The 69,474-nt window shown below is 49.6% G+C and overlaps 2 protein-coding genes across 3 annotated transcripts; one reads left to right on the top strand and one right to left on the bottom strand.

Annotated features, from left to right (window-relative positions):
* Nucleotides 1-10,428: 10,428 nt before the first annotated feature.
* On the top strand, nt 10,429-18,048 carry IGFBP5 (insulin like growth factor binding protein 5). The gene is made up of 4 exons (XM_017895463.1): nt 10,429-10,588; nt 10,899-11,332; nt 11,947-12,066; nt 13,289-18,048. Exons 1-4 carry the CDS (start codon nt 10,429-10,431, stop codon nt 13,418-13,420), a joined length of 846 nt encoding a protein of 281 aa, XP_017750952.1. The 3' UTR covers nt 13,421-18,048.
* A 7,670-nt stretch (nt 18,049-25,718) lies between these two features.
* Nucleotides 25,719-56,561, bottom strand: IGFBP2 (insulin like growth factor binding protein 2). Of its 2 annotated transcripts, none has more exons than XM_017895467.1 (4): nt 55,970-56,561; nt 29,416-29,645; nt 28,205-28,345; nt 25,719-26,209 (listed from the first exon to the last, which is right to left on the bottom strand). In XM_017895467.1, the coding sequence occupies exons 1-4, from the start codon at nt 56,427-56,429 to the stop codon at nt 26,045-26,047; spliced, it is 996 nt and encodes a 331-aa protein (XP_017750956.1). In that variant the 5' UTR covers nt 56,430-56,561; the 3' UTR covers nt 25,719-26,044. The 2 variants fall into 2 exon arrangements, with proteins under 2 accessions (XP_017750956.1, XP_017750955.1); XM_017895466.1 differs by lacking the exon at nt 55,970-56,561 and adding an exon at nt 30,456-31,395.
* Nucleotides 56,562-69,474: the final 12,913 nt, after the last annotated feature.

The raw sequence follows: 69,474 nt of genomic DNA, 5'->3' as shown, positions 1-69,474 counted from the left end.
CCCGCCCCGCCAAAATCTGAGCTTGCAGATATGGATTCGCCCCCTCCCTCCTGCAGTTGCAGCATACACAGACACACACACACACACACGACATATTATATCTATATAATGCGTATTATATATTGTATATATGGTATATACTATATTATATATATTTATATGTAACCAAACATATGTAGAACCCAAAAAAAGGTGCATTTCTGGAATCAGAAATGGGGAGCAGAGGAGAGTGAGGTGGCAGGCAGCCAAAGCCTCTGGGAGGGCGAGGAGAGGGTGTTTTGCTAGGTTGTTGCTGAGCAACTGTAGAGGGAGTGGGCCCGAGAGCCGGGTGCTGAGAGCCAGCCTGGCTCTGCATTTCATTCCGACCAGTTCAGGAGCAGAGATAGATATGGAAAAAAGAATGTGTGTGAGGCTGGAGGGAGATGATAGACGGGAGTTATTTGTTGGGCAAAGCTCAGTAAATAGCGGTGAGTGGAGGGAGTCAAGGAAATGCTGGGTTTGCTTTCCGGCATTTTTGGTGGGGAATGAGGTTTGATGAGCTGGTCCCCAGCATAGATACTGGGGTTCAGGTAGGTCTCCTCCGTGCTGGTGAGACATTCAGTTTGAGATGTAGGGAACCATGGGTTCTGGGTTTCTGTTCTATCATTAAGAAATGAGACACCGTGGGACAAAAAATAGACTTCTGGAAAAGAAAGCAAAAGCATTACCTAAATAAAAATGAATTCAGCCTTTGCTACTTTGAGGGGTTTGGCCTCCATCACCCTGGCTTCAACTCCAAGCTTGGTCTAAAATGCCATGTTGAAGTCAAGTTCCAGAGTTAGGTTTATTGGCCAAATTTATGTCTGGGTTGAGCAAGATCATGGAAAACTGAAGGAGCCAAATTCCTTTCCCACCCGCACCCCCTCCCTCTGAAACAAGTCTTTGAGAGGATGGCCATACCCTGAGCCAACCAAAACGGGAGTCGGGAAGACGAGATGGGGCTTTAACTGGACTTTTCTTGCCACCTCCGCCCACCACCACCCCTTTCTGCTGTGTCAGCTCAGACTGGAAGAACAAGCAGAGTTAGCCCTAGTGAGAGCTCATTTTCTTTCCATTTCTCTTTTTCCCCCTTCTCGCCCCTCCCTCCTACTCTTTCCTCCGCCCTTCTCTATCCAACCCCCAACCCCCACCCCAACTCTAAGGCATCCCCTGAGGGCCTGAGTTTTAAGTCAGAGCAGCTGTGAGTTAGTCCCGGGCTTGGTCTGGATTTGAGCAGGCAGGTGGGCCTGCAGCTGCAGAGGGAGGACCAGGCTGACCCTAGGAGCCAGAGGTCATCGTGAGGGTTACAGCAAAGGGCATGGGAGCAGGAATTCCCTGCAGAAGCCCTGGCCCCCTTAATGGAGCAAAGAAGAAGCCAGCGGGAAGGGGAGGTAATACTTGTGTAAAGTTTCTACTTTGTACCTAAGCAATGCCTATGAAACTTTTAAGATGTTTAGTGTGTGGAAAACAAAAACTCTGGAGAAGAGATCACCACACTCCAGACCCACTACATCCAGAAACTGGAAGAAGATCTTAAAGAGCAGGTACCAACCAGGAGCCGGAGCAGAAGGAAAGAGGGCGGGAGAATGGCTGCGCTGAGTCAAGCAGGGGATTTGGAGGGGTTTGTTTAGTTTTACATTTGCTTTTTCTCTACAGTTGGTCCAAAAGCTGCAATTCCCAGATACCATCCTTAAATTGCAATCTGGACATGTTATTCAAAACAGTAAGATTGATTACACATTGATTACATATTTGCAAAAATAAATAATCAAATAAGGAAGGCAGTGTAGGCTTCTACCCCCTGCCCCCCGCAATACCAGCAAAACCTCCCCTTTTATTTCCAGTTTCATTTATTTCCATAAATTCTGTTATGATGTCATTTCTCTCTCTCTTTTTTTTTAAAAAATATAAATCCAGAGGAGTGACTGAACATCTCTGGGAGGGGGAGAGGTTATACTCCCACCTTGGCTACTAAGCTGTTGGTTTAGAGCACCTAACCAGGTTGGTTAGTGCCTGGCCACTCAGCTTAGCTCAGTCCTAGTGTCTCTCCAGGAATTGTCTGGGTATTGGCCAAAGAATGTTAAAGCTGGAAGGAACCCACAGCCATCATCACAGTCAAGGTCCTCGTTTTAGGATGAGGATAATGAGGCCCTGAGTGGGGAGTCACTTGCCCAAGATGTGGCAGCAGGGTTAGAGGCAGAAAAGGGGCTGGGACTCAGCTCTTCCCCGCAGGGGCTCCGGCACTGCATTCAGCCATTCCTGGCTTTCTCGCTAGTCACTGGGGCTCGTGCCTGGGCTTGGGCTAACCTGCAGTGAGGCCTTTGGCAAACACTGCCAGATGCTATCACCCCATGACATCATAACCCACAAGCTGAAGGCGCTGTTTTAGGGGCAGTAGGAAAAGGAGTGAAGCAGCCCCAAAGCCCTCCCCAAAGGAGAGAGAGCCACATTCTTTTATTTTCACACTCACTTCTGTCCCTTTTTCTACACAGTCTTGCATACAAGCCTGGCTTAGGCTAGTGGTTTGTCAGGGAAAGAGGACCTGGAGGGTGTGAAGGATGGGTGTTCAGTCCAGCTTTCAGGTCCATGCACCAAACCTCATTTTCTACATTACAGGAAACTCTCCTGATGTGGAGAGGCAGGCAGGCCCTGGCTGCCTCTGGGCTGTGCAGCAGCCTGTAGTCTTGAAGAACAGGGTGCAGAAGTGGCCTGCTTCCAACAGCACAGTCCTCACGTGGTGCCAACAGAAAGCAGAGATTGAGGGAGGGTGCAGTTGGATGGGGTGAGTGCAGTAACTAGGGAATTTCTGTATCCGAAGGAGAGAAGGAAAACCATGCACTACCAAAGTTGATAAGGAAGAGAGCATGAGGACCCCTGGCTTTCATGGGCAGGTGCCTCTGAGATCTTTCAGCAGGAGAGGAGAGATGTGCTTCCAGAGGGCAGCTGGGGACTTCCGGTTGCTGCAGGAAGTGCTGAGAGCCTTTCTAATACATCCTGGAGGCCGTGGCAGCTCTTCCTCTGGGATGCTTAGGAAGGAGGCAAATAAGATAGGCTGTGGGCCCCCTTTTCTCTATACATCTTTAGGGAAGGAGACTGAGTCCCCTTAACGCTGCATGAAAGAATGGGGTTAGGCAGAGGAAGGACTCCCAGTGGGAGCTCTCTAAGTGGAGACGGGTCCATAGAGCACCTTTGCCAAGTCCTTCTCACCTGGTGTTGGCCAACAGACCCCCAGAGACAAGGGTCAAGCCAACACTTTCTGGCAGACCTTCCTGCAGTCCAAGGAGCCTTAGATCTTGTGGTCTACAAGTAGGTGTCTGTCAACCAGGTGCCGTAGCAACCAAATTTTTAGTTGATGATTGGAACTAGGGAGGTGAGAGGTAACGGAGCACTACAAAGGCAGAGACCTGTGCTGAGAGTGAATTAGCACACATCACCCTGAATAATCCTCGGAATATAATGGAGAAGGGGCCATTGCTATCCTCCCCATAACTCAGGTGAGAAAACTGAATTGGAGAGAGGAAGAAGACAGTAAGGTCTTTGGGAGGCTGAGGCAGGTGGATCATGAGGTCAAGGAGATCGGGACCATCCTGGGTGTGGTGCTGCGTGCCTTTAGTCCCAGCTACTACGGAGGCTGAGGCAGGAGAATCGTTTGAACCTGGGAGGAGAGAGTTGCAGTGAGCCGAGATCGTGCCACTGCACTCCAGCATGGCGACAGAGTGAGACTCCATCTCAAAAAAAAAAAGGTCAAAGTAAATCTGTACCAAGGTTTGTTTATTTATTTATTTTTAGAAACAACGTCTCATTGTCACCCAGGCTGGAGTGTAGTGGCACAATCATGGCTCACTCCAGCCTCCAACTCCTGGGTTCAAGCCATCCTCCCTTCTCAGACTCCCCATTGCTAGGACTATAGGTGCACACTGCCACGCCCGGCTAATATTTTATTTTATGTAGAGATGGGGTCTTGCTGTGTTGCCAAAGCTGCACCAAGGTTTACTGAGCTATTGTCAACAGCTTCATCTTCCTCCCAGAAAGGGCAACTGAAGGTTTAGGGTGGCACAGTTTGCTGTAGCTATTTAATAGAGGAGCTGCGATTTGAACCCAGGTAGTCTGGTTCCTGATTCTGAACGGTTATCCACTATACTACATGGTGTCTGTATTCTCTGGTAAGGATAGAGATATTATATTCCCAGCTTGGCCAGCTTTGCTGTTGGTTTAGAGTACCTAACCATGCTAGTTCTCCTGGCCTAAAATGGGGTAGGGGGGCTCAGTTGGGTACACCTATAGCCCTCATCATCCAGTCAGTAGGACTGTAGGTCTGCTCACCTCCCCTCCAGGGTCTTCCTCCTGGCTTTCCTCCATTCTTACAACTGCTTTTTAGGATGATAGCTTTGGGGGTTTGTTTTTTTCTTGGAAGGTTAGTGCTCATTTCCTCCTCAGCCCATAATTCAGGTTAAAAGAACCCAGAACATGCACGTCTGTTTCTGATGATAGAGTAAAACAAAACAAACAAAAAACAAGCAAACAAACAAAAAAACAGTGTCTTCTGAGAGAGACTGGCACCAGGCAGATGCTGGTCAGAGACGGGATGGGTAGGAAAAGCGATGATGTTGCCGCTTACCTGGAAGCCTCCACAGCGCCTTCCCCGCCGCCCCCGCCATCACCCTGTGACCTTTCTCCTTCTGCAAATGCACACACACAAGCGCAGAAGAGCCATTTGACATCCACAGCTGGGAAACAGACTTCAAGAGACTGAGACAAGTCTTAACATTTTTTAAAACAGTGAGCAGCCAATCCCTCATGCTTCCACCAGCCTTGTGTTGTAGGGAGGAGCTGGTGGCTGCAAGTTGGCTAGGGACTTAGGGTTGGCAAGGGAGGAGGGGGACTACAGAACATTCTAGACTGGGCCTCAGTATTTTCATCCATACCCAGGCAGAGGCCAGTGCCATCAGGCCAGCACTGACCAGTAGGACTTTCTGCAATGATGGAAGCATTGTAGGTCTGCAGTGTCCATATGTGGCCACGAAGTCCTTGAAATATGGCTAGAGTGACTGAGGAGCTGAATTTTTCATTTTATTTAATATTTATTAATTTAAATAGCCACACTGGCTAGTGACTACTATATTTTAAACATATATATATGGTTTTATGTATATACATATATATACATATATATATATATGGTTTGGTTTGGTTTGGTTTTGAAACAGAGTCTCACTCTATTGCCCAGGCTGGAGTGTAGTGACACGATCTTGGCTTACTGCAACCTCTGCCTCCCAGGTTCAAGTGATTCTCCTGCCACAGCCTCCTGAGTAGTGGGATTACAGGCACACACCACCACGCCCAGCTAATTTTTGTATTTTTAGTAGAGACACGGTTTCACCATGTTGGCCAGGCTGGTCTCAAACTCCTGACCTCGTGATCCACCCGCCTCAGCCTCCCAAAGTACTGTGATTACAGGCGTGAGCCACCATGCCCAGCCTAAGTAGTACATTAATATGTAGCAGCCTTAGGCCAAAGAGAAGCCCAGTGAATCCAGGAGCACCCCTGCTGTTTCCCACACTATTGAAGCTCATCTGTCTGCCTCCCTGTCCCCTGCGGCAGGGTTATCCTGCTTCAGGGCAGGGGCATGGATGAGATAACCTCCCAAGGCATGCACTGGGCTCTAAGCCCCAGCTTATATTACAGAAATACTTTCAGACCTACTTCTCTTTGCCTCTTGGGCAGATTTACACATCTCTCCATTTAAAGATTATTTATTGAATACTATATGCTGGTGAGACAAAGAGAAATGACGAAGCTCTGCCCTTAAGAAGTTGGCTATTTAAATTCCACAGAGGGGACTAGAATGAAACCCAGAAGAAATTCAGATCCCTTTTCCATTCTTTGTAGAGAGATTCTAGGCGTCCTCATCTTATCTTCTGTCTAGAAAAGGAGATGGGAGAATCTCCCCAGGTCTGGGTGGCCTGGCAAAGCCCGACACTCTTCCTGGACTGTGAATTTCAAGGATGCCTCCGTTTCTTCGATTTTTGTAAGCTAAGGCACAATATCTGGGTCACCTAGTTTTCTCTTACAATTGATTATTAGGTCAAGCAAGATAGAGTGATAAACTAACACCAGCCCAGGAGCAGGCTGTTAATGGCACTGGGGTGTGACTAAGAGGTCCGGGGGTGGGGGGTTTAGATTTTAGGCAGGCAGGTCTCCACCTGGATCCATCCATTGCTATGACTAGCAAGCAAGGTGGAGTCAGAACCCTTCAGAAGACCATGTGCCTGCCTCTGCTGAAAGAGAACAGCCATAAAGGGCAGGTTTGGAGAAAGTGGTTGAGCTTGGGCACGGTACATGCATTGTGCAATTGTGCAGACTGTAGTATTTCTCACCCTAAGATGCCTCTGGGTCTGTAGCAGCTGGACTTGCACCATGACACTCTCTGTGTTTGCCAGGACATAGAGAATGGTGCAGTCCTTAAGCACGTGTTCATGTTACCGTGGGGAGAGGCCGATGTACCGTGTGTGCCTCTGTGGATGCTGCTGCACTGGGGTGAATGGGGAATGCCTTACGAATGAAAGAGGAACTGAGTTGGCCACCCAAAAGTGGCAGGGGCTAGAGGCATTGGAGAGCCAGTGGGAAGGACTGGAGGTATTATATAGAAGCCAGAGATTTAGATCCCACCCCAAAGGTAAATACTGTATCCAGATAATATTATCATCATCCCCTCCCTTAGTCACTGAATAGGATTATGAAGGTAAAGGTCCAGCCTCCATAGCTCCCAGCAGGAGAAATGGATGCTGAGCATTCCACATTTCCCATGCTCTGCAAAACCCTCTCAGAACAGCATCTCATGGGCAGGGAAGCCTGGAATATGTCTCTCTTCCTTCCTGGATCATTTTCCAGTTGCAGGTTACAGAAACAGCAGAATGCCATGCAGAAAGAAACCCTGTTTCCCCTCTCCCTCACCTGCCCTCACTCTCCCACACACGGTTCTCTCCAGGCCTCGCTTGTTTGTCTCCCTGACTCTTTAAATATATGCTGCAGACACACAAATGAAGGAAGGGATTTGAGTGATTATTACAGAAGTAGGAGAGGGAGGCACCCAAATTCCAGATTTTTTTTTTCTTCGAGACAGGGTCTCACTGTGTCACCCAGGCTAGAGTGCAGTGGAGCTATCAAAGTGGAGCAATCATGGCTCACCTCAGCCTCAACCTCCAACCTCCCGGGCTCAAGCAATCCTCTGGTCTCAGCCTCCTGAGTTTCTCAGACTACAGGCACACGCCTCTATGCCCAGCTAATTTTTTGTTTTTGTTTTTGTTTTTTTTTGTAGAGACGGTGTTTTACCAAGTTGCCCGGACTGTTCTCGAACTCCTGGGCTCAGGCAATCCACTCACTTTGGCCTTCCAAAGTGCTGGGATTAGAGATGAGCCACCCCGCGCTTAATTCCAAATTCCAGATTTTAAAAACGCTTCCAGTCCCTAGAAGTGAGTGAGCCCATGCTGTGTGGGCGTCAGTCTCCCACGCCCTCTGCTGGCCACATGGAGATATTGACCTGTTTGTCAAACAGGTTCCAGTGCTGACTGTTGAGTTTTTTTGCTGTTCACGTGCAGAACAATCTTCACCAGGAAGTCCTCCTGGGTATCCTGCCTAGATCCCTTCTGCAACCTCAGTTCGTTTTCTCTTGATGAAATAGCTCAAGAGTAGCCAGTCTACTTGTTCCTTCTTGTTTTATCTAAAACTTAAACCCTTCCAAAATTGAAAGCCTATTTATGACTCAGCCACAGAGCAGCTGAGTCGGGCTAGCTGCTTCTGGCACGCAGCTCCGGTCTTACTTTCCAGCCCTTTAATCTCCGTGGCTCTGCCCTGGCTCCCCTCCAAGTTTCCACTGTCTCTCTGGAGCCTACAGGTGACCACAAGACCCTGATTAGTATCTTCGACCCTGGACTCTGCTGCTGCCTAAGGAATAGGTCCCATGGGGTTAAGTGGCACCAGAAACCGGGAGGCACATCAAAATGTTAAGCCTGCTCTTCAGAAGCAGCCAAAAAGCTTGCAAGCTGGGGAAGGTGTGCCCTCAGGAGACTCATCTTGGGGAGGCTGGGAAAAGGAGAGAGTTTGCAAAAGCGTTTTTAGTTCCTTAAATGAAGAGAGATACCAGAATCTACATGTTGTATGCCAGTATCATGGTTGCTTGGCCCCGGGGCAGTACTTGAACACTTTCAAAGAAAAGAGTAAGAGAGGTCAAAATAAATTTACCCCAAGGTTTGTCAAACCATTGTCAACAGCCCCATCCCCCTCCCAGAAAGGGTGACTCAAGGGTAAGGACAGCCCACAGCAGTTAGAAAAAGTCCCAAAATGTGAAGGGTCTTGAGAAGAGCTGTTGAGGGAAGGCTGTGGGCCACCATGCTTCTGTGTCCACCAAGGCCAAAGAGAGAGAGTAAGCTGCAATGACAGCTGGAGAAGGGCACCCTCTGACCAAATGGACAGAGCCTCCCCCAACAGGTAGCCAGAGGAGGATGGAATGGCACCCCCATTTCAGATGTCCTTAAGAACTAGAGATAGATGCTTATTTCTGCTTGGACACGGGGGGATTGGTTAAATGGCCTACAGAAAGGATTCCAGGAGCTGCTACACCAGCCACAGGAGAGGAGCCAGGTTCCCAGGCTCTCTCCCCTTGAAGAGGTGACAACGTGCTGGCTCTCTGGGCCGGGCTGGGGCAGCCCACTGAAGGAGATGCGGAGACTCGTGTGTGCGCTGGTCAGCAGCCAGCCCACTCCCCCACCTGCCCTCACTTTATCCAGTTACAATCTTGTTTGGGGAAGGGGTCCGGGCTTCTCCAATCTGAACACCCATGCCCCCAGGCTTTCAGTAGCCACCATTTCCTGCCTGCTCCTCCCCCCACAGTAGTCAACTACTTTTTGAGGATTAGAATGCTTGGTGATGCTGAGGTTGAGTGGTGCGGCTCCAGTCCCTCAATAAGACTGGCCCGAAAGCCCTTCTGTGCGATGGTTAGCGCTCCCTCTCCTTACTCCCTCTTCTCCAAGATCTGAGCCTCCAGGCGAGATCTGTGTTACTAGGTAACGGAACCCCAGCCTTTCAATTTGTACAGAGTCCCCAAACCAGCCTTGCTTCTCCCTTCCTCCTGCCAATCTCACTTGCTCTACAACCAAGAAAAGTCAGTTTACCCCAGAACATGACCCTTTTAACTAATCCCTAAAATCCTGCCTTCCACCTACCAGGGATGTCACCCTATTGATGAGTCGTCACAGCAGGGTTTGATAGAGGAGAATCGGGGTACTGGGACATCAAGACACGACTGGGAAGAGGGGGTGAGAGGCCAGAAGGGGTGCCAGGAATCTCAGGTTGAATTTTGTTCGGGGAGAGCCCGCCCACCACCTTGTTATTTGTTTTCTCCGAGTCATGATCTTCCTCTCCAGTAATTACCTCCCTTCCTTTCCTGTGAATAAATACCCAAAGCAACTCACCACCAGGAATGCTGCAAACCCTTGGAGGTTTCTTTAGGGCAGGGACCTTCTCTGCCAAGGCCTTAAAGATCAAATACCTATTTCATGAGACTTGACAAATCCTGAGCCAAGAGAGAAACAGATGCTTGGCTGCTTCCTGCCACCTGCCATCCTGACCAGGTTAGGCCAGGTGTTCAAATGCCTTTCCTAACTCACACCTGGAACTTGCCCAGGGCTGCAAGCTCAGAAGTCGGGTTCTATACCTGTCCAGAGGCATAAAACAGTGTCTTCTCAAAAAGCTTCTCTTTTCCCCACCCCCCCTTCCTTGAATTCTACCCACTTCTTCTGTTCCCCATCCCAGATGTCTGGCGGTCACTCTTCCTGGGCATCCCAGCGATCATGGAGTGGGTGGAGAACAGAATTTTCTTTCATCTCATTTTGGTTATTTAATATCACTCAAAGCTCTATTTTCTCTTTCCAGTATTTGAAAAAAGAGGGAAGCAATGAAGACAGGGCCCCCCACCTCCACTCACCCCTGCACCTGGTCCCACTGTGGGGCATTGTGGCCACACCCCGCCTGCCTGGAAACAACAATCTAAAGTTCCCCCACTCTGGTTCCTCTGAGGCTGGATGAGGTCAAGGAGCTGAGAGGAGAAGGGGACCCAGGGATGGATGCCTATGAGATAAGAATTTAGGGGAAATCTGCGCACCAAGAAAAGGCCAGACGGGTAGAATTAAGGATCAACAAATACATGAACAAAGTCTTACTTCTCTAAAGGTCAAAAGTCAGCTAAGTATAGACTGTCACCAAGCCATTCCTATATATAACTGTCCTGGTCTCAGCCAGCTGTCAGCCTCTCTCAGTCCGGAGCTGAGTAACGTCCCAGCCTCCCAGGCCCCCGAGCACGGCACCAGTTCTGAGCCAGAGCGGGAGTGAGGCCTCTGACTTCTACTTGGCCCCATGCCAGTCCCCTCCGGGCCCACATTTCTGGCTCTCCCCTCCCTTCCCTTCCTCCTGCTGTGTATGAAGGTCCTCACCACCCTGCTGCTCCAGACCCCAGGACCCCCTCCTTCCAGGTTCCCCAAGTCCAAAGAGACCTTGACATCCAGCAGCTCTGAAAGTGCAAAGATCTCACTAACAGGACAGATTTGGCCCTTCTCGTCCACGCCCTGGCTGTGTCATCTTCCTCCGTGGACCCAGATTCCCGGGTTCCTACTTCTCAGCCCCACCTCCAGCCATGTCCCATCTACTTGGCCATCCCCCAGCAAGCAAACCGCTCACTACCACCTTCATCCTTGCAGGGGCCACTTTCCTTGCCCTTCCTCCTTCCTGCCCCCAGAAGGTCCACTCTGTCCTCACCCATCCGTCCGTCAGTCTCTCAGTTCTCCTCTGTGAAGTCTCTCTGCCTGCACTCTCTGCGTGACTCCAAGCATGCCAGAAACTTTCCCACTTACATGAGCATTCACTCTGCTTCCTGGTTCTTATCCCCCTGCTTTCAGGGTGTGCCCCAGGAGGGCAGAGACACATCTGCTTCAGCCTTTATTATTCCCTTCACCCCAAACTGCCCAGCCCTGGGCTCTGGCCATGTGCACCTTGGCCCACAGGGGCTGACCCTCCGGTTCCTTCTCCTGCAGAGAGAGACTCCCGTGAGCACGAGGAGCCCACCACCTCTGAGATGGCTGAGGAGACCTACTCCCCCAAGATCTTCCGGCCCAAACACACCCGCATCTCCGAGCTGAAGGCTGAAGCAGTGAAGAAGGACCGCAGAAAGAAGCTGACCCAGTCCAAGTTTGTAGGCGGAGCTGAGAACACTGCCCACCCCCGGGTCATCTCTGCACCTGAGATGAGACAGGAGTCTGAGCAGGTACGTCTCAGGGATTCCCTCATTCCCTCCTGGCTTTTGACCTTTCCCTGCATCTAAATGGACATTCATGGCAGCAGGAGGTGCTTAGGCTAGACCCGGCAGAGGACCTGCAGCAAACCATGGTGGCTCAGCTTAGGACGTGGGAGGAGAGTTTCCAGAGCATACACTTGTCAGGGCCAAGGGCTTGTGCTAGTAAGTGGGAATAGAGGCAGTGCTCATTTGAGGAGAGTGTGTGCCAGCCCAGTGGCCACGCGCCAGGTACCTGGGCCCTGCAGCTGTGTCCAGTCCGAGGCAGAGACTGAGTATTCTCCTAGAGCATCTAGACATGGGCACCTCTGGACATGGTTACTCAGCAGAAGAGAAAAGCTGCAGGGGAGGGGGTGACCTGGAACACAAAAGAGAAAGTATGGATACCTGGCCAAAGGCAGGCTTTGTGATCCCAGCGCACGTGACAGGTGACAGGGAGGAAAGAGCTTTGGCAGTAGACGATTAGCACCAAAGGTGGTGACTTTCCTCCCGAGGCCCTTCAGCCCCCACCCCCTGGGCCACTTGTCAGCGCAGCTGGGTGGTTTTCCTTTGGTCTCGCCATGCCTCTCACCCTCCTGTCCACACAGGGCCCCTGCCGCAGACACATGGAGGCTTCCCTGCAGGAGCTCAAAGCCAGCCCACGCATGGTGCCCCGTGCCGTGTACCTGCCCAATTGTGACCGCAAAGGATTCTACAAGAGAAAGCAGGTACGTCCCCTGCCCTGAGCTCCCAGGCTCACATGGCTCCGAAAATGGCACCTGCCAGGAAACTCCACCTTGGGCAAGTGCCTAAGATCTCCACCGTTAACCGCTTACTGTTTCCCAGGCCTCAGATACCCATTCGTATACCACGATCACGACTTTCCACATTCCCCACTAGGCTGCAGTCCATTCCCTCATTCCCTCGTGTGCTGTAATCCACTATGCTTTCCACGGGTCACCTTAGCTAGGTGACTTCATCGCAAGAGGAAATTCTCTAACACTATCGCACAGCACGGATCATTGGTGTACCACACACTCAGGAGTTTAAGCCGTATTTTCTCTGTGTACCACCTGAAATCAGCTCGCGTCCCTTCACAGCCAGGCTCCCCTTTGGGCAATGGTTCTCAGATTTTCAAGGGCATCCGATCCCTGGAGGGCATGGCTGAAGGCTGGGCCCCACCCCTGCAGTTTCTGATTGGTAGACCTGGGGTGGACTCTGGGGTGGACAGGTGACCGTGATGTTGCTTTAAGGGCACCAATAATCTAAATGTAAGAGCCAGGCCACACTGGGGCAAATCGTGGCTCTGCCACTTACTAGCTGTGTCCCCTTACTCATCATTTAATATCTCTGTGCCTCCAGACCCTTGTGTAAAATGGAGAATGAGGAGTAAGTGATTGATCTTTGTAAAGCACTTAGAACAGTACCTACTGCATACCAAATGTTGAGTGGTGGGTACAGGATAACACCACAAATCATGCCTCCTCCTGTTATTATTATTACCATTGTCATTATTATTGGATCATAACTCTCTTGAGAATCTGCAGAGTTTCAGGCTGAGGGAGACTCGAATGGGTAATATTTTAAAAGGGACTCTAAGCCAGGCACAGCGGCTCACGCCTGTAATCCCAGCTACTCCAGAGGCTGAGGCAGGAAGATCACTTGGGCTCAGGAGTTCTAGACCAACCTGGGCAACATAACAAGATCCCATCTCTGAAAAAGAAGAAAAGAAAGGGATTGAAGGAGCTAGCCAAGGGTAGGCTGCCTACATTCACATTTTTCCCTGGGTCTTTCCATGAAACAGGGACACTAGAAACCCAAGGGTCGGGTCTAGCGCCCTCAACTCTCTGGAGATGAGAGTCTTGTCTTGGGGTAGAGAAGAGGCAGGACAGGGAGGAGCAGAGCCCCGGGGTGCGGCGTCCTCACAGCCTGTTGCTCTACTCACCCCAGTGCAAACCTTCCCGTGGCCGCAAGCGTGGCATCTGCTGGTGCGTGGACAAGTATGGAATGAAACTGCCAGGCATGGAGTACGTCGACGGGGACTTTCAGTGCCACACCTTCGACAGCAGCAACGTTGAGTGATGCGTCCCCCCGAACCCTTCCCTCACCCCTCCCACCCCGGCCCCGACTCCAGCCAGCGCCTCCCTCCACCCCAGGACGCCACTCATTTCATCTCATTTAAGGGAAATATATATCTATCTATTTGAGGAAACTGAGGACCTCGGAATCTCTAGCAAGGGCTCAACTTCGAAAATGGCAACAACAGAGATGCAAAAGCTAAAAGACACCCCCCCCCCCTTTAAAATGGTTTTCTTTTTGAGGCAAGTTGGATGAACAGAGAAGGGAAGAGAGGAAGAATGAGAGGAAGAGAAGGGAAGGAAGTGTTTGTGTAGAGGAGAGAGAAAGACAAATAGAGTTAGGAAAAGAAGGACAAGCAGGTGGGCGGGAAGGAAAGGCACCGAGACCAGGGAGGGGCCCAACTTTCACGTCCAGCCCTGGCCTAGGGGCGGGAGAGGTGGGCGCTAGAAGATGCAGCCCAGGATGTGGCATTCGATGACACTCGGGGTTTCCCAGTATGGATTGGTCAGGGGGAGAAAGGAAAAGGCAAACCACGCCAGGACCTCTCCCAGATCTGTCTCCTCCTCTAGCCGGCAGTATGGACACCCGGACCCCTGAACTTCCTCTCCTCTCACCTGGGCAGAGTGTTGTCTCTCCCCAGATTTATAAAAACAAAAATGCATTCCATTCCTCTGAAAGCAAAACAGCTTCATAATTGAGTGATATTAGATAGAGAGGTTTTTGGAAGCAGATCTATGAATATGAAATTCATGTGCATATTTCATTCCCCAGGCAGACTTTTTTTAGAAATCAATACATGCCCCAAAATTGGAAAGACTTGTTCTTCCAGGGTGACTACAGTACATGCTGATACGTGCAGTTTCAGCCCTCATTTAATTCAATTTACAAGTAGCACAGCAGCCTCTGTGGGGGAGGATAGGCTGAAAAAAAAAGTGGGCTTGTATTAATCTACAAGACTCCATATAGTCATATATAGGCATATAAATCTATTTTTTCTTTGTTTTTTTCTTTCTTCTTTTCTTTCAAAAGTTTGCATTAACTTTTCAAAGTAGTTCCTATAGGGGCATTGAGGACTTCCTCATGCTGGGAAAACTGAGAAAACCCATATTCTCCTAATACAACCTGTAATAGCATTTTTGCCTGCCTCAAGGCAGAGTTTCCCGTGAGCAATAAACTCAGCTTTTTTGTGGGGCACAGTGCTGGACTTGACAGTGATTCCCCACATATATTCTTCTGCACCCACCGAGCCAGGCAGAGGCCAGTCCTCTGTGGTGCAAACAGCATGCACCTCAGTCCATCCCATTTTAGTCTTTAAACCCTCAGGAAATCACAGTCTCCGGACATCACACCACATGAGCCCAACAGGTCCATGACGGATCCACCAGTCCCGCCCCAGCCTTTTCCTTTCATCTGAACAGAACGTGCATTTTTGGAAGCCTCCCTCACTCTCCACACTGGCAGAGCAGGAGGGAGACTGAAGTAAGAGATGGCAGAGGGAGATGGTGGCAAAAAGGTTTAGATGCAGGAGAACAGTAAGATTGACGGTTCCGGCCAGAGTAGATGTGGGGAGGAACAGAGGGCTGAAGGGACTGTTCCATTCTAGCTTTGGCACAAAGCAGCAGAAAGGGGAAAAAGCCGATAGAAACTTCTTTAGCTTCCCCACCCTGTATGTTTTCTGGGATTCGAGAGGAAAGAGAGGAAAATGGGGGAATGGGTTGCAAAATAGAAATGAACTTAATCCAGGCCACAGAGCCAGGGAAGGTGGGTAACTTTAGGAGGATGCTAGACTTTAGAAGCCAGATAGGAAGAATCAGTCGAAACTGGCCATGCTTTGGAAGGGACAAGACTAGGCGCTCCGCTGCCCACCTTCAGCCTGCAAGGAGGGATGGAGGCCCACGAGTCTTTCCGGCTCTTCCTCCATTCTGGCCAGTCCCTGCGTCCTCCCTTGGGTGGAGGATGGAAGGAGGGCCGGAACAAGCAGGGAACGCATGATTCAGGGATGCTGTCACTCGGCAGCCATATTCTGAACCAAGAAAACTCCCATTCTCCAATGACTTCCTCAGCCAGTGGGTGGCCTTGTGACTGTTCTTTAAGGCTGAAGATATCCAGGAAAGGGGGCTTGGACACTGGCCAAGGAGACCCCTTTGTGCTGCGGACACAGCTCTCTTCACTCTTTGCTCATGGCATGACACAGTGGAGACTGCCTCCAACAATGAATTTGGGGCTACGAAGAGGAATAGTGAAAAAGCAAATCTGTTTCAACTGATGGGAACCCTATAGCTATAGAACTTGGGGGCTATCTCCTATGCCCCTGGACAGGACAGCTGACTGGGGACAGGAGAAGTGCTCAATCTTCATGAGACAAAGGGGCCCGATAGGGCCAGCAGCCACAAGGACTTGACCTGCCAAGTCAGCACGCCCCATCTCTCTGCACAGCTGTCCCCTAAACCCAACTCACATTTCTGTGTGTCTTAGGCCAGTATCCCAAACCTCTTCCATGTCACTGTTCTTTCCACCTATTCTTCCTTTGCATCTTGAGCAGTTATTCAACTAGGATCTGCCAAGTGGATACTGGGGTGCCACTCCCCTAAGAAAAGACTGAGCCAGGAACTACAGTCTCCCCCTACATTCCTCCCAGCCTGGACCTGAGAGGGGCTCTCTCTTCACCCACTGTGTCTGGACTTTGGGCGGGCTTCTGCCCCTCGCATTGGCTTTTTGCTGCCAGCCATCAGGTGGGGGATTAGAGCCTGGTATGAGTGTGCCAGACTCTTCCGGTTTCCAAAGTTCGTGCCTGGTAACCCAAACCTGTGAGTCTCTTCTGCATGCAGGGTATTCTCATGGGCAGTTGGTCACTCCCTAGAGAAGCTGGGCCTTCATGGACGCATGGAACTAAGCCTCCCAAATGGGAGGTCTGGCTGGGCCCAGGGTGGGGAGACCCTGGGAAGGGAGGCACTGGAGGAAGACAGCACCTCTTCCCCCATGGCAGGGTGCAAGGTAGGCAGGTTTGGAATGGTGTGGGCATGGCAATCTAAGCAGGGCTCTCTTTGACTCCAGGCTGGCCTTTGGCCGACTGCCTGCTGACCCAGAGACCTGGGACTCCGGGCTATCCATGGCTCTGGGTCTAAGTGCTGCCCACTCCCACACTCACACCCACAGAAGAGACCCACAGAAGGTCTCTCACATCCCCTTTAGACTCGTGCCTCACTCCAGCAGTGGTGAAGATCCTCTGTCTTTCCCATGACTGCTAGGAGATAGGGAAGTCCAGCCAGGACTGACCCTCCTTCCTCCAGCCTGCCCCAACCCACCTGGCAAAGCAGGGCACATGGGGAGGAAGAGACTGGAACCTTTCTCTGACAGCCAGGCCTAGACAGACAGGCCTGGGGACACTGGCCCCATATGGGGAGGAAGGCAGGCGCACGAGGTCCAGGGAGGCCCTTTTCTGATCGTGGCTCTTCTCTCTCACCCCGTCTCCCCACCACCACCTCTGTGGCCTCCATGGTACCCCCACAGGGCTGGCCTCCCCTAGAGGGTGGGCCTCAACCACCCTGCTCCCACCACCCAGCGGTTAGCGAGACAGGGCTGCCACGGCAACCGCCAAGCCCCCCTGAAGGTGGGACAGTACCCCGGACCCATCCACTCACCCCTGAGAGGGCTCTGGCCCAGGATGGGAACCTCAGAGAAGAGCTCTAAGGAGAAGAAACCCCATAGCGTCAGAGAGGACACGTCTGGCTTCCAAGAGAAAGGAGGCTCTGTTTTGCAAAGTGGAGGAGGGATGAGGGACGGGGGTTTCACCAACCAGCAACCTGGGCCTTGTACTGTCTGTATTTTTAAAACCACTAAAGTGCAAGAATTATGTTGCACTGTTTCTCCACTTTTTGTTTTCTCTTAGGCTTTTGTTTCTATTTTAAAACATACTTTCTTGGTTTTCTAATGGAGTATATAGTTTAGTCATTTCACAGACTCTGGCCTCCTCTCCTGAAATCCTTTTGGATGGGGAAAGGGAAGGTGGGGACGGTCCGAGGGGAAGGGGACCCCAGCCTCCCTGTGCCCGCTCACCCCACTCCACCGGTCCCCAGTCACCAGCCGGAGTCTCCACTGCCACTGTCACACAGTAGCCCACATGGATAGCACCGTTGTCAGACAAGATTCCTTCAGATTCCGAGTTGCCACCGGTTGTTTGTTGTTGTTGTTGTTTTTTGTTTTGTTTTTGAAGACAGCAATAACCACAGTACATATTACTGTAGTTCTCTGTAGTTTTACATACATTCATACCATAACTCTGTTCTCTCCTCTTTTTTGGTTTCAACTTTAAAACAAAAATAAATGATGATAATCTTTACTGGTGAAAAGGATGGAAAAATAAATCAACAAATACAACCAGTTTGTGAGAAAGAAAAAAAAAAAGCAGAAAAAAAACACGAAAAAACCATCTGAATGCGGAAGAGCTTGAGCTCGGCTCCTGTTTAGCATTTTGTACTTAAGGAAATAAAAAACCAACAAAGGCTCTCACATTTTCTTACAAGGTGAAGATTGCTGTATACTATTTATTCAACTTATAATTTATGTTACTCCTTGATCTTTGTCTTTTGTCATGACAAAGCATTTATTTAATAAAGTTATGCATTCAGTTAGCCTACGTCAGCTTCCTCCGAGGGCTCAGGGAAGGCAGGCAGTGGGGGACGCGAGCCCCCGATTCTCTTCGGGCCACAGCCGGGAGGGGATGGAGAAAGGCCCCCGGCGGGATCCGGGCTGAGCGACTGCTCCGTCCAGAGAGAACCCCCCATCCCCCAAGACAAGCCCACCCACTGGAGCTCCAGTGGCCCCTTCCCCACCCGTTGGAAAGCCACCACAGTCGTGGAACCCAGGGCAGCCTACATCACCTCCTCAGGCCTCCATTTCCTTGTGGGTAAAACCTCATAGAGCTGCTGTGAGGATTCGGCCAGTTAATGTCCCCAAAGCCCTGAGAACTGGGAACATTCGGCACGTGTTCCCCTACTGTTCTATTAACGATTATTGCCATCTTTCCATCTCAGCCCTTGCTATGAAGTCAAGTGGCCTTCATCCACCCTTAGACAAATGAGAAGTTTCTGCTCCTTGGAGAAGATTTTAAGGAAGGCATTTCCAGAATGTTCCTCAATCCCTCCTCCCACTGCCTTGTAAACGTAAAACTCCTGGGAACCTCTGGCCAAGATAAACTCTCCCTCTGGTTCCTACCCAACCTCCACCGCTGTCTGTGCCCAGTGAAGAGGAAAACCCAAGATGGCACCCCTGATGTCAACCCTTGGGCACTGAAGAGCACAGTTCTTACACCCTCCGACCTTCTGCTGCCTCACCCTGTTGCTTTCCTCCCTCCTAGGCCCCTTCGTCCCGAGGCTCTTTCCCTACGGCTCCTCCCGGTTCACAGAGCTGCACAGCACACTGCCCATTAGGCACCCCACTGACCACACCCCCCAGAGCCTCAGGCCCAGGAGCACAGAGGGGAGACGGAGGCGGTGGCATCCTCACTCTGCCCAGCTCAATGGCTGAGGCCACCCAGAAACCATGTGTCCCGTCCTGTCCTAGTCACAGGACAAGTGGAGTCACCGGGAAGTCCCTGCCTTGCCAGTGGCCTGATTTGCCACCAGGCACACCTCCTTCTGGGGTGGCTGAGCCACTTGCCTGACACCTGTCAGCACCAGGTCCCTCAAGTTCACAGAGTAGTCTATCCAGCCAAAGACACGGCATTTGGACGCCTGTCACTCAGCCCGCCCTGCAGTCACCTGGGAAGCCAGGGAGGTTCCCACGCCGCTCTCTCAGGCTACCGGGGCCCAGCAGTGGAGGTGGAGGAGGAGGAGGTGGAGGATGCATTAGGAGGTGCACAGAGGGAACAGGCACCTTCTCTGCTTTCCTTTCCAGGGGTGCCTCGAGTAGGGGGACAGCAAGAGGAACTACAGGAAGGCCTCCCATGTGGCACCTCCTGCCCCCAGACTGTCTCCTGGCTTCTCCAGGGGAAGCTGCCCACCCTACCATTGCACGCACACTGCCTGGAGCAGGTGCCAGCCGGGATCCTTCTCCCCATTGCTCCTCCCCAGAGGCTGTCACGCCCCGTCCCCCGCACAACCCTATCCCTCTCCACTGTGGTCCTCTCTTCCCCTTTCATCTCCTCCTACACATGTAACCCACATCTGTGAATCCCTGCTCACAGCCCGTGGCCATCAAGGATTAAGGCTCTGGACGGACTACTCCATCCCTGTCCCCCCACCACCCTGCACCACCCGTGCTCAGCGGGACAACCCACAGAGCCCCTTAGCAACAGCACCATTCCCCTGGGGTCCCCACGGTTCAGCAGCCCAGAAACTCTGTCTCCCTCCCTCTCCCCAGTGGTATGCTGCTGGTCCCAGCGCTGCCACACACCATCTGCCTTTCCCTCCATCCACTTAAGCCACACTCTAAGCTCTGGGACCCCCAAGGTTCCACATTTAAAATCTGAAAACCCCACTCTCCCATTCTAATCGTAGTCTACTATGAGACTGAGAAAAATGAGGCAAGAAAGAAGAGACGGTTTTACCTAAGAGAGACAGAGAGCCTTTGCTTGCCCCTGCTTGAGTTTTCAATCCATCAGCCCTCTCTGGCTCTGCTGCTTTGCCTAAGGAGACCGAAGCCCACAGCTCCACACTTGGTGTCAGCTTGTCTTGGGCTCCCCTGCCCTGCAGCACCTCAGCCCTGTCCGGTCAGCACCGTCCCTCCTGCACGGCACTGCTGTGCCCCACAGGGAAAAGTGCCACTATTGGGTGAGCTGACATCACCCCAGAATCCCCAGGCTCAGAGGGCCCCACATCCTGCCTGGGAAACCTATTAGAGGCCCCAATCAGATTATTTCCCCCACTTTGCCCTCATTTCTCCAATGCATTGTTCCACCTTCCCTCATTCCTAGCAAACACCCTTACCTTCTCCCTATCAGAGAAAACCAAGGCCAGCAGGTGAGAACCTTCCCATCTCCCCATCCCAACCCCTACAAAGCTACCCACAAAACCACCCACCACACTCTTGTCTCCTCCCCTGCCAGTCCTCCTCTATTCCCAAAGACAGCTGCTTCCTGTGCGCTCCCCACCTGCTGGTTGGCCCCCCACCCATCAACCATCCCATCTCCCCTGTGTTGGTGACAGGGGAAAGGGGGAGGAGGGAATAGAGATGAACCATGGCCTGCAGACAGAACTGATGGACCTTACTCAAGAATTGTCATCGGATGAGAACGAGGAAAAGTCGGGGGTGTCTTCTCCACCCAGTGTCCCTCAAGCAACTCAAATACAATTTGTTCCATGTTGAACTCATCCTGTAAGCTCAGGCACTTGGCCTCCCTTATCATTTTATCGTATGCCTTACAAAGTAGAGGTTCAATAACAACACAATTTGAACTCATCATCTTCCCCACTAAGCCATCCCTCTTCCTTCTCTTAATTCTTCTTTAGCCCCCTCCTCTTCTTCCCCATTCTTCCTCCTCCTCCTATTTGCTGTCTCAGAGAACGACACTGCATCCACCCAGCTGTCCAAGCCCAACCCCCGGCCTCAGTCCTGCCTCCTCATTTACCCCTTCCATCCAATAAGCCACCAGGTGCCAGGAATCAGTGACCTCACGGACCACCCTCACCCTCGGGCCTTCTCTCCATCTCCCTGGCCCTGATTCATTCAAATCATGCTCACTTCTCCCCTGGATCCTTGCAATTTCTCCTGCAGGAATGTTCCACCCACTCCCACTCCATGTCTTGTCCTCCACGCTGGACATCACAGTTGCAGTTCACTTTCTTTTTTTTTTTTTTTTTTTGAGATGGAGTTTCGCGCTGGGGTGCCATGGTGTAATCTCAGTTCACGGCAACCTCCGCCTCCCGGGTTCAAGAGATTCTCCTGCCTCAGCCTCCCAAGTAGCTGGGATTACAGGCAAGTGCCACCATGCCCAACTAATTTTGTATTTTTAGTAGAGATGGGGTTTTACCATGTTGGTCGGGCTGGTCTTGAACTCCTGACCTCAAGTGATCCACCCGTTTCAGCCTCCCAAAGTGCTGGGATTATAGGCATGAGCCACCGTGCCCGGCCCAGTTCACTTTCTAAACACCAATCCAATCATGCCCATCCTCTGCCTAACTTCCCTCCTTGGTACTTAACCTTTGGTCCAGAGTTCAAATCCCTCAGCAACACACCCCAAGTCGCTCCTGATGTGCCCTGGCTTCCTCTTCCTCTTGTTCCTCTTCCACCTGTCGCCTCCCTTCACCATACATATCCCCAGCCATGTGCTGGTGTCCAGGGTCATCGTCCAGCTCATGACTTGAAGGTTTTGCAGGCCAGGCATGGTGGTGCACTCCTGTAATCCCAGCATTTTAGGAGGCCAAAGTGGGAGGATCACTTGAACCCAGGAGTTCGAGACCAGCCTGGGCAACATAGTGAGAACCCCTGTCTCTGCAAAATAAAAATTAGCCAGGCATGGTGTTGTATACCTGTAGTCCTAGCCACTTGGGAGGATGAGGTACGTAGGAGGATCGCTTTAGCCCAGGAGCTCAAAGCTGCAGTGGACTATGATCATGCCACTGCACTCTAGCCTGGGCAACAGAGTAAGACCCTGTCTCTAAAAATAAATAAATACGGACATGAAAATAAGATAAAGTCTCTGCACATGCTGCTCCCTCTGTCTGAACCCCAGCCCCCAACACCCACACCTGCACACACATGCATGTGTGATGCACACACGTCCTCCCGCTCCTCTCCCCAATCTCAGCTTCTTCCTTCCAACTCTGCCTTCACCCTCTCTGAGACACCTTCCCTGACACCAGACTTAACTATTCCTCCTAACTGCCCCACATCCCCTGCTGGAGGGGTACCGCCATCCATGGAGGGCCATCTCTGGGTTTCAGGGCTGTTTCCTTCCACAAGAATCTCAGTCCTTCAGGACAAAGGCCATAATCTTCTTCATCTTCATCATCTTCATAGCCTGACATCCTAACACTGAGCCCAGGATACAGTAAGAGCTACTGTGTGTGTGTGTGTGTGTATGTGTGTGTGTGTGTATGTGTGTGTGTGATGGAGTCTCACTCTGTTGCCTAGGCTGGAGTGCAGTGGTATAATCTCAGCTCACTGCAACCTCCACCTCCCAGGTTAAAGTGATTCTCCTGCCTCAGCCTCCCAAGTAGCTGGGACTACAGGTGCCCGCCACCACACCCAGCTAATTTGTGTGTGTGTGTGTGTGTGTGTGTGTGTGTGTATTTTTAGTAGAGATGGGGCTTCATCATGTTGGCCAGGATGGTCTTGAACTCCTGACCTCAGGTGATGCACCCACCGTGGCCTCCCAAAGTGCTGGGATTACAGGTGTAAGCCACCATGCCAGGTCGAGAACTATATTTAGGCAGCACTTACCATGTGACAGAAATGATTTTATATTCTCAAAGCAAATCTTTGAGATAGAAACTATCCCAATATTTAAAGAGGAAGTAAATGAGATTCACAGAGATTAGAAATATGTCCAAAAGCACATAACTCAAGAGAGTCCAATTCTGTTCAAAGACCACCTCACCTCCACGGTCACGCTTTTAACCACCACATCTTATTATGCAGCTAGTATTCAGGACACATCGAACAGATTCAGGGACAACAGTGGTGACTGTCCAAATATAGAGAGCATAAGAAGAGGGGTAGCTCCATGGGCATGACCTGTGCAGTCACACAGGGCTGGCACTTGGTTTAATGTTCTGCTATTTCTGTCTTCACATTCTTAATAATTTCTGAATAAGGGACTCCGTATTTTTACTTTGCCCTGGATCCTATAAATGAAGTCAACCAGTCCTCCATAAGAACCACACAGGAAGCAAGTTTCAATGCAGACTCCCAGGCCCCTCCCCGAGCTTCTAACTCAGGGGGTCTGGGATAGGGCCAGTGGTAACAAGGTCTCCAGCTGACTCCTTCTGGACCACTCCTCTTCAATGCCACAGGCTCTCTAAGGCCCGATGTATGCTCAGCTGCAGTTCCGCATCTTGCCACACAGTGGCAGTATAGCCCCGCTGTTTGCTTAACCTTTAAAGAGGCAGATGTACCTGACATCTGCAAGATCCCTGCCCAGCCAGCCATCTTCCCACATGGATGCAATGATGCTTCCTCTCGGCAGAGGTTTCTAGCTCGCACTGCACATCAGTTAGTGTGGTTCCTGCAGCTAGAGCCACAGCAGAGGTGCTGCTCACCCACTCACCCATAAAAGCTACCTCTTCAGAGAGTTGGGTACAAGAGCAGTTAGGGTAATGCAGGGGAAATGGGCAAGGAGGCTGAGGCATCCTCAGAAGCCCTCTGCAAAAGTTCAAAGAATGGACAAGGTGGCAACCGTGGGGCGTGAAGTCTGGCAAACAGCTGACCCAACAATGGTCCCACAGTAACCCCTCCCATTTTATACAGTCCTATAGTTTTCAAAGCACCTTCACATCTAGTCTCACACTGATACCACCCTGTTATTTGAGGCTGATAACATCCCCAACAGACAGATGCGAGAAGGTGGATGGCACAGCCCCAGGCGATGGAAAACGAAGTGGTGGGAAAGGATCCAAGCCCAGGTGTCCTGACTACGGCATTCTTCTTGCCTTATCCCTGGTCCACAATCACCATGGAACCTAAGAAAGGAGAAGGAACCTGCCTGGGCTCCGTGGCAGACCAGTTACATCAGAATGTCTGAAGCTGAGGTACTGGCATGAGTTTTTGTTTTTGTTTAAGTGCCCCCGTCGAGTCAAATGTTCACCAAGATTGAGAAACACCAGGCTTCCCAGGAGAGCAGGCACGGGCTGCTCCACCCAGGGATAGCAGCTCCACCCGGGGACAGCAGCCGCGGTGCTGACTGCTCTTTGCAGCAACTGAGAGGACCGGGGGAAGGGCCAGCAGCAGCACGCATGCGCTGAATGAAAGCCAGTCAGACCCCACGCAGGGACTGCTGAGCTTCAGGCCCCAGGTCCATCCAGTGCCCAGAGCCCTCTAGGCCCTCTCCAAGCATCCCGCCTGCTAGTATAATTCAGGGGTGGGTGGGTGCCACGCGCTGGAGTTAGGGGTCCCCAGACCCAGGGCAGGAGAGTTTGGGCACTTCTGGGGACCCTTTCCTCATCTGTAAAGTGTAACTAACAATAGTGCCTGTTTCATGGATGCACAAGGATCCGCTGAATGAATACTTTTGGGGCAGTGGCCAAGTGCTGGCCTTGGCCCGGTGCAGCCTAGAACACACCCTCCTGGCAGGACTCCATCTATTCTTGGGGATCTGGTTTTCCCGCACTCCAAGAAAGCTCATCTTGTGCCACTTCCGAAAGCTGTCTTGCATTCCAGCTACACTTATGTCACACCTGGTAAAGGGCCCGCCATCCCTCCGCCTCGCCACACTCACCAGATGGAAGGTCTGGAAGGTAGTGGATTGGGCGAGGCCCCTGGGGAGCCCCTCCTCTGTGGGAAGGGATCAGACTCCAGCCACAAGAGAGAGGAGTGACAGGAGAGGCCAGGCCCTGGGCCACGTGCTGAGGAAGGTTAGGGGGCAGGGACTGCGGGCCTCGAATGCTGAGCTTTCTCCCCCCTTGGCCCATTGCAAAGGCAGGGGTGGGGTGCATAAGCCCCTGGAATTCACTGGAGTTGAGAGGCCAGAACAGAGTGGCAGAGGTAGGTGAGCTCTGATGTGGAACTCTGCTAAGGAAACAGGCCACATTCTGTGTCTCCTTCCACAGTCCCTCAGCCTGCACACCTTGACAAATCACAGCACTTTGTTTCAATTGATATTTGCTGGTCTGGAGACCAAATCATTTGGTCGCCTGAATTCTCAGTGGTGTCGTCTTTATGAATAAGCCAGTTAACCACAGCCCAACTCCCTTTCTTTGGGGGCTGAACAGAAATATCTCACCCTGGGCAGGAGGGAGCTTCCTTTATTTCACGGGCCAGACAACCCCAATTCCAACATTTCCTGTTCCTTGTCTCCCACTGCAGTGTTATCTGAATGTGGGAGGGAGGAAGCTGGACCCACGCTCCACGTCTCCCCTGACCCCCACCCCATGACTCATGCTGCCCCTGTAAAGTGCCAGGCAGGGGCTGCATGGGGGCAGAAGCCTCACCTGAGAGTCCTAGGGCTGCACTGGAGGGTTTGATCTGGATTCATGAGGTTCCCATTCTTTCTTATTGCCATTTCATGAATGAGAAACGGAGACGGGGCCTTTCCCATTTTCCTAGGAGCCAGGGGCAAAGCTGGACGCTGGTAGGTAGGCCAACCTAGGCCAGGCTCCGCATCTCTCCATAGAAGACCCCAAAGACTCAAGCAAAAGACACACACTTTACTTTTCCTTCCTTTAATCTTATGCAAAAGGGACACAGGGGTTCAAAATAAAATTTCTCTTCCCCTCCCCAAACCTGTACCCCAGCTCCCCACCACAACCCCTTCCTTCCCCGGGGAAAGCAAGAAGGAGCAGGTGTGGCATCTGCAGCTGGGAAGAGAGAGGCCAGGGAGGTGCCGAGCTCGGTGCTGGTCTCATTCCAAATATAAATACGTGTGTCAGAACTGGAAAATCCTCCAGCACCCACCACCCAAGCACTCTCCGTTTTCTGCCGGTGTTTGGAGAGGGGTGGGGGCGGGGGCGCCAGGCACCGGCTGGCTGCGATCTACTGCATCCGCTGGGTGTGGACCCCGCGGGCCTCCTGCTGCTCATTGTAGAAGAGATGACACTCAGGGTCCCCCCGGATGGTGGGGGCTCCCTGGATCAGCTTCCCGGTGTTGGGGTTCACACACCAGCACTCCCCACGCTGCCCGTTCAGAGACATCTTGCACTGGGGAGAGAGGAGAAGAGCGTGGAGGAGCCCGCAGCCAGCAATTTTCCTTCCCTCCCGCAACCCGGCATCCACTGAGCAGCCACCCCTTGCAGCTACCCACACGCTGCGCTGCCAGGTGGAGCTTCGCAACCTCAAATAAGCGCCAGGGAACCTTGATGAAATGCAGATTCCTATTCAGGAGGTCCCTGGAGGGCTGGAAATTCTGCATGGCTAGCGAGCTCCAACGTGACGCTGATGCTGCCCGCCCAGGGACCCCTCTGATTAGCAAGGCCATTCAGGACACCCGAAGACGAAAAGACTCAGTCCCCAGTCTCAAGGGAGGTCCTATCCAGTGGAGGGAACCCAGCCTGCTGAAGCTTAGTCACACTGTAAGGTGAAAACCCTCATGTTGCGATCAAAATCAGTGTGTGCCAGGTACTGTGTGAGCAAAGACACACCGCTCATTCAGTTTCTAACAAATACAGTCACTTAATCCTCACAACCACTTTGTGAATTAGATGCCATTATTATCCCTGGTTTACAGATGATAAAACTGAAGCACAGATGGGCTAAGCAACGTGCCCAGGGTCACACAGCTGGTAAGAAGCATAGCTGAGATGGAAGCCAGGTATTCCCCAGGCATTCCCACTCCAAGGTCTGTGTTTGACGCATAAGCTAACTACTCCTGCAAATCACATTAGTTACCCAAAGACGCAGCAGACAGCCTGTTTTCCATGAGAAGTGATCAAGATTTTTTTCTTCTGAGCTCCAAATGGAGTTAGCTGGCTTACATTTAGAGGGCATGTATACAAACAGCTTTTAATACTAATGAATATTTAGAGGGTCAAGGTGCCGGGATGGTGAAGAGGGTGGAGAGGTGAGACCCCGGGATGGTGAGGAGGGTGGAGAGGTGAGACCCCTGGGCCATCAGCAGAGCCCTGTTCCCACCTTCTGGCCCCACACATCCACACTATAGGTCAGCCCAGACTGCCATTAGAACCACCAGGGCAGCTTTATTAAGTCCCAATGCCCAGCCAGGTGTGGCAACTCATGACTGTAATCCTAGCACTTTGGGAGGTCGAGGTGGGCAGATCACCCGAGGTTAGGAGTTCAAGACCAGCCTGATCAACATGGTAAACCCCATTTCTACTAAAACTACAAAAATTAGCCAGGTGTGGTGGCGGGCACCTGTAATCCCAGCTACTCAGGAGGCTGAGGCAGGAGAATTGCTTGAACATGGCAGGCGGAGGTTGCAGTGAGCTGAGATCACACCACTGCACTCCAGCCTGGGAGACAAGAGCAAGACTCCATCTCAAAAAAAAGAAAAAGAAAAGTATGTTACAGGGAAAATATTGCATATGCACACTTGACTATTAAAATGTGTATGAACAGAAGGTGGAAAGAGGAGGAAGAAGGGCTCCTGAGTAGTTTACTTAAACTTCATTTTCTCCAATGTATTTACAATGTTGTTCTAGATGGCTTTTCAAAATCTTTCCAACAGCATTTCTCCATCCCTGACTCTTCATTCCCTGAGATACTTCGAAACCATGAAGGCAACTCGGCCAATGGTTGAAATCAATGATGGTGAGAGTGTGGCTCTCAGATTATCAGCCTCACCTGAGGCTTGTTAGAGCTGCAAACCTGACCTACCACATGGCAATTTGGGGGCGGGCCCAGGAAGAGCTCCAGGTGATGCCAATGTCCGATCAAAGCTAAGATGCTTGGTTTAAGCCACTTCCCTTCTCCAAGAGCCTCCTCCTAACCCAGAATCCAAGTGAGGCCAGTGGGTGGTTGGGCGAGTGGAGCCAGCAACTGACCCATCGCAGGCAGGGAGAAAAGCCACACCCTCCCTGGCCTGGCAGCTGGCACTCCAATTCCCATGGTGACAGGAGTCTGAGTCTCTCACTCAGCTCAGACCTCAGAGGATTATAGGCGGGTGGGGCAGAAACAAGGCACATCTGGGGCCCAGGGCTGAGGAGGAGACGCCCTGGCACCGACTGGCCCCACACTTACCTGTTTGAGGTTGTACAGGCCATGCTTGTCACAGTTGGGGATGTGCAGGGAGTAGAGGTGCTCCAGAGGGCCCCGCTCATCCGGAAGGCGCATGGTGGAAATCCGCTCCAGGACCTGGTCCAGTTCCTGTTGGCAGGGAGTCTGCGCGCACAGACAGCAGGGGACGCCCAGAGTGAGGACAGCAGGCCCACGAAGCACGCGCCAGGCGCAAGCTCAGGGAGAAGGTGCTGCACGGGGAGGGGACTTTCCCATGGTCGCACAGCCAGCAGGGGGCACAGGGATTCTGACAGCCTACCCAGGAATCTCCCTGACATGCTGGGTGCCCAACCCTAGCCCCTAAAGAAAGTTGTATGGATGGGAATGTTCACTCCTCTCCTTGTTCTGTGACCGTGGCTTTCATGTGTCAGAATGGGCTCTACCTCCAAATATCGATCCAAGTGGCTGTCTCCAGAGTCTCTATGCCCCCACCCCATGCCCCAGCTCCATTTCTTTCCATAAAACCAACCAGGGCCAGGACCCAAGATGGCAGAGCTGGGAAGGAAAGAAGAGAGGAGGTAGCTCAGTGAGAGAAGCATATGGCAACAAGAGTGACTAAGTTTCAGGCCAGGTGCAGTGGCAGGCACCTGTAATCCCAGCACTTTGGGAGGCTGAGGTGGGAGGATTGCTTGAGTCCAGGAGTTTGAGACCAGCCTGGACAACATAGTGAGACTCCCATTCCCACAAAAAAATTACAAAATTGGCCAGGTGTGGTGGTACACGCCTATAGTCCCAGCTGCTCAGGAGGCTGAGGAAGGAGGATCACTTGAGCTCAGGAGTTGGAGGCAGCAGTGAGGTGTGATGGCACCACTATACTCCAGCCTGGGCAAGAGAGTGAGACCCCATTTCAGGGGGAAAAAAAAAGAGTAAGCAAGTTTCAGGGACTCTGTCTTCATCTCTGGGATTCATTTTCTTTGTCTGTGTTCCAAAACCATACAGAAATGTGGAGGTTTTAAAAGGAAAGAACATCAAGAAACCACACGTCCAGTCTATTTCACAGCCAGAGATCCTGACTGCCCCAAAGGTCACTATGTTCCACAGCTATGTTTGTGGAAAGAAAAGTGCTTTGCCTACAGGTCACACCAGACGAGGGTCCTATTGGGATGCCCTCCTCCAGCTGAGACCCCACTTTCCTTGTCCTCCCACCCCTCCCACCAGGCCTGACCCTCACTGACCCTCGCAGGGGGCGGTCGCAGCTTCTTGGGCTCCTCCAGGCCGAGGTGATGTTTGCCACCCTTGCCCATCTGCCGGTGCTGCTCAGTGACCTTCTCCCGGAACACAGCCAGCTCCTTCATACCCGACTTGAGGGGCTTCCGGCCTGCACTGCCTCCCCCGCCCAACATGTTCATGGTGCTGTCCACATGGTTCTCCACCAGGCCTCCTTCCGAGTGGTCATCGCCATTGTCTGCCGAGACAGGAAGGGAAGAAGAGCTCCAGGTCCAGTTTCCCAGAGAGACGTGCCCTCCGGGAGCCACCTGGACTGTAACGATGATGAGGGTGGAGATAACGCACGGCTAATGAGTGCTGATAGCCTGTCAGGGCCCATGCTGAGCAATTTACACGGATGATCAATTTCAGCTTCACCCTAACTCTTAGGTGGGTACTACCAGCAGCCTCCCCAACTTTCAGAGACGGAGAATTTGAGGCTCACAGAGGTCAGTTACTTGACCAAGATCACAAATCTGAAAAGTGATGGATTCAGGATTTGAACTCAGGCTGTCTGGCTCTAGAAGAATGACAGGGACCCTCTTACAAGGCTGGGGCAGAACAGAGGCGCACAGAGGGACGAATGTATTTGAAAGGCCCTGACCATGGAATGGGTTTAAGTCCTTTTCGGGACCCCCCCAGATTCTACCATAACCCCCAGTTTAAAGTTCTTCATTTTTGGTCTGGAAGAGCACCAATTAGTTGAGTTTTTTTTTAAACTTGTGCCACAGACATCACCTGGCTGCAGCATGTATGGCAAAGAAGTGAGAAGGTGGAAGGCCATGTCGCCACCCAGAACCTGGTCCCAGCACCCTCCCTGCTGGTACTTTGCATTTGCCCACCTGGCCCCGCCTGAGGTCCCATAGTGCTGCTCCGAAGCAGCTACAGCTCTGCCCCACTGATGTTCCCTTGTTCCCAAGTCTGTCTATGCAGCCCACCCCAACCCCATTATACTGAGAGCACCAGGAACAGGGACTATGACTCCTTCCACTTCATAGCTTCAGCTTACTGCGGGGCATGAAGCTTCGTGATGTCTGTCCAAGAAGCATCCATTAAGTCCCCTTAGACTTTCTTCAACTTTTTGTGTGCACAGCCCAGGTGAAGGAGGCCTTGAAAGCAGCTCCAGCCTGCCACGGTCTCACTCTGGCTGAGGCACGTCCAGCCAAGGGAGGCAGAGGGGATCTGAATCGCACAGCAGAGCTGTAACCGGGTGACAAGCCCCAGCAAGCTCCAGAAGGGCAGGGACTGCTCAGCCCCAGCCCCAGCCCCAGCCCCTTGGAACACAGCAAACAGCCCCAGACCATCCCACCCACAGCTGCTCTCCTGCAGGTCCCAACACGATCTGGGTGGGTGCAGAGGGGTGTTTTTCAACCAATCTTGCACATTTTCTCTTCCCCATTAATGCATCTTCAAAAACTTACAGCCCTAAGAACACAAATGAATAACTCCTATTCTATACGAGGGTATTAGCTCACTCACCAACTAAAGGAGGGGGCGCCTCTTCCATGCCAGGGACGGCACCGGGTGCTGGCACTCCAGCAGCACCTGCTGTCAAGGCGTGTCCAGCACAGGCCCCGGCATATGGAACATTTGATGGAGGTTTGCCCCGTCCCTTCCCCTCCCTCCGAGCCTGATAACTAATCAGTCTTCACTTGCAATGCAGCAGCATCCTTTAGAAGCCAGCACGCCGTCCCCAGGGTAGCATCACTGGTTAAAGGGGTGTAGTTAGGTTCCCAGCTCTGCCATTTTCTATATCAGCTGCACATGTTCTCCCCTGCACAGACCCTCTCTGTGCCTCTACTTTCTTAACTGTAGGATGCTGGATAATAACAATTCTTTTTTCACAGAGCTGTTTAGAGTTATGACGAAAGAAAAACAGTTAAAAGACGATTTAGGCCAGATGCGGTGGTTCACACCTGTAATCCCAGCACTTTGGGAGGCTGAGGCAGGTGGATCACTTGAGGTCAGGAGTTCAAGACCAGCCTGGCCAACATGGTGAAACCCCACCTCTGCTAAAAATACAAAACAATTAGCCGGGCATGGTGGCACACATCTGTAATCCCAGCTACTCGGAAGTGTGAGGCAGGATAATCGCTTGAATCCAGGAGGTGGAGGTTGCAGTGAGATGAGATCGCACCATTGTACTCCAGCCTGGGCAATAGAGCAAGACACTGCTCAAAAATAAATAAATAAATAAATAAATAACGACTTGGAACACAGAAATTTTATATGCATGCTGCTGGTGGCTATTACGCTGATGGTGATGACGAATGCCCCAGTTATCTACTACTTCAGCAGCACGGGACCCAACCGAGAACAGGGAAACCAAGGAAAGTAAGCTCTGAACATCCTCATAGCCGTGTCCGTGGCTGGGCATGTTTAAATGTTGGCATTCTCCACTCAAGACGAGGGGAGAATCATCCTGTGAAGAGCCTTGACAGTCCACAACAGTGCTGCTCCAGGAAGCCTGACTTCTGGATGTCCGTTTTCCAAGGCTGCTGCGGAAGAAAGTCAACAAAATTGAAGGGACAAAGAAGGAATGCATGTGGACGGTGGCAAGAAGGATCAACTGGCAGAGAGGAAAGAGAACATTAAGAAAACAAAACACACAAGCTCCGGTACATTTTGTGCGTGGCAAACAATGAATGCCACACCCCTCAATGACCCCTGGGGATTTCCATGTCTTATAGCCCAAAACAAGAATTATGCTGATGACGATGATCTTGGGACACCAAAAGGGGGAGGGAATTAAAAGTCTACCTATTCATCATTTTAAAAGGCTTTTATCCAAAATTGTTGAACGTCAGAAAAAAAAAAATCGAAACGTTTAAACGTATAAAAAACCTCTGAAACCTGGAAAATTCTTTTATTTAGAATGGCTATTCCCACCGGGGCTCTGGGGAGCCTGGGTTGTACCATAAATGAAGCCAGCACAGATTAAATTGTTCCAGCAGCCCGGCAGCCCAGCACCACCAGCAGGAAAGGGTCGTTTTAGCGTGCACCTCCAGGCTAGGTTGGAGTCCTGCCCCACCATGTCTAATCAGACCCAGGCACCAGCCCACAGCTTTCCTCATCCATCCTGCCCTGCCCTCTGTGCTCCTCCACATGGACAGCAGCAGACACCCAGGGGCCCAGAGAAGCAGGCTGAGTGAGTCCCCCTGCTCAGCTGCCTGCCAGGTTCCCAAGAATAGGGACACTGAGCCACCCCATCGTGCAGCACAGATTTCTTCAGTGCCAGCAGGTCCACACCCTCCTAGACGGGTGGTGTTTGGGGGAGCAACCATGGAGAAGAGTCCCCTTTCCCTCTTCAGATGGACCCCAGAGGTCAGGAACAAAAGGGTGAAAGAGAAAGGCCGGGAAAGGTCTGAGATCAGACAAACTTGGACAACAAACAGGAGAGGTCAGGTTCAGTCAACTTTCCATCTCAACACTAACCTCTAACGCAGCACACAGACGCCCGCGCAGCGCACGCACTCATCCCCAGCCTCCCTGCCTCTGTTCTGCTGCCCTTCCCAGACAGGGTTCTGTCCCCAGACCTGAGTGGGACCATCGCAGGCTCCCTGCCCCTCCCCTCTTTAGGCACCAAAAACACAGGAGGAGAGTAAAGTAGCTAGAAAGTCTCCCCACTCTCAACACCTGCATCTGAACATAGAGAAGAGCCCTTTGCCTCCATCCCAGCTACTCAGGATCAAAATGAGAAAGACAAAATGAAGTGGGAACTTCCAGTTCACTGTCACCCGAGCCCTTGGTAGCTGAGATCACCCTTGGCGTCACCCTGCTTACTGCACCCTACCCAGCTTTGTGCCCACAGCGGCAGGAAGGATTTCTGGAGACCTGGATACCGCATTCTGCTCAGAGGGTGTTAGAGAAGACAGGGGCTCTGGGAGTCTGCTGGTACTGCACCCTGCCACCATTTCTGGAACTGTCCACTCTGGGACATGAAGTCTGTGACGCTCGGAGGCTCACCTGGCTCTACCCTTTTGGGAAGTGGCTTGGGTGAAAGCAGCCAGTCTCTATTATGGCTATAATGAATGACATGTTGTTTGGTTGGAGAAGGGAAAGGTAGCTCATGTGTAGCTCTATCCAGGAGCTTCTGAGAAGGCTCTGCTCACCCAAACTCGATGCCTGGAACATCCTCTGGGATCGGGGTCTCCACCTCAGCACTACTAATAGTGGGCCAGATAATTCTTTGCTGCAGGGGGCTAACCTGTTTACTCCAGATGTTGTACAGCATTCCTGGCCTCTACCCACCAGAAACCAGCAGCACCCTCCCCAGGCTGGAACAACAAAAAATATGTATTCATTCATCGCCAAATGGCCCCAGAGAGGCAAAATCGCCCAGGGTGAGAATCACTGTTCTGGAGTCAGGCTTTTAGCCCAACATCTGGAAGTTGATAGCCAATTGCTGAAATGGCTCCAGGCCCCATAAAAAGCAAGACTAGCTCCACTATATTCCGCATCCACAGCTAAGACCCCTCCGCTACCCTTCCGTCTGCAGCCACACTAGCCCACAGTTTCTTGGGGACAGGGCACAGGGTCTTCCCTGGGCCTCCCAGAGGACTTTCAGCCTGCAGCTCCCCCTCTTCACTAAGCCCTCTTGTACCACAGACAGTGGCCAAAGAAGCATCCCTTGGCTGCATCCCAGAGGTCAACCCAACATTAATCCTCAGAAGAAGGCCCTCTGCAATCTCTGGAAACACATTTGAAAAAGGAGAGGGGCACACACAGATAAATGTGCATTGGGGCCTGAAGGCGCCAGGCAGGGCCAACTTGTCCATTAGGCTCTGGAGGCACAGTGTCTAGGACATATTTTTATTTCTATTAACATCAGAAAAAAAACTACTTTTAGATTAAAAAGTCTTAATATATAATATGAATATATTTGCACTTATTAAACAAGTTATAAAATGTGGTTTTTTGTTGGTTTTTTGTTTTTTGAGACAGAGTCTTGCTCTGTCGCCCAGGCTGGAGTGCAGTGGCATGATCTCGGCTCACTGCAACCTCTGCCTCCCGGGTTTGAGCAATTCTCCTGCCTCAGCTTCTCAAGTAGCTGGAACTATAGGCATGCATCACCATGCCTGGCTAATTTCTGTATTTTTACTAGAGACGGGATTTCACCATGTTGGCCAGGCTGGTCTCGAACTCCTTGCCACAGGAGGCCCACCTCGGTCTCCCAAAGCGCTGAGATTACAGGGATGAGCCACCACGCCTGACTGTATTAGTCCATTTTCACACTGCTATAAGGAACTGCCCAAGTCTGGGTAATTTATAAAGGAAAGATCTTTAATTGACTCACAGTTCAGCATGGCTGGGGAGGCCTCAGGAAACTTACAATCATGGTAGAAGGCGAAGGAGAAGCAAGGCACCTTCTTCACAAGGTGGCAGGAAGAAGTGCCAAGCGAAAGGGGGAAGAGCCCCTTATAAAACCATCACATCTCATGAGAACTCACTCACTATCATGAGAACAACATGAGGGACCCGCCCCCCATGACTCCGTTACCTCCACCTGATCTCTCCTTTGACACGTGGGGATTACAGGGATTACAATTCAAGATGACATTTGGGTGGGGACACAAAGCCTAACTATATCACCTTGTCTCTGCTAAAAATAAAAAATAGCCAGGCATGGTGGTGCCACCTGTGGTCCCAGCTACCTGAGAGGCTGAGGTGGGAAATCACTTAAGCCCAGGAGTTAGAGGCTACAGTGAGCCATGATCATGACACTGCACTCCAGCCTGGGTGACAGAGTAAGACCCTGTCTCAAAAACGAAAAATAACCCACAGATGTCATATGCAAACCTGGCTCCAGGTCCCAGGAGGCAGGGGTCAACTTGGCAGTGTTCCCCAGGAGGACAAAGTTGATTTCCTGTCCTGAGATGTCCCAACCTCTCTGAGGTGAAGGTCAAGTTTGTACACCCTCCCAGAGGCCACCTAGATTCAAGGGTATGTTTCATTCCATTTCTTTATTGATCTCAGCAGTGCCAATGAACATGCCAATAAGATGAAGAAATCCACAGGCCTGGTTTGCTTATGCAAGGTCTTTTAAAGATGGTTTAACAAGACCATGCGTCAGCATCTGTTTCTTTCTCCGGAAAAGGCTTCTGGACTCAAATTCAGGGGCCAGATATGAACTCCACATCTTGAAGTAGAAGTCCAGGGAAGGGAAATGAAAGACTTGACTGGGCAGAGATCAGAAAGCATTGTAGGCTGAGAAAAGTCTTCATTCCTTGTTACTGTTCCTAGCCAAAGAGATTCAAACTCCAAAATCTAACTGCCTGAGTTGGAATTCAAGTTTTTACTACTGAGCTGTGCAGCACCAGACAAGCTCCTTAAGCTCTCTGTGCTTCCATTGTTCATCTGTAAAAAGAGGACAAACAGGATGCGCCTCCTATAGGCCATTGGGAGGATCCAAAGAGATGCTGCCTGCATCTAGAGTGAGGGCCTGGCGCACAGTTAGGCGCGCACGGGGTTAGCTCTTAGCCACTTCCATTTCCTGCCTACCAGGGAAGTACCCACATAGCACCCCACCCCCCTAGTCAGACAAGGGCATCATCACACGTTACCAAGTTCTTCCCATATATCCTTTTATAGGCTGCAGGAAAAATCCACAGGAAAACATTCCAGATGTTGAACTCCAGCTAGAGATGGAATTTGCCCTCAGAACAAAAATACCAAGTTGTATTTTTTTTCTGCCTAAGAGAGTTAAGTTCAGAATAATATTTATTAAGCAACCACTTATGTATGCAACTCCATGGGCTATGGTGCAAAGGTCACTATAAGAAATGGTTCTTAGCAACCCAAATGACATCAATGGAAAAGGTTCACGGGCTTAGAAATGGTTGACAGAAACCTACAAGGCCCCTGAAGAGACTTTCCCTGTAGATTAGTAAGCATTAGCTCTTCTCCCCTACATAGCATCTGGGGAAACGGGTCAACACAGAAGCAAGGGATTCCACATACAGTAGGTTAAGCTTTTCCAAAGAGAAGTCAGGGAGATGATAGACAACCCCAGAGCCATTAGTTGGAGGCTTGAAGGGCACGGGAGAACTCCCACCCCTGCCTTGGGTAGACTGCCACACCTTTCTACCTAAGACCCCTAGAGGAGAGCTGGAGATGAGGAAGGCAGATGGGATGAAAAGAAATGGACCGTTGTCCCATTTTACAGATGGCAAACCTGAGCCCAGATGGACTAACCATCTGAATTCACAGGAGCAAACACAACCTCTCTGCCGTATCAGCAGTGCTTCACAATTATCATGGGGTCCCTACATTGTCTTTTGGCCCACCCTTACTAATTTAGCCAAGGAGAGCAGCTGGAAGCTGACAGCCCAAGAGAAAGAGCCTTTGTTGTTCACTTCCATGCATTCATACCCAGGTTTTCAGACTTAATTTTGGCATAGCCGATTTTTCCAATGTAATCCTGTTTGTTGCATCAATGATCTTACTCATCCAACTCCTGTTCGATAGAAACTGACTGCCATAAAATCTTATTTTCTCCTAGCACAACGTTCTGACCTCAGTGCTGTATTTGGAAATTGGTGATTCCTGATCTAAGAGAGACCTGAAAAAGCCTGCTTGGGAAACTAAGCCCCAAGAATCTAAAAGTATCTCCCTGGTCCCTCCTGCTCAGAGTGTGTGGCCTCAGTCCTTATCCAGACCTGGTGAGGAAATGAGAGCTTTTCCCTACCTAGAACAATCACATCTTCCTAACAGTTCAATGTGTCTCCCTTCTTTCTTCTTTTCTTTATTCTGAAGAATGACTTTCTCCTCCTATCTCATGATTATCTTGAAATCTAAGAGCAAGGTTGGGGAAGAGGAGTACCACAGAGATGATCTAAGCCAACCCTGAACCTATCATTCCTCCAGTGGTGTTCACCTCTTGCAACAGGTAATAGCATTCCAGGCCTTTCAAGAGTTAATTCTGAGTAATGGGCCAGGGGAATGAAGGCTGGCTGCAGCTTCCTGGTTCCACCCTAGCTGGGCAGAAAACTCATATGGCTCCGTCTTCGTTAATTTCTCCCAAAAGGCACTTAGCCGTGACATATGTTGGGCAATAGAATAAATACTAACCACCATCCTCCTCCCCCTGCTCTCTAGACGACTCCACTAAGATCCACAGCAGTGGACGATTCATTAACAAACTGGAATGAGCAGTGAACACCAGCAATCAAGAACCCTGATGCCAGTGCTGCCCCTTGAGATTCACTCACGAGTCAGAACCTTTAACCTCTCTGAGCTCTAATTTTTCAAGTCTGAAAAATGATATTAACAATTCTGCTAAAATGATGGCTGCTATTAAATAGGACATGATATTTTTACCCCTCAAACTCATTTTGGGCAAAACCAAGCTTTAGAAAAAAATCTGTGGTGGCCGGGCATGGTGGCTCATGCCTATAATCCCAGCACTTTGGGAGGCTGAGGTGGGCAGGTCATTTGAGGCCAGGAGTTCAAGACCAGCCTGGCCAACACAGCAAAAACCTGTCTCTGCCAAAAATACAAAAATTAGCTGGGTGTGGTGGCGCATGCCTGAGGTCCCAGCTACTTGAGAGGCTGAGGCAGAAGAATCACTTGAACCCAGGAAGCGGAGTTTACTTCTTGCAGTGAGCCAAGATTGCACTACTGCACTCCAGCCTGAGCGACAAAGCAAGACCCTGTCTCAAGAAAAAAAAAAAAAAAAGAAATGTGTGGACAATCAATTTCTTGAATGGGTAAATAAAAGGTATATCGGCCATGTGAGCAGAAGGCTAGAAGGCTAGGTGATGTCTGATCTGCAGAATGGCCAAATGCATGGAAAAAATGAGTTACGAGAGAGTTCTGCAATATGATCTATTTGCATAATTCTTCTAAAGCTTGGTTTTGATTGCATAAATTCTATATATTGCTAAATATCAAAGCTCTCTGCCATTTGATGGAAGTCCTTAAGCAAGAATGAATTTGCCTAAATTACTTTAATTTTGTTTACAGAATTTAGGGGAAGGGATAAAGGGAAGGAGGCCAGGCAGTGGCTCATTATCACCAAGCACGCTCAGTTGAGACAGGGCTCATAAACACACCAGCACATACAGGAAACAGCTTTTGTTGGAGAGAATTCAAAGCCAGTCCTCTTTGGATGGCTAATGGTGGTCATCAAACTCCATCTATCATGTGGCCACTATGTTCAATAGCACAGCCCACCAACCGGCTGGGATGAGTAATTCAGGTCATGCTAGAGGTAGAGAGGGAGGCAGAAGTTAGGAAAAAGGAAGAGTAAAATGGGGGTTCTATTTGTTACTTTTTTAGCTAAAGTTTAACCTGAGGTCCTGAGACTTTGTGGGTGAGTAACACTGTTCATGTGTCTTCCCCTGACTTTTTTTTTAAAGGTCAGAGGGAGCAGTGGCCTCTCACACTGGAATTCTGAATAGTGTGCACAGATGTCTGTCATGGTACAAGCTGGCACCCAGGACACATTCCAGCTTGGTTAATGACATCCTCCTGATTGATCCTTCTATCTCCTGAGGATACCCACTTTCATTCACTGTAAACTCCCTTCCTATTCCTTCTTACCCCCTGAGCCCTTCCTTCCTGCAAGGGAGCCAGCCATGCAACACCTGACATCCTTCCATCCTTCAGCAACACACCAGTCACTCCTGAGCATGGTTTTCCAACAACAGGTGGTCCCTCCTCTCCCAGTTTCCTTTGTGGTAGTAAATGACTGCAAACAGCCTTTTCAGATGTTTCAGATCCACAAGTCCCCTAGGTTAGAAGACTAAATGAGTGCAAGAACTGGCCTTTCTCTTCTGAGAATCATCTCCCTCCACTTGGAGCTACTACAGGCCAATCACCCAGCTGAGTGCTGAAGAGCTCAGTGACCTCTGTGGTGAGTGGCAAGCCTAAGAGGCACTGGCCACTGCCCTTCCAAGGAGACAGAACACCTACAGGAGATGATGCAGCACCAAGGGAGGGCAGAGAGGCCCCACCGGGCTGATGAATCCCCTCCACATCAAACCACTCTGCAAACTCTTTTTGGATTTCCTTTGGGGCACCAGCTTTTGGGTTTGAAGTCTTGGCCAAGCAGTCCTAGTGTGGGAGGAAGGACTGAGGTTCCATCTTGACTTGGCCACCACCCCTAGGATTCTGAGTGATGCTAAGCAGGGTGTTGAACTTGGGCAGGTGTCAGCGTACTCGTGTGTAAATTCAGGGAATTAGACCAGGTCAGAGGTTCCCAAACACAGCTCTTCATCAGAAATCATCTGACGACCTTGCTAAAAATAAGAGCCCTGGACCCCAGCCCCAGAAAGAGGCAAGGACTAAGGAATCTGTATGTTGAGTGATACCTCTCCTCTCAAGCTCTGGCATTGCCAGGCCCCCATGCCTTTGTGATTCTCTCTGTTCTGTCTGGGTTTCCTGAAAAACTTCTTGGTGAGGAGAGAACAATGCCTCTTCTTTTCAAGAGAGGTGGTCTCAGGTACATGCTTTGCAGAGACACAGCCTTGTGAGCTCATCCACTCATGGGTTTGTAAACATACACATATGCTTGCTTGGATACATGCAGAGGGGCCTCTCCTGGCCAGGCGTCATGGAGGTTTCTAGAGCATGCGCTCATGCTGCCATCTCATCTCGGGCTCCCCCTGAGTGAGCAGAAACAGCACAGCCTCTCCAGAGCCTCCCTGCATGTGCACTCTCCAAAGGGCTCCTTTATAAACATCAGGGTCATTCCTGGAATTGCAAAGACCTGGGGAGGGTCAGGGCTGAGGCAGACAGTTAGAGAAAACAAAAACATGCTCAAATTCAGCCAAGGTCCTCTGGGGCCCTGTAAGCCACGCTGTCCTTGAAGAGCCAGAGAAATTGATATCAAGATGGCAAACAGCACTATCAGTTTTCACGCCTTTCCACGGGTCCCAGACATCTCTCCTCGGGTTCAACTAAAGCCATCCAGGAACCTGGCAAGGTGACCTAGCTGCTGAAGCCCAAGTGAGTAGACTGTGCTTTGATTCAAACTTGAACCAGGGACTGTGGGAATGGGAAGAATGTGCCTGACCCAGCAATTCTACTTCTCTCTACATGTGCACAGGGACACATGTACAAAAATGGTCATTACAGCATTATTTGTAGTTGTAAAAACACTATTAGCAACCAGATCCAAAAGTCTTTCAATGGCTGAATGGATAAATAAAATCAGTAGGGTAATACAAAGGAACAATATATGGCAGTTAAAAAGAATATCTCTGACCTATGGATGTCAACATTAGATCTCAGACATCTAATATTAAGAGGGAAAAGAATCAAAACCACAATGAGATACGATCTCACACCAGTTAGAATGGCAATCATTAAAAAGTCAGAAACCAAACAGGTGGCTGGAGAGGATGTGGGAGAAATAGGAACACTTTAGCACTGTTGGGTGGGATTGTAAAACTAGTTTCAAAACCATTATGGGAAACCAGTATGGCGGATTCCTAAGGGATCTAGAACTAGATGTACCATTATGACCCCAGCCCTCCCCACTACTTGGGTATATACCCCAAAAGGTTATTAAATCATTGCTGCTATAAAACAAAAAAGGGGGGGGGGACACATGCACACGTATGTTTATTTGGCCAGCACTATTCGCACAATAGCAAAGGGACTTGGGAATTCAACCCAAAATGGCCATCTGTGACAGACTGGATAAGGAAAATGTGGGCAACATATACACCATGGGGAATACTATGCAGCCATAAAAATAGGATGAGTTTGCTGTCCTTTGTAGGGACAAGGATGGGCAGCTGGAAAACCCATCATTCTTAGGGCAACACTGTCACCAAGAAACAGAAAACCAAACACCGCATGTTCTCACTCATAGGTGGGGAACTGAAACAAATGAGATCATTGGAGCTCGGGAAGGGGAACATCACACACTGGGCCTATCATGGGGAGGGAGGGAGGATTGGCATTGGGAGTTATACACAAAATGATGGATTTATTGGGTGGCTGACGAGTTTGATGGGTGCAGCACACCAACCATTGGCACAAGCTATACCATATGAACAAACGCTGCAAGTTATGGCACCATTGTACCCTAGAACTTAAAGTATAATAAAAATAAAAAATAAAAAAAAAAGAGGGAAAAGAAAACCTCCATGTACATTTTCAATTTTTTTCACAATATTGGACAATATTGGTCTTCTATCACATATATGCATATAGATGCAATATATGGAAACATAGGCATATTAGTCATCCATCATACATATGCAAATGTGCTTAGCTAAGAAAGATCAACATTAAGTACTGCAGGCTAGTGGGCTAAATATCAACCACTCCCAGTTCTGGGTGGTAGACTTGTGTTATTACATTGTTCTTTGTACTTTTCTGCATTTTTTAAATCTTCTTTTAAAAAAGTCACCTCTTAGGGCCGGGCACAGTGGCTCATGCCTGTAATCCCAGCACTTTGGGAGGCCAAGGCAGGTGGATCACGAGGTCAGGAGTTCAAGACCAGCCTGGCCAATATGGTGAAACCCTGTCTCTACTAAAAATACAAAAATTAGACAGGCGTGGTGGCGCACGCCTGTAATCCCAGCTACTCGGAATCACTTGAACCCAGGAGGCGAAGGTTGCAGTGAGCCGAGATCGCACCACTGACTCCAGCTTGGGTGACAGAGTAAGACTCTGTCTCAAAAGAATAAAGTCACCTCTCACACCAACCACCCCTCACCTTCCTCATCAAGCAGAGCTATCAGTAACCTCAAGTGTCCCTGAAGCCCTACTGGAAGAGGACCAAACAATAGTGACATGGTGGACATCACCACCACTCTCATTGGCCAGGGTAATGGTGTTACCAGGGTCACTTGTCCACCAGTCGGAACCTAGCCCTGGGCTCCTGGCCAGTTCTCTATGCCATGAAGAACTTGGAAATGAGTCAGAAAGAAGACCCAAAGATAGCAGAAGAGGGTCACAGAATTAAGAAGGGGAAGATGAAGTAATCAAGATGACTCAGGCCTGACAACTGAAAGCCAAGGGACAAGTCCATCCCGGTGCGGCCAGAGGGTGCTGAGTAGTGGAGGTGAGGTGTCCAAGGACCAGGAAAATCCAAGGGAAGGGAAAGAGCTGTTCTGTCTCCCCAAGGATGAGAGAGAAAACAGCCTTAAACTAAAACAGGAGAGATCCAAGTTAGAAGCCATCCAAGAATTTCATAAGAAAGAACAAAACAAGTGACAAATTGCAGATGGGAAGAAATTGCACAGACTCCCTCTGGTATAACTTAGGAGAAACCTTTTGAGGAGGAAGAAGGATGAACAATATGGCCTCCAAGTGGCCAAAAGCCACTAGATTGCATTGATGAAAAGCACTGCTGTAGGTGGGAGGATGGGCTTGAGCCTGGGAGGTGGAGGTTGCAGTGAGCTGAGATCGTGCAACTGCATTCCAGCCTGGGTGACAGAGCCAGACCTTCTCTCAAAAAAACAAATAAATAAGGGCCTGGCACGGTGGCTCACGCCTGTAATCCCAGCACTTTGGGAGGCCAAAGCTAACGAGTCTCACCCTGGCTAACATGGTGAAACCCTGTCTCTACTAAAAAATACAAAAAATTAGCTGGGCATGGTGGCAGGCACCTGTAGTCCCAGCTAATCGGGAGACTGAGGCAGGAGAATAATGAGAACCCGGGAGGCGGAGCTTACAGTAAGCCGAGATCGCACCACTGCACTCCAGCCTGGGCATGAGAGGGAGACTCCATCTCAAAAAAAATAAATAAATAAAATAAAGCAAAATAAAATAAATAAAAATTTTTTTAAATTTTTAAAAAGAAAAGCACTGCTGGATAAAGTCTTCTGGTAATTTGACCCAACTGTCTTCACAGCACTCTAGCCTGAATTCAATGCCAAAAAGCTGTAGGTCCATGCATTCTCTTAGTCCTTCTAAGGATGGAAGCTTCCTGAAGACATAAACTTGATCTTAGCCTCCATACAGCCTTCCATACTTAGTGAATGGAGGACAGGAGAGAAGACATTCCGTGTCCTCAATTTACATTTTTGGAAGGAAGACACCGTGCTTTTTTCTTCCAAGACTGAAGAAGGAGAAGCCTGTCCAACTTGATTCTCCTACTTTCGTAACTTTATTCACCATGAAGGGACTTCATTGTTTAACATCAAGCTTTTCCCAAGAGCCTTGGTCAAAAGACTAAAACAGCTACCTATTTGCATAGGATGTATATACATCTCTACTGACTTGGTTTCTTCTTTATTCACCTTTCTAAAATGCTTTTCTTGTCCCCTTCCAGCATGAAGAAGCATGTGTTACACATGGTATGACAACTGCTTTATCAATATGGTCTCCCAGCTGACACATAGCATATACTTAATGTTTACACATTAGAAAAGGTGACCATCTGATATGGTTTGGCTGTGTCCCCACCCAAATCTCATCATGAATTGTAGCTCCCACAATTCCTACATGTTGTGGGAGGGACCCAGTGGGAGGTAACTGAATCATGGGGGTAGGTCTTTCCCATGCTGTTCTCGTGATAGTGAACAAGTCTCATGAGATCTGATGGTTTTATAAAGGGGAGTTTCCCTGCACAAGCTCTCTTGTCTGCCGCCATGTGAGATGTGCCTTTCACCTTCCGCCATGATTGTGAAGCCTCCCCAGCCACATGGAACTGTGAGTCTATTAAACCTCTTTCTTTTGTAAATTTCCCAGTCTTGGGTATGTCTTTATCAGCAGTGTGAAAACAGGCTAATACACTATCAAAGAGCATCTAGCACTTGCCCAAGAGTACCCTGTTACATTAAGTTTTTTTCTCATTCTTTTGGTGTTTGCCTCACCATCTAGGGCCCATATCAGCAAGAGTAGTTAAGAGTCAAGAAAGGCAGTGAGCAAGTAGAACCATGAGATGGGATGGGAAGGACACATGCCTCTCCCAAGACCCACATTCAAACAACTCAGTTTCGATGATGCAGTCCCACAGCCCCACTCCCATAGTGTAACAAAGGCTGAATCCTACCAACATTTCCCATCACCCTCCCCTTTCACTGTCCTCTTCTCCATCCCCATAACTCTGCTCTCAGATATTCCAGGCCTGACAAATTGAACCCACAGGATGCAAAAAGAAATTTAAAACCTGCAAAGATGTCCAGGATTGCTGGCCACTCTCAGACCAGCACAAGAAGTGTCTTGAATATAAATAAGTGTCTTTAAATAGGTCACCATGCTTTTCTCTGTCTTCAACTAAAGTTCACTAATTTTGTCTGATAGTATATCACATCAATCACCTTCCTTGGCTATGCTCTCATGGTTTAAGAGGCAGTGAACCAACCCAGAGACAACCAGCAGAGCCTCAAGTGGGAGTCCTAACTTCTGGGGTATAAATGGGACATGGTTGGTCATTAAGCTGTTGGTAGAACCACAGGCGCAATGGTCATGACTGCTCCCTGGAAAACTCAAATACTGACTCCTCTCTGGACTCACTGAAGGCTTTCCAAAGCAAAGTGGCAGCTGTCCAGGTAAGTCACACTCAAGGGAATAAGTCACACCTGCTAACAGGATTCTTGAAATGACCAATCAGAAAACATCCAAAATCAGGTTTCTGCCATTCTCCTATTCTGTGTTTCAAGAATCAGAACCTGCACTACCTCATCTGATTATCCGAGTTTCTGTGCTACGTGGCTTGCATGTTTACCGTTATTATCAAGCAGGCACATGAGGTTGATAATTTCTTATCCCCCCTCACACTTGATAAATGAGCTAGAGAACTGGAGGCCAACTGCACAAAGTCATGTAGCCAGTGGCCAAAACCAAGCCCAGGTTGTTAACCAACCAGATGGCACCTGGTCACTTGGCATCACCTAAGGAAAGACTCTCAGGCAAGACCTTTTAGCCCCAGGGCTTCATTTCTTCCCCTCCCCATCTCCATGGGACCCCAATCTTTCCCCAGAAGTAGGCTATCAGTCACGTCAGCAGCCCTGCCCAACCGCAAAAGCCTCTTTGATCCAGTAAACCCGTCCTACCCCACCCCCTTTATCCTGCCTGACACACCTCCTGCCACTGTTGCTATAGCAACTGCTCAGCATTATCAGGAAGTCACAGGGGCAGGGCACAGGGCACAAGGGAATTGCCATTTTCATTTTTTTCTTGGCCCTGGGCATTTTAGAAAATAAGTTCACCACCCAGAGGCAACTTGGCACCTCCATCCAGAAGTAAAGACAACAGACCTAAAAGAAACTTCCTAGAGAGTGGCATAAAGGAACATTTTTGAGAAGATATGCCTTAATTACTACCTCCCAGGGAAAAGGAGCTTTTCGAGAAAGCAGTATATAATTCACTGCTTTTCTGCATGTGTGAGTCTGGTGAAATGGAGAGCTGGAAGAAGAATCTAGAGACCCAGACTACAATCTGGTCTGTGCTTGCCTTGGCAGTTGAACCTGAATGTAGCCGTGATTTCTTCATTTGTTAAGTGGAGAGAATCGAGGCTAAAACAGAGCTGGGGCAGGAAGTGGGGGGGGGAGCAATATAAAACAAACAAACAAAAAAACCAAAATGATCTTTTCTGGTAGAAACACAATGTTTAGAAAAAAGTCATTTTGTTTATCATTGTTATATCACTTATTCTTTGAGGTGGCACCCTTTGTTTAGTGCCAATCACTGACTCTCTCCACCCCCAGAGACCAACCTGAATCCCTCCAGCTGAAACACCCCCCTCTTCTCAACTTCTAATAGAATGGAACACACTGAGTAGGCACAACTTCCTCCCTACCTCCAACCTATCAAGGACTTCCGGGGCTCAGTCCCCCTCTTCCCTTTGACTTCCTGGCTCAGACAGCTCAGTTCCTTGAATGAACACAGGCTGCCACACCTTCACAGTCCTCCACTAATTAGAAACCTCCCCAGGCTTCACTAGAGGCCAACTCCACCAGGGCCTATGGGCGAATTCCACTGCCCAGCAGCTGGTGGTTAGCCAGCCCCTGCCCCCTTCTCCCCAATCTTCCCTCCTGCCCTGCCTCCCAACAGCCAGGAAGAGATGTGGGGCTGGCAGCCAGAAGGGCCCCAAGGACTGCCAAGTGTCCCTCCCCCCGCCCACAGAAAAAAGGAAAGAGAAAAATTCCTGACTACAGTCGCTCTGTATTTCTTTCCGGGAGAGCTGGCTTTTTGAGCAAAGTCTCCCTCTGAGTCTTGACTGACACCCAGGGGCTGAGCCAGCCCAGATCTTCCCTGGCTTTGTTAAGGAACAGGAGTGGCCAGAGAAGGAGGAGGGAAGAGTCAGGGGTTAGTAGCCAAGGAGGAGGAGACGCATAGGGAGATGGTCCATTCTCCAGAAGAAAAAAAATCGACATCCCATCCAGCCTGCTCTTTGTGAGTGTGGAGGGTGGGAGCAGATGAAATTACTCTGGAACTGAAAACCAACACATTTCTCTGGGTCTACTATCCCATCTGTAAAAGGGGCTTTTCCTTTCCTGCCTCCATCATGAAAGCCCTCCAAGAGTCTAAGACAAGTTTGTCCAACATGCAGCCCAGGAGAGCTTTGAATGTGGCCCAACACAATTTCATAAACTTTCTTAAAACATTATGAGTTTTTTTTGCAATTTTTTTTAGCTCATCAGCTATGGTTAGTGTTAGTGTATTTTATGTGTGGCCCAAGATAATTCTTTTTCCAAGTGGCCCAGGAAAGCCAAAAGGTTGGACACCCCTGGTCTAACATGATCATCCACCCCAGATTCCCAGTGGCAGTACTGTGCTTTGTCCCCAGCCCTGATTTCACCATAAGTGTATTCTGACCCTCAGAGACTGAAGCATCTGGTTCTCTGCTTTCCTGGGGCCTTGCCTCATTAGATGCTGGAAAAGAAAGTCTTCGGCATCATTGTGCACAGACAGGCTGCCATTCAGAGGGCTTTTTGGTACCACAGATGGAATCAGACATTAGGTAGAACCCCAGTACTCAGAAGACACTCCCCCAACCCAGCGTTTCTATGGAGAATCCATCAGCCGCTTGCAAAATGAGATGCTGCTCCCCAACTCAGGAGTAAACTCTGGAGATAATGTAGCAAGAAAACATCACTTTTTTGGAAAGAGCTTCCAGTTTCTCTGCCAGGATCAAGTTCAGTGCATTCTGGCATCCCAGGTTCGGAGATGTGAAAGGTCCATTTTCCTGGTGCAGGAAATGGGTGGCATCGGGGGTCCTCACTGGCTTTGATGACTGCACAGTTGCACACCCTTGAGCATGCCATATGTGCTAAATGTGCTAGGACCACTTGGATTCGCTAATACTTAACCTATTATTCTGAAGTCTGGATCCTTGCAGACTTCCCCTGGAGGGCCATCTATACAGAGAGGACCTTCCCCCACCAGGAGATTTAGTCTCAGAGATTCTCCAGAGCTCTCTGGACACTGATAGCCAGAAGCCTAGGTCTTCCAGGTTGGCTGGCCAGGTGAAGGAGGAACTCAGTCCTGGGTTACCTGCTTATGAACAGCAAGGCCAGCATGAGAACCCAGGTGTCCAAGCTCTGGGGCCACCTCTGTTCCCCATAGTCCCTCCAACCCCCATTCTAGACACTGCAGAGAGAAGCTCCCGTACCAGAAACAGTCAGTCCTAGACCTTAGGACATGGGATCCAAAGAGCACTGCCCAACTAATCAATTAAAAATGCAAGCCTGGCCAGGTGTGGTGGCTCACGCCTGTAACCCCAGCACTTTGGGAGGCTGAGGCGGGCGGATCACGAGGTCGGGAGATCAAGACCATCCTGGCTAACACAGTGAAACCCCATCTCTACTAAAAATACAAAAAAAAGCAGCCAGGTGTGGTGGTGGCGGGCGTCTGTAGTCCCAGCTGCTGGGGAGGCTGAGGCAGGAGAATGGCATGAACCCGGGAGGCAGAGCTTGCAGTGAGCCAAGATTGTGCCACTGCACTCCAGCCTGGGTGACAGAGCAGGACTCCGTCTCAAAAAAAAAAAAAAGCAAGCCTGATGGCCTCCAACCATTTATGCACTGCATTTCTATTGTATTTGTCAACTGCATTTTATATTGTATTTTTCAACTGCATTTCTATTGTATTTATCAACTGCATTTATATTGCATTTAAAGCACAGTTTCATTGCCCTTTCCACAAGTGGCCTCGCTACAGACCCGTGAAAGTAGGTTGGAGAGGTATGGATATTTCCATTCATAGGTGAACAGATAGAAATCAAGTGACTCATCACCAAAATGCAAGAGCTTAGGTTTTATATGTAGTTTATAGCTTTAAGCACATCTGCGTAGTTGACCCAATGAAGTACTACCAATTTCTGATTTACAAATAAGAAAACTGAGGCTTAGCAAGAAGAAATCTCTTACCTTGGGTTATGAGTACATGGTAGACCACCTGGGATTTGAACCTCCAGAAAGGAGTGGCCTGCCTGACCTTTCCAGTTTGGCTTTCATTTTAAAGGCTAGCTAACTGTCAAGGAGGAGACATCGCCTGCCAAGACTGTTAAGGCAGCTAACATGTACAAGAACCTACTATGTGCCAGGTACTTGCCATTATCACAGCCACCCTAACACGCACCCTGGGAAAGAGGTAAAATCATTGCTATTTTACCAACAGGGAACTGGCATTGGAGGAAGAGCCTTACTAACTACTGAAGTATTAAGAGATGGGTCTGCAATGGAACCCAGGTCAATATGACAGCAAAGGCCAGGCTGCCTGTGCCATCATCTGCTACCCAGCAGCTTTTCTCTCAAGAGGCCCACCCTGTGACTTTTTTGTCCCTCTTGACTGACCTCTGTATGCTGGCTACTTACAACTGTGAGGTCCCCAAGCTCCAGGACTTGTGACTCTCCATGGAGTCAAGGGAATCTACATAATTGAAATCTGACAGAAATTTACTGTACCCCATACATCACCTGCACATGGCAGCTGTCCAGGAACAAAACTGCTGGCCAATACAGTCAAAAGCTTTTCTCCGCCAACAGCACAACTCCTTGTCCAGCCATGGAGGTAGAGGGGTGCAATGGGAAGGTACCCAGGTTAGCCTCTCAGCACTTTGGTATCGCTGAGTCACCCAGTGTCCACACCTGTGAAAAGGAGGTAGAACGGCCTCCCTCGCAGGGAGGTGGAAGACAGGAGACAAAGTAGGCACAGAAGCCAGTTCATAATAGGGTGAAGACAAATGCGGGCATCACCAATCTCCTGGCACCTGCCTGCCATCTCAGTGAAATGCTGGCCAGGGACAGGAGAAGCAGAGGGGTCTAGAATATCTGCCAACCAGGTCACCAACTCCCCTCATGAATTCAAGGCATCACGTTGCTCTTCTATGCCTTGGTTTCAGCGGAAGCCACGCTAGTGCTAACCCTTATAGGAGAGAATCCCCATTCCCTGGCCTATAGAAGTCCTTTCCCTCAAAGGCCAGTCAACCACCCTCCTCATTTAAGGATTCCAGTTTTTTCAAGCATTATAGTCTCCAGTCACCTACATAACATCCCTCTGATTGGATGGATCTCTGAGGTTGAGACCACTATATTTTCCACACCATTTTTGAGCCCCGCCCACCTACCTAGCAAGCAGGTGTTGTAGCTGAGCTGGAGTGGGAAAGGCATGGAAGGGAGAAGTGTGGGACAGGAAAGAATGGTCTGCAGGGACCAAGAGGACAGCATGGAGAAGGCAGGAGAGGGAAGAGGGAGTCGGGAACATAGAAAGGCTGAGACAAAATGTACTCCCCAGATACAGAGTTCCTTAAAAAATTAAAATAGGCCGGGTGCAGTGGCTCACACCTATACTCACAGCACTTTGGGAGGCCAAGGTGAGAGGAAAACCTGAGGTCCGGAGTTCGAGACCAGCTTGGCCAACATGGTGAAACCCCGTCTCTACTAAAAATACAAAAATTAGCCAGGCATGGTGGCAGGTGTCTATAATCCCAGCTACTTGGGAGGCTGAGGCAGGAGAATCACTTGAACTCTCTGGAGGCAGAGGTTGCAGTAAGCCGAGATGGTGCCATTGCACTCCAGCCTGGGTGACAAAGCAAAACTCCATCTCAAAATAAAAAAATAAAAAGAAAAATACAAATGAAAATAACAATTCCCAGATACACAGACTCTTTGCAACAACAACAACAACAACAACAAAACGAAGCTTTTTTCTTTTGGGTACAGTGTTTTAGTACATGGGAAGGACCAACAACAGAAACAGAAGTGGACGTGGCCTCACAGCCCCTTTCTGTTCTGCTCCTCCTTCATTCCTTTCAGCAGCCCCCTGTCCTGTCCTGCTAGGCATCGTAGGTATTTACCTGTTCTCCATTCCCTTTGGTGCAGAATTTTCAGAACTTCCTCATATCAAAATTCAACAGTTGTGGCCAGGTGCGGTGGCTCATGCCTGTAATCCCAGCACTTTGGGAGGCCAAGGCAGGCAGATCACTTGAGGTTCAGGAGTTTGAGACCAGCCTGACCAACATGGTGAAACCCTGCCTCTACTAAAAATACAAAAATGTTAGCTGTGTGTGGTGGTGCACACGTGAATTCCCAGCTACTCGGGAGGCTGAGGCAGGAGAATCGCTTGAACCTAGGAGGTGGAGGCTGCAGTGAGCCAAGATCGTGCCACTGCACTCCAGTCTGGGCAACAGAGCGAGACTCCATCTCAAAAAAAGAAATTGAGCAGTTGTACCTCCCATTTTCTATGGGAATGAACAGCCCAGCTGAGAACCAACTGGAAGCCACCTGATGACTGTAGAACAGTTCTCTCCAAGTCAGCTCTCAAAGGTCAGATAATGAGTGAATGGATATGCTCCTACTTTCGGGTACCCCATGGCTTTTTTTTTTTTTTGAGACGGAGTTTCACTCTTGTTGCCCAGGCTGGAGTGGAGTGGTGCCATCTCAGCTCACCACAACCGCCATCTCCTGTGTTCAAGCGATTCTCCTACCTCAGAGTCCCGAGCATCTGAGACTACAGGCATGTGCATTTTTAGTAGAGACAGGGTTTTACCATATTGACCAGGCTGGTCTGAAACTCCTGACCTCAGGTGATCTGCCCACCTCAGCCTCCCTAAGTGCTGGAATTACAGGCGTGAGCCACCGCGCCTGGTCAACCTGGCTTTTTTTTTTTTTTTTTTTTTTTTGAGACGGAGTTTTTTTGCTCTGTCGCCCAGGCTGGAGAGCAGTGGTGCAATCCCAGCTCACTGCAACCTCCGCCTCCCGGGTTCAAGCAATTCTCTTGCCTCAGCTTCCCAAGAAGCTGGGACTACAGGCATGCTCCACCACGCCCAGGTAATTTTTCTATTTGTAGTAGAGAAGGGATTTCACTATATTGTCCAGGCTGGTCTCCGAACTCCTGACCTAGTGATCCACCTGCCTCGGCCTCCCATAGTGCTGGGATTACAGGCGTGAGCCACCACACCCGGCCCCATGGCATTTTTATAGAACTAATTTCCAGCCACAAGCCTGAAGGAATTATTTGCCTGAAAGTCTTAAAGCTCAGTATTGAAGTAGGCCAATAGTGAGTACTATCTAAGCCTCCCTCTTCCCTCTGCCTGACAGGAAACTCAATAGTCCACTTGGCCAAGAGCCATTGTGTAGACAGACCCTCGGGAATATAACAGATGGGTTTTTCTCTGCTTCCAGGCTCTACTACCTATTCTAACCCAGAGATTCCTATGCCCCATTTTTCCCAGATTCCTTAACATTGTTACATAGAATTTTCGGCTCTCAAACCTTCCTCAAATATCTTATCATTTTTTTTTTTTTTTTTCTGAGACGGAGTCTCGCTCTGTCACCCAGGCTGGAGTGCAGTGGCGTGATCTCAGCTCACTGCAAGCTCCGACTTCTGGGTTCACGCCATTCTCCTGCCTCAGCCTCCCAAGTAGCTGGGACTACAGGCACTACCACCTCGCCCAGCTAGTTTTTTGTATTTTTTAGTAGAGACGGGGTTTCACCGGGTTAGCCAGGATGGTCTCGATCTCCTGACCTCGTGATCCGCCTGTCTTGGCCTCCCAAAGTCCTGGGATTACAGACTTGAGCCACCGCACCCAGCCCAAATATCTTGTCTAAAGAAGTGGGTCATTACGACCACACAAAGGGACCTATCACAGCAAATGTTTTGGGCATATGTGGAAGGCGAGTAGGGAAATTTCAAACAAAGAAGACCCGGATTCTGCAGCTTCCTCAAACTGCAGTCCACCATGGGCAACGGCAGCCCCAGGCGTCAGAAAGCACGCCACTTGCCTCACTGGTCCAGAATCTGTCGGGCCACACCTTTCAGAGAGGCCCTGCCTCCAAGGCCAGGGTGCACACTGCCACACCCTGCTTGGTCTCCTAGACAGGAGCTTCCCCATCTCCTTCTTTCATGAACAGTGGTGACTGGTGACTCAGGCAGCACTGCTTAGCAGAACTAGCGCTGGGAGTTTTGTCCAGATCGGGGGAGGGGAGGTGGAAGGTAGTGGTGTTAACAATCAGTGACAGTAGATCCCACTCATTTCCCTAGTCTATTTTACGACTTTGAACTCAGTATGCAAATTTATGCAAGACGAGATGCAAAGCAGTACTCTGAGCCAGAAGTCCCGTTGCTTTTTCCCCCTTTTTTTTGAAGCTGCACTGAACCACTGTAAATCAGTGCTCGCCTCTTCCCCCCTTTATTCTTCCCAGGCAACTGCAGATGCAGAGCCTCCCCAGGCCCGCCCGCCCGCCTGCCTGCCTGCCTGTCTGCCCGCCCTGGGACTTTGAATGACTACACATTTCTATAGCACCTTTATATGTGCAGCGGGCCAGACGGCCACTCGGGCGGCCCCGCCCCTCAGTATAATCCCCTGCATTGTACACGGTAAGGAAGGAGGCTGGGGAGATACTGAGGGAACCGGTCTAGCCCAGCCTTAATTCTGAAAGGGCCTGGCCTGGCCCAACCCTGCTCCCTCCTCGACCCTGACATTTCTAGGCACTTCTGTCCTCTCCACCACCAAACACATACACATGCTTTTAGAGTCCCAACTTCAAGCAGATCTCAGGGTCTCCTTTCGGTTTTTCTTCTAGGCCTACCCACCCTTTCCCCCAAGTCTGACTTCTCAGTTTCTTTGAACCAACAAGCCCCAGCCCACCATCCCCGTGGGATACAGGCTCACCACCACCCACTCCTTCCACCCACTGATGTGCCCACCCCCACCCCTGCATCCTTGCCATCCCCAGGAAGCCAGCAGCAACACAGCCCCTGAGTCCCGGGAACAAAGACAAAAGAGCTAACAGCAAAGCCGGAACTGCTGAGGTTCGCTGCCTCGAAATAAGAGGGTATGTTTAAAATTCTCAAAAGCAACCTGCTCAAAGAGGAATGCAGGCTGGAGGGGGGTGCTCATTCTTCGGAGGGGAGAGAAGAGGCGACAGGAGATGGAATGGGAGGCAGAGGATTCAGCGCTAAGATCTCCGTCTGGGCCAGGCCCCACCCAACTCGGACCCAGCACTCTCCATCCAGTGACCCCAGTCTCTGCCCCAGTCTCTCTCCCGCACAAAAGCCTCCAACCTTGACCCCTTTTCCTCCTGCACCCTCAGGCTCCTTCCTGAAGTGCTCCCCTCCCCCAGCCCGACTCTTTCTCAGGCACCCCTGACATTGGTCACTTCTTTTGAGTGCACCCACTCAGCTTCCAGCCCCGCCCCCCACCTTCCACCCCTGCTTAACATCCCCTCTTCCCAGGCTGGTGCACAAAAATGCGGAAGGCGTCTGGGCACTGGGGAGGAGAAGGCAGCTGGGGCAAGCTGGCGGAAGGGAGTCCCATAACCAGGCAGAAAATCCAGAGTGACATTCTTCCCATGAACTCAACCCATTGTCCCTGGCCTCCCCTGACAACTCCCCCCCACCCCCTTCAGGCTCCAGGGAAAAGTGAATGGGAGAAAATCTGCCGCATCTGTTCCTGGCTAAAGACCCTAACCGGCTTCAGGGATTTGGGAAGTAGAATTGGTTTTCAGGCCTAGAGTGAAAGGAAGAGTAGAAGAAAAAAAAGTAAAACGTTAAAGAAGGAAAGGCATCACACACTTTATTAAAACCGTCAGCAGCCGAACCATCCTATGAACTTCGAGGCCTTTCAAAAAGTTCACCCTGCTGAAGAAGATGTTTAGTTTGTCAGAGTTCAGCTCAGAAACTGCAGAGCACCTCCCCGGTGGACCACGAGGGGTGATGAGGAGGAACGCAGGACTGGGGGACAGGCACCCCGCAGTGAAAGGATTTCGTGGGGCTTTTCCTTTCATTGTTACTTTCTAAGAGAAGCAGGAGGGAAGGGTTAACTTGCAGGCAGGCTAGGGAAGGAAGCGAGCCGAGGAAGAAGAAAGGGACTGAGAGGCTCCACTCAGAGGAAGCCCTAACTTGCTCTGTACTCCAGAGCAAAATGTGCTAAAGAAACAGAAGAAAGATTTCACCTCTGACCCCTAATTCCATTCTCAAGGAGAACAGGGGAAAAAACAATAGCAGACCAGAAGAAGGGAGGCGAGCTGGTGCATGGGATGGGGGGCTTACGAAGACCTCAGAAGCTAAAAAGCAAGATTCTTGTTTTCACTTTTTCCTTTTTGAGTTTGATAAACTTAGACTCACTTGCTTTTTCAGCAACAGCAGCAGTCAGCGGACACATTTCACCACTGTCTCCAAGAGGAAAGAAAATAATTACAGCTTCCTCCCGACCACTGGGGCAGGAGACTTTCGTAATTAAAAAAAAAAAAAGTGACCTCCTTAGAGACTGGTTGTGTCCCTCAAATAACTTTTGGGAGGGATGAGGGCCCCGAACAAAGAATATCGGGTCCCCATTCTATCCTACAGGAAGGGGTCCCTCAATTTAGGATACGGGCGGGGGTGGGGGGTGGCAACGCATCTCTCTTGCCTTTCGATCTGGGGCCCAGATGCGAAACTGCACAACCTGGCTGCCCCCGTCCCGGGAATGCAGCCGGCGATCCGGCTTAAGTTACATTGATTCAGCTGCTAGGAGACCCCTCGCCTACCAAATGCCTCCCTTTTATTTTTCCATTCAACGTGGTAGCAAGAGCCCTGCTCGTTCCCTATGGAGAAACAGTAGTGTTCGTTTTCATTTTTCTCCTAAGCGACCCACCCTACAAAGTACCAAGTCCTTTCTTTCTAACTCACAACCTCAGTTTAAGGAAGGGTCCCTTGGGACGCCGGTGCCTCCTCCTAGCTTACCTCCTCTTCCAAGGTTCCTGGTGTCACTGGCAGCCCGCAGCCTCGGCCTCCCAGCAGCGATCCCACCAGGACCCTTGGGTCCTCAAGTAGTGCCCCAAATAAGATTCGAGTTCCTACTCCCATGGATCTGACCACCGTCCCCCTTCTCAGCAAATCCCTCCTCCAGAATAGAAGTCTGGGTCCGTTCCACGCGGGTAAGACTATGGCAACAGGGATGCCTTTCCTCTCCCCATTCATCCCCACCAAATGAGTCGCCACGGCTCTTCCACTTGCTTTAACTCCAGTTCCCCTCCCTCGGCCTGACTTCCGGGTCCCGCTCGCAACAGTCCCCCTTGATCTGGTCCAAGGTCTCCGCTCTGCCGCCCTTAAAACAGTCCGTGAGGTCCAGCCGCCCGTCGGGCTTCCCCGCTGCCCTCCAAGTTTCTCCCAACTACTTGTTCCAGCCCGCGTTACCTGCAACCTGCTCCGGGCTGGCGCCATACTCGGCGTCCCGGCGCTTCTCACAAGTGCCCTCGCCCATAACCAGCGCCTGCAGGGGCAGCTCGGAGCCCGGGTGGGGATAGCAGCGCAGCCCCTGGCCGCAGCGCGGGGTGTAGACGCCGCACGCCTCGCCCTCCAGCCGGGCGCACACCGAGCAGCAGCCGCAGCCCGGCTCCCGGACGAGCTCGGCGCATGGCATGCGGGCTCCTCCGGCCACCGCGGCCACCGCGGCGGGCGGCGCCGACCGGCGGAGGCCCGCAGGCGGCCAGGCGCTCGGGTGTGGCAGGGTAGGGCAGCGGACAGCATCCTCCGCGCCGCGCCCCCGCCCGCCGGGCCGCCGACTTGCGCCCAGCAGGAAGCAGCAGCCACGAGAGCAGCAGCGGCGGGCGGCGGGCGCAGCGGCAGCGCAGGGCAGCCCCACTCTCGGCAGCATGCTGGCGGTCGGCAGTGCGGCGCGGCGAGCGAGCGGGCGGGCAGGTGGCACGGCCCTGCGAGCGCGGGAGCCGCCTCCTCCTTTTCTTCCTCCTCCCTCGCCGCCGCAGCCGGGTCCTAAAGGGCCGGCTTCTCCCCGCCCCCTGCCTTCTCCCCTCCCCCTTTTGGAGACCACTCCCTTCCCCCCGACACTCCCTCGCGCCGGCAAGTGCGTGCGCGCACGCCCACTCGCCCACCCCCGCGTTGGCTGCGGTCTCTGGGGGTCGCCTACTCTTCCCGGGCAACGTCCCTCCACGCTCTTCTGGCCCTGACTCTGACTCCTGGAGGAGAATACGGATAACTCGCGGGTTTGGGTAGGACCGGCGTGGCGGTGGAGAAGAGCGCGTGCTTTTGTCTGCTCTCAGTTCAGTTCGCTAGGACTTCGTTTGCGCACTTCCCATGTAGCCGGCACTGGGCTAACCGCTGGGGAACACAAAGGACGTTACGGCACCGTTTTGACCTTCCAGTAGATTTCAGTCGGCTCACACCAACTCCTTCCATCCCTTGGTGTCACCCGCCACTGACACGTGGCTTGGAACAATGACTTGTTGTTGGGTGGTTCCTGCGGAGTTTCAGACCGGTCTAGACCAGGCTAGACCCAAACAGCCCCGAATGGTCTTAGTGACTGTTGCAGTTTTCCAAACCTGGGAGCTCGTGACTACAACCTATGAGAACCCTAAGTGCAATGCCCCGCAAAACCTGCCCCCTTCCTCTGCCCCAGACCCCCTCCCTTCTCCGCCTGCTAAAATAATCCCTTAGCACCCTGGGCCCCCACCTACAAATCTCGAGGCACTTGTTGCAGGACAGATCCCAGAACACCCAGTTGCAGGGGTCTTGGAGAGGTCAATCAGCTCTCCAGGTGTGAGAGACCTGCTCTGGGGTAAGGCCATTTATGGCTGTCTTCAATAATGCAGATGGACAAGGATGACCTCCTTTCATTGTTCTGTTTGATTTACTGAGTCATCTACCCAAGCCACCCCCAACCCCCATCATTCCAGGCTGGACTCAGCCATAATCATCAACCATCTCCTGGGTTGTGACCCTAACAAAGACCCCTGTCAGAGAGATTCCCTGAGTGAGAGATGGACCATTAAGCTGCCTCCACCGCAGGTTTAATCTCCCTATACCTCAGCGCCCCTCTTCCCCAACCAGACCCCTCCACTCTGGCTCTTTCTAACTTTAAGGCTCAGAGCCTGTTTGATTCAATTCAACAGCTAGTTAACCCAGTGGCCACCTGGCTCTGAAGGTGACCTAGATGCCTCCAGGAAGGCAAGTTCCTGGTCTTAAGACACTAAGCTGGGAAGAGTTATGGGGAAAGACTTTGGTAAGATAAAATAAATAAATAAATGTTTATCAGAGGCTTTGAATAAAAGAAATATTTTGGTAGAGAGGTGATGTGGTGGTTGAGGAAAGGGGAGTTTCTTGGGTGAGTGGGAACTGAAATTGAAGCTTGTAATTCTACCAGAGGAAATGGACCATTAGCAAGGGCACAGGCAGAGGGAACACCTGAAGCAAAAACACAGAAATGGGGCCGGGCGCGGTGGCTCACACCTGTAATTCCAGCACTTTGGGAGGCCGAGGCGGGTGGATCACCTGAGATCAGGAGTTCAAGACCAGCTAGCCAACCGTGGCCAACATGGTGAAACCCCATCTCAACTAAAAATACAAAAATTAGCTGGGCATGGTGATGCACGCCTGTAGTCCCAGCAACTTGGGAGGCTGAGGCAGGAGAATCACTTGAACCGGAGAGCTGGAAGTTGCAGTGAGCCAATATCGCACCACTGCACTCCAGCCTGGGCGACAGAGTGAGAATCAGTTTCAAAACACACGCACACACACACGCATACGTGCGCGCGCGCGCACACACACACAGAGAAATGGGAAAATGAGGCTGGGGATCAGAAAGTCAGTCCACTTCAGCCAGAGTGGTGCAGGATGCTTGCAGAGAGCAGCGGGGTGGCAGGAAAATCCAGTTGACTGTATGGAGGTTGGGCTTAATATGCTGGGCAGTAAGGATACAGCATCCATGTTTGAGCAGAGGAAGACATGGACGGAGCTGGACTTCTGGAAATCATTAGCACTATGTAGAGTGCCGATCTGAAAAAAAAAAAAAAGTAAAAAGCACTATGTACAGTACCAATCTGAAAAAAATAAAAATGAAAAAGACACAGGAAGGATCGTGATCATTCCAGCTTCATTCTCCCTGGTGTCTCCTGCCTGCTTTGTAAGATGTTTCTGTTGGCCCCACCCACTGAGCTCCTGCAGAGTAGGGACAGGGTCTAGAACAGCACTGTCCAATAGAAATCTGCAAACCGGCCGGGCGCGGTGGCTCAAGCCTGTAATCCCAGCACTTTGGGAGGCCGAGACGGGCGGATCACAAGGTCAGGAGATCGAGACCATCCTGGCTAACACGGTGAAACCCTGTCTCTACTTAAAAAATACAAAAAACTAGCCGGGCGAGGTGGCGGGCGCTTGTAGTCCCAGCTACTCGGGAGGGTGAGGCAGGAGAACGGCGTAAACCTGGGAGGCGGAGCTTGCAGTGAGCTGCGATGTGGCCACTGCACTCCAGCCTGGGCGACAGAGCGAAACTCCGTCTCAAAAAAAAAAAAAAAGAAAAAAGAAAAAAAAAGAAATCTGCAAACCGCAAACTTGAGCACATGTGCAATTGTAAATTTCTAGTAGCCATATTAAAATATAGTAAAAAGAAATAGGTGATATTTATTTTAATAATATTCTTAATTTGGCAGTATGTCCAAAATACTATCATTTCAGTGTGTAATCAACACTAAAATTAATGAGAGTTAACATTCCTTTTCTTATACTAAATCCTCAAGTTCTGATGTGTATGCTATACAGTACATTTCAGTTTGAAGTAGCCAAAGTTCAAATGCTTGATAGCCGTGTGTGGCCAGGTAGCTAGCAAATTGGACAGCCCACAGTTCTAAATACTGCCTGGCACTAGGTAGGCACTCAATAAATATTTGTTGAGTAAATGAAAAGTACAATCTCTCAAAATATTCCTGGCAGGGCCCCTCATTCTCTTTCTGTCTTAATTGCAATGCTCAGGAGCTGGGGATGAAAGGCTGTGATGAGTCTATTAAGAGGCTAAGAGTGGCTGGCATTCATTCATTCATTCATTCATTCTTTCTTTCTTTCTTTCTTTCACATGCAGCTGCTCACTTACCTTTTGAGATTCATTCTCTTTCCACCTCCTTTTAAAGTTCTTGATCTTTTAGCCAAGAGCAGTGGAGATGAGCAGGCAAAGTGATGCTGACTTGACAAATGCAAAGTACTCAATGAGATTTCACTTTCTAATGAGCCTGAAGGCCACACCCAATTCTTTTCTCCTAGTTCCCAGATTAATGGCCAGTTTTACCCTTCCCCACCCTAAATACACACAAACACACAACAAAATAATCCCATCTTTTTAAAGCTTTTCCTAACCTCTCCTGAGCCAGGCCAGCTGCTACGGAGGCTTGAATCACAGAGCATCCTCAATCCATTGAAGCCTAAAGAAGTAGCAGGACTCAGCCCAGGACCCAGAGCTGGTTACTGGCTGGCCTACAACTTAACCATTTTGCTTATTACTGTAGGCCCAGGGCTAGAACAATGCCTGCACAGAGATGCTCAAAGAATATTTGTTGAGTGAATCCAGGTTCTCTGCTCCGTGTCTCTTGCTTTGCCCATCCCATTGTTCCTGGAGCATTCTTCACTTTAGATTTCTCATGAGTCCTCTGCAAAGGTATGTCCTCAGGCTTCAGAGCCTGTCTGTGCCCAGCGGTGAGGACTGGCTGAGAGATGGGGACAGGCTAAGACTGGTTTTCTCCCTTCCCCTTAATCCCTGCCTTTTTCCATCTCAACCATGTTTTATGAACCCCACCCTTACATGGTTTACTGTAACTAGGTACCATCTGTACTATTATTTACATAATTTTTTAAAGTAAGGCAATTCACTTTTTTTTTGGTTACGATCGTTTTTAAAAGGAACTTTGTATCACTACCATAAATGGAAATGCAGTATTGATGGTCATCTATAGATGGTAACCATAAAAATAAACACAATGAAAACAAAACAATGTTATTTGATTTGAGCTGGATACTGTTACCTGCTGAAACTTCTGAAGCTGGTAAACTCTCCCCAAGTTAAGAAAGATGAGACAATCTAAAAGAAGCATTCAAGTTAAGTCGACCCAAGCTGAGATTTTCTCCAAGTCATCAGGAGAGGAATGTTTTTAAAAAATATTTTGTTAAAATACACATGCAAAAAAAAGTAGATAAACTAGATAAATATCCAAAAATTGACGGCACCATATAACCAGCTCCCAGATCAAAAAGAACATTGGCCAGGCACAGTGGCTCACGCCTGTAATCTCAACATTTTGGGTGGCTGATCACTTGAGCCCAGGAGTTCAAGACCAGCCTAGGCAACATGGTAAAACCCTGTCTCTACAAAAAAATAAAATAAAATAAAATAAATAAGTCAGGCTTGGTGGTGCATGCCTGTAGTCGCAGCTACTTAGGAGGCTGAGGTGGGAAAGTCATTTGAGCCCAGGAGGTCAAGGCTGCAGTGAGCTGTAATTATGCCACTGCACTCCAGCCTGGATGGCAGAGTGAGATGCTGTCTAAATAAATTAATAATAAAGAAAAGAATATTAACAGCATGTGGAAACCCTTTCATGCCCCTGCTGGTTATTATTCCTATGTCCTGCAAGAATAAACATTGTCCTGACTTCTACTGGTGTGGATGAGTTTTCACATAAATGAAAACTTACAATAAGCAGGGTTTTTTGTTTTGTTTTGTTTTTTGAGACAGAGTCTCGCTCTGTTGCCCAGGCTGGAGTGCAATGGTGCGATCTCGGCTCACTGTAACCTCCACCTCCCAGGCTCAAGCACTTCTCCTCCCTCAGCCTCCAGAGTAGCTAGGATTACAAGTGTCCACCACCATGGCCGGCTAATTGTTGTATTTTTCATGTGAACCAAAAAAGAGTGCAAACAGACAAAGCAATCCTAAAGCAAAAAGAACAGAGTCAGAGGCATCACATTACCTGACTTCAAACTATACTATAAGGCTACAGGAGCCAAAACAGCATGACACTAATACAAAAACAGACACATAGACCAATGGAACAGAGTAGAAAACCCAGACATAATGTTACAAAGTTGAGAAAAATAAGCAGTGGGGAAAGTACCTATTCAATAAATAGTGCTGGGATAGCTAGCTAGCCGTACGCAGAAGAATGAAACTGGAGCCTTACGTCTCACCATATACAAAATTGAACTCAAGATAGATTAAATATTTAAGTATAAGACCTCCAACTATAACAATTCTAGAAGAAAGCCTAGGAAACACCATTCTGGACGTCAGCCTTGGGAAAGAATTTATGACTCCTCAAAAGCAACAGCAACAAAAACAAAAATTGACAAGTGGGACCTAATTAAACTGAAAAGCTTGGGCAAAGCAAAATAAGCTATCAGCAGAGTAAACAGACAACCTACAGAATGGAAGAAAATATTTCCAAATTATGCACCTGATAGAGGTTTAATGTCCAGAAACAATTCAACAAGCAGAAAAGCAAATAACTCCATTAAAAAGTGGGCAAAGAACATGATCAGCCACTTCTCAAAAGAAGACATACAAGTGGCCAATAAACATAGGAAAACATGCTTAACAACACTAATCATCAGAGAAATGCAAATCAAAACCACAATGAGATACCATTTCACACTAGTCAGAATAGCTATTATTAAAAAGTCAACAAAACAACAGATGTTGGCAAGGCTGCAAAGGAAAGGGAACACTTACACACTGTTGGTGGGAATATAAATTAGGTCAGCTACTGTAGAAAGCAGTTTGGAGATTTCTCAAGGTACTCAGAACTACCATTCGACCCAGCAATCACATTACTGGGTATATAGCTAAAAGAAAATAAATTATCTTACCAAAAAGACACATGTACTCATATGTTCACTGCAGCACTATTCACCATAGCAAAGACATGGAGTCGACCTAGGTGCCCATCAGTGGTGGACTGAATAAAGAAAATGTGGTATATATGCACCATGGAATACTACGCAGCCATTAAAAAAAAAAGGATGAAATCATGTCCTTTTCAGCAACATGGGTGCAGCTGGAAGCCATTATCCCAAGTGAATTAACACAGAAACAGAAAATACCACATGTTCTCACTTATAAGTGGGAGTTAAACACTGGGTACTCATAGATGTAAAGATGGCAACAACAGACAATGGGGGCTACTAGATGGAGAGGGACAGAGGGGAAAGGGTTGAAAACTAACTGTTGGCTACCAGGCTCACTACCTGGGTGATGGAATCATTCATACCTCAAACCTCAGCATCACGTCACAACACATATAATAAACCTGCACATGCACCCCGTGAATCTAAAATAAAAGTTGAAATTATATTTTAAAAATTCCTCCTATTTTATCATACATATATAAACCCCACTGTGAATAGCCCACTGTGAATAAAGAAGGTGTTCAACCAGAACTGGTAAATTGAGAAAAGATGGAAAGTGCTCACGCCTGTAATCCCAGCACTTTGGGAGGCCGAGGCAGGTGGATCCCAAGGTCAGGAGATCGAGACCATCCTGGCTAACTCAGTGAAACCCCGTCTCTACTAAAAATACAAAAAATTAGCCGGGCATGGTGGCGGGCGCCTGTAGTCCCAGCTACTCGGGAGGCTGAGGCAGGAGAATGGCGTGAACCCGGGAGGTGGAGCTTGCAGTGAGCCGAGATTGCGCCACTGCACTCCAGCCTGGGCGACAGAGCGAGACTCCGTCTCAAAAAAAAAAAAAAAAAAAGATGGAAAGTGCCAATTGTTGGCAAGGATAGGAAGCAAGTGGAACCCCAGGTACTGCTGATAGGAGTATACGTTCATACATTTACTTGGTAAAACTTTTTGGCTCTGTCTACTAAAGCTGAACACATGTGTACCCTATGACCCAGAAATTCCATGTCTAGGTACGATTATAGGTGTGAGCCACCATGCCCAGCCATCATACTTGTTTTTAAAGATGGGGTTATTATATGTCACTCTGGCTGGAGTGCAGTGGTTATTCACAGGCACAGTCATAGCACTTTGTAGCCTCAACCTCCTAGGCTCAAGTGATCCCCCTGCCTCAGCCTCCCAAGTACCTGGGATTACAGGCACATGCCACCATGGATGGCTCATATACTTTTTTGTTCATGGGGGAGTTTTGAGTTTGAGTTTTACTTGTTGTTTCGAGAGGAAGGGAAGAAGCACAAAAGGATAAGAGCATTGCTTGAGCAGAGGAAATGTCCTCTAGTTTTTATACATTCCCCTGGGATTTGCCAAAGACCAGCATAGCCTCCTCCTTGGTGAACCCTGAAACAAAATGAACAGGGGTGAGGACCTCTGGCTTTTCTGACCCAGATCCTTGGAAAGACACTCCCTAATGGAAATCTGGGGAACATCATTACGGAAAAGATGAAGAATGGAAAATGTGCTTTGTGGTGATTTTCTGAACAAGCATCAAGTGGAGGTCAACCACGCAATCGATCACTGTCATCATCTTTGTCTTCAGAAAATCTTAACCAAGTGCCTCCTCCCAGATGATAGGTTAGGCTTTGTGTAGCCCTGCCATCTAGAAGTTGCTGATCAGGTTGGATGACTCCACAGCGACCAAATGGAAAGGACACAAAAGAAAAGAAGCAGAATAGAATGTGGACCCTGGAGGCAGGTAGGAGTTAAGCAGAGAAAGGGCCTTGGGACCAAACTGCCTAGATTCATGTCCACCTCCTCTGCTTACTGGCTATGTAATTTGGAGCCAGTTATTTAACCTCTCTCAGCCCGTTTCCTCATCTGTAATAAGGGGTGATAATAGTACCTGTTTCAGAGACTTGTTGCAAAGAGTAAATTAGGCTAGGCACTGTGGTTCATGCCTGTAATCCCAGCAGTTTGGGAGGTTGAGGTAAGTGGATCACTTGAGGTCATGAGTTCAAGACCAGCCTGACCAACATGGTAAGACCCCATCTCTACTAAAAATACAAAATTAGCCAGGCGTGGTGGTGCACGCCTGTAATCCCAGCTACTGGGGAGGCTGAGGCAGGAGAATCACTTGAACCCTGGAGGCAGAGGTTGCAGTGAGCCAAGATCATGCCACTATACTCCAGCCTGGGAAATAAGAGCAAAACTCTGTCTCAAAACAACAACAACAACAACAACAAAACAGAGTAAATTAGGCTTGGCACAATGGCTCAACCAATAATCTCAACAATCCTGGAGGCCAAGGCAGAATTGCTTGAGGCCAGGAGTTCAAGATCAGCCTGGGCAACACAGTGAGACCCCATCTCTACAAAAAATTAAAATTAAAAAATTGTCCAGGGATTGTGGAGGGTGCCTGTAGTCCTAGCCACCCAGGAGGCTGATGTAGGAGGATGCTTGAGCTCGGGGATTCAAGGTTATGGTGAGCTAGGACTGCAGCACTGCACTCCATCTTGGGTAACAGAATGAGACCCTGTCTCTAATTTTATTTTATTTTATTTTATTTATTTATTTTATTTTATTTATTTTTTTTTATTTTGTGATGGATTCTCGTTTTGTCGCCCAGGCTGGAGTGCAGTGGCATGATCTTGACTTACTGCAACCTCTGCCTCCTGCGTTCACGCCNGGGCAACACAGTGAGACCCCATCTCTACAAAAAATTAAAATTAAAAAATTGTCCAGGGATTGTGGAGGGTGCCTGTAGTCCTAGCCACCCAGGAGGCTGATGTAGGAGGATGCTTGAGCTCGGGGATTCAAGGTTATGGTGAGCTAGGACTGCAGCACTGCACTCCATCTTGGGTAACAGAATGAGACCCTGTCTCTAATTTTATTTTATTTTATTTTATTTATTTATTTTTATTTTATTTATTTTTTTTTATTTTTTTGAGATGGAGTCTCGCTCTGTCGCCCAGGCTGGAGTGCAGTGGCATGATCTTGACTTACTGCAACCTCTGCCTCCTGCGTTCACGCCATTCTCCTGCCTCAGCCTCCCAAGTAGCTGGGACTATAGGCGCTCGCCACTACACCCAGCTAATTTTTTGTATTCTTTAGTAGAGACGGGGTCTCACTGTGTTAGCCAGGATGGTCTCGATCTCCTGACCTTGTAATCCACCCGCCTTGGCCTCCTAAAGTGCTGGGATTACAGGAGTGAGCCACCGCGCCCAGCCTCTAATTTTAAAAAATAACAAAAATTTTAAATAAGAGTAAATAAAACAAGGTGAAATCCTTAACCCACTGCTGGTATACAACCCTCAGCCAGAGACAGTCCTGCCATTATGATTGCGTTAGGCAAATGAGAGGCGCCCATGTCTTTTGGCATGTTGCAGGAGTAGGGTATGATGTTTAGAGTTCCTTAGGGTGAGGTCAGGAAAGCACTACGTCCCTCCCTCTGTAAAGATGGGAAGATGTTTGCAGAGGAAGGAGAAATTCAAAGGACTACTTGGTTGGAAGGGATTGGAGTTGTTCCCCAAAGTGTAATGAGGAAAGAGAGGGAGAAGTAGATGCATATTGCTTCCAGCAAGTGTGCTCAAGAGTAACAGAAAAGTAACAGAAAAGAAATAGAAGAAACCAGAGCACAAGGGTCCTCGGAAGCCTGGAAGAAAGGATGGAAACCAGCCACAGGGTTTGGAATCTTATCCGCACTCTTAAGTCGAAGGCCTGGCTGGTCTGCATGACCTGGGTAACAGGCAGGGAAGTGCAGTGACAACAGGAAAAAAGGAACAAAACTAGCACCGCTAAGTCCATGCAGATACTTTTACAGGTGCTATTTCATTTAATTCTTACAAATGTCAAATGATGCTTAGACAATTTAAGTGACCTGCCCATGGTCATCCAACTAGTATGTCAAAACCTTACCTTTCCACTACTTCCAAAGGAGCCAAGAAATGGCAACTCTAACTCAGAACCTACTGCCAACCTCAGGGTGTGTGGCCTTGGGCATGCTGTGGCACTCTACTCAATTTCTCTTGAGTTTACTCAAGTTCTTCTGAAGGATGAGGGTATTGGACTGCATGTTCTTGGGCACTGGATGAAGGAAATGATGATTCACAGAGGCAGTTTGGTGTGATTAAGAGCAAGGATTTTGAAGCCGCATGACCTAGCTCAAGTCTTGGTTCACACTACTGCGGTGGAGCCTGCTGATGTTCACCTTTATCCCATTCTCTTTTCCTTCCTTCACACACAGAAGCTTAGCTCGCACAGTCACAAGTGACTAGCTGTGGGCAGTGAGCTGTGAGTGAGATGAAGTGACGTGTCAGTCCTAGTCTGAGGCAACGGAACAAAACCTACATGACTCCTCAGTTTCTGTCTTCTTCATGTTTTAAATGGTGAGGCTGCAATATGGCAGAGTCTCCACTAGCCTGGATCCTGAGTGACTGTATGGATTAGAGATTAGAGCCTCCTGCCTTGAATAGCTAATGAGTGTGAATTAAACCTCTGTTGTTTTAAGCCATTAAGATTTGAGAAGGTTGTTATTGTAGTATAGGCTAGTCTATCCTGACTAATGCAACCATTTACTAGCTGTGTAAACTCGGGCAAGTTTCTTTTTTTTTTTTTGAGATGGAGTCCTGCTTTGTCACCCAGGCTGGAGTACAGTGGTGTGATCTCGGCTCACTGAAACCTTCACCACCTGGGTTCAAGTGATTCTCCTGCCTCAGCCTCCCAAGTAGCTGGGACTACAAGCGTGTCCCACCACGCCTGACTGATTTTTATGTTTCTAGTAGAGACGGGGTTTCACCATGTTGGCCAGGCTGGTCTTGAACTCCTGACCTAAGGTGATCTGCCCACCTTGGCCTCCCAAAGTGCTGGGATTACAGGCGTGAGCCACCCCGCCTGGCCCATCCAGCCAAGGTTCTTAACCTCTCTGTGTATTAGTTTCCTCATCTATAAAATGGAGACACTGATAATCCCTACCTCATAGGGTTGTTGTGAGCATATAAATAACAATATTTTAGGGACTTAAGACTTAAAAACAACGTCTAAAATATTTAAGTACTATGTAAGTATTATTTATCACATTTATTTTGTAGGATGTTTTTCCAGTAGCAATAGAAATTGTCAGTTTCAATTAATATTCAAACATGCAACAATAGATCTGAGTTTGCATCCTGACGTTGCCACTTGCTTGTTGGGTGAGTTCAAGCCAGTCATCTGACTTTTCTGAGCCTCTGTTTCCTTATCTTTAATGTGAACAATAATGTCTACCTCAAAGGGTAGTTGTGAAGATACTGTGAGCTCAGCACCTGGCATGTTGTAGGCTCAAAAAAAAAAAAAAATCCCTTCTTGATTTATATTTTGTAGGTAGGGAGTTTATGATGATTCCCCTTTAAAAAGGAGATACCAAGGCACAGGAGGGAAAAGTCCAAATATTCTACTACTAGAAGAAGCTTTCCAGACCAAAGCAATGGAACCCCACCTGGGACTAACCAGATGGCCAGCCTCATCCCCTATTCTGCTCACAGCTCACACTGCCATTGCCTTGTTCTCATGATCTTTCCCGTATAACAAACCATCCCAAAGTTCAAGTCTTGAAACAGCCATTTATTTTACTTCTTGTGGTTCTGTGGGTTGACTGGATTCAGCTGGGCTGTTCTCATGTGGGCTCTTTCATGTGGTTATAGCAGATGGTGTCTGGGACTGGAGTCATCATCTGAAAGCCCAGCTCAGCTGACACCCAAGAGGGCTGCGCACTCCCCTGGGGGCAATGGGTGCTGGCTGCTGGCTGCGAGCTGAGCTGGCTGGTCAACGACAGCACCTGCACCTGGCTTCTCCTGTGGCTCAGGCGGCTCAGAGCATGGTGGCTGGGTCTGGGTTTTGAGAGGGAGTATCCCAAGAGTGAGTGCTCCAAGAGACCAGATGGAAGTTGCAAGTCTTTTTTTTTTTTTTTTTTTTGAGCTGGAGTCTCACCCAGGCTAGAGTGCAGTGGCACAATCTCGGCTCACTGCAACCTCTGCCTCCCAGATTCAAGCAATTCTCCTGCCTCAGCCTCCTGAGTAGCTGGGATTACGGGTATGTGCCATCATGCCCAGCTAATTTTTGTATTTTTAGTAGAGATAGGGTTTCACCACATTGACCAGGCTGGCCTTGAACACCTGACCTCAGGTGATCCACCCTCCTCGGTCTCCCAAGTTGCTGGGATTACAGGCGTGAGCCACCATGCTTGGCCCCAGAAGTTATAAGTCCTTTTGGCATTGAGAAGTCCCACAGCATCACTTCCCCTACATCCTACTAGACACACGGAAGGTCAGCCCATGTTCAAGGGGGTGGAGAAATAACGAGTGGGACAGAGATATTGTGGAGGCCATCTTTGGAAAGCGTAATTGGCACAGCAGCCACACTTCCTCACTGACGGGACATCTGCATAGAAGCCAGACCTTGTTCCAAGGAGTTGAGGGGCAACTCCACTCACCCTTGTCTCCTCCGACTGCTGGGCATTCCCTGGGAAGCAAGGGCCAACTGCTGCTCTCCAGAGGCAGGCCAATTTGGATAAATGAGTCAACCCTCTACCAGGCTAGGAGTCCTGCACAGCTTCTGGGGCTCACAGTTTTACAAAGAGCACTATAGACAGAGCTCCAAGCCTTGGGTAGAGGCGGTTCCCATTAAACACATTACAAACAACCCTCCCCTTTTGGAGGGTTGCATTGGGGTCAAGGAGTTGTGGAAATCCTTGATGGCTCAGGACGGGGGTCTTTTGCATCTGACAGAAAGGGGTGTTGAGCAAAGCATCCCTCAGCCAGAATTTTCTAGATGAGAAGTTGGCAAACTTTTGCTGTAAAGGGCACTGTGGTAAATATTTTAAGCTTTGAAGGCTTCATGGGGTCGCAAGGACTCAGCTCTGCCATTATATCCCAAAAGCAGCTAAGGGCAATATTTAAACAAATGAGCAGGCTGTGTTCCAATAAAATTTTATTTACAAGAACAGATGGCGGCCAGAATTAGCTTACAGGCTGTAGCTGGTCCACCCCTGCTCAAGGGCTTCCTCA

The sequence above is a fragment of the Rhinopithecus bieti genome, unplaced genomic scaffold (genome assembly GCF_001698545.2).
Source record: "Rhinopithecus bieti isolate Rb0 unplaced genomic scaffold, ASM169854v2 scaffold_26676, whole genome shotgun sequence".
Classification (NCBI taxonomy): Eukaryota; Metazoa; Chordata; class Mammalia; order Primates; family Cercopithecidae; genus Rhinopithecus; species Rhinopithecus bieti.
The sequence above is the reverse complement of the archived record's forward strand: the minus strand, read 5'-3'. Positions and strand labels throughout refer to the sequence as shown.

Excerpts from the sequence above, each read along its gene's own strand:
- IGFBP5 (XM_017895463.1), top strand. The coding sequence starts at position 10,429 with ATGCCAGTCCCCTCCGGGCCCACATTTCTGGCTCTCCCCTCCCTTCCC. Across the intron at positions 11,333-11,946 it reads TGAGACAGGAGTCTGAGCAG|GGCCCCTGCCGCAGACACAT; the intron begins GTACGTCTCAGG and ends CTGTCCACACAG. Across the intron at positions 12,067-13,288 it reads GATTCTACAAGAGAAAGCAG|TGCAAACCTTCCCGTGGCCG; the intron begins GTACGTCCCCTG and ends TACTCACCCCAG.
- IGFBP2 (XM_017895467.1), bottom strand. The coding sequence starts at position 56,429 with ATGCTGCCGAGAGTGGGGCTGCCCTGCGCTGCCGCTGCGCCCGCCGCC. Across the intron at positions 29,646-55,969 it reads CAGCCCGGAGCAGGTTGCAG|ACAATGGCGATGACCACTCG; the intron begins GTAACGCGGGCT and ends CTGTCTCGGCAG. Across the intron at positions 26,210-28,204 it reads GCCTGTACAACCTCAAACAG|TGCAAGATGTCTCTGAACGG; the intron begins GTAAGTGTGGGG and ends CTCTCTCCCCAG.